Below are 72089 nucleotides of genomic sequence, written 5' to 3'. Positions count from 1 at the left end.
TTTTCAAGAGGTTTAGTACCTAAGCTTAGGTGGGGCTGTAATGTATATTTCTTTTTCCCATATATATATATATATATATATATATATATATATATATATATATATATATATATATATATATATATATATATATATATTTCAATACATATCGACGGAAGACAGACGAACAACAAACTATTTCTATTTATATAATTAATCCTTTAAGGGTTAAACCGTTTCTACATAACCAATGATGTATGTAAAATAACAATTTTACCTTAGTTTATATATAAAGATATTAACATAAAAATCCTTTAAGTATTTTAAAAAGAGAAATTAAGTAATTTAACCACTTTATTGGTTGTTTTTTTTTAAAAAACTAATATATATATATATATATATATATATATATATATATATATATATATATATATATATATATATATATATATATATATATAAAATTACCACTTGGTCCGAAATAGGTTGTTTCAGACCCGATTTCAAATTCGGTTAAATGGGTAGATAATGCCGACCCGGTAATCTGGTTCTCCTATAAATACCATTTAACCCCTTTCGGACTACACTTCGACATCCCTTGTTTCAGACTACACTTTGCCATCCTATTCCAGACACCTCTACAACTAAAAATGTCTTCTTATAACAGTGAAGAAATGTAGTTTTTATTTGTAAGTTAGAAATTTGTTTATAATAAAATGCTTTTATTTTTTTATTATATGTTAAAAAAATTAATACGTAATTATATAGGTATTATAGGGTTTTCTGTGAATTTTAATCTTGTTAAGGCAGTTATAGGATTACATAGACTTATATATTTATACTACATGATACATGGTAATTAAAAACCCAAAATTTTGCTAGTTCGAAACGTTTCCGGAATCAAAAAATCAAGTCTGGAATCCGAAAATATGTCCGGAATACAATGAACTCGGTCCGAACTTTATGGTCCGGAATACCATACCCGATTTTCAGATGTCGGAACATACATACAAAAATCCTAATTTCGGAATACAATCAAAAACCCTAATTCCAGAATACAATCAAAACCCCTAAATCCACTCCGAAACATACATACAAAAATCCCTAACTAATAATTCTTTTTATTGTAGCACGATAGAACATATACACAGTTGTTACTACAACCTACAGACCTGAACTTGGGCGTGAAATCATGGCGCACTCACAAAACCGACCGGTTTGTGCGGCGATGTTTAGGCAATCATGTTTTGATAATTACGTGAACATGCCGATGTGTGTCGAATGTCAGCTTTTACTATGTCACCATCTTATGTGCAACGAAGTTACTACTTTTGATCCAGTTGACCTAGAAGAGCTTTTATTTCCATTTGGCGACTATCATGTTTGCTTTGATAGGAAAGCATTCTGCTTGGTCACCGGCTTGTGGTTCAGGGATTATTTCCATCCTAGTTTTGGTTTTGCAGCATTCAGAGAACGTGTGTTTCCATTTGTGCCGCTTTCACGTTCTGTAAGTATGAATGACCTTACGAACATGTTCAATAACTCACATCATCAATTAAACAATGAAGACGTGGTGAGAGTCTGTAACACCCCAAATTTCTAATGTTCAATGAAGGGCCAAAAGTTTAAATTTAGGAAAGGGACTCGACGAGTAGGTCCGCTTACTCGCCGATTCGGAGCGGGATTTTGTCGCGGTTTAAGTGGCCAACTCGCCGAGTCGGCGGCTTGGACTCGACGAGTTGGTGCTGAAGAGAGAAAACCCTAATCCCGGGGGTTGTGCCCTATATAAAGCACATTATAACTCACCCTCAGCCTCTTTTCTACCCTTTTGAGATCCAGAAACCCTAAATCATGAGTGAGAACCCTTGGAACCAATTTGGAGCCTTGATAAGTGATCTTGGTGGAAAGGGGCTTGAAGATCAAGAGGTTTGCTGCAAAGGAGGGGTGTAGATCCGGGATCTACTTCAGTTGGAGCTTATATTGGAGGTAATAATTTGTTGCTTGGGCTCTTTTGCATCTAGATCTATTATCATGTGAGATTTGGGGCATTTTTGGTGTGATTAAGAGCTATTTCGAGTTAGAGGATTAGATCTGAGGTTGCTACTTCAGATCTAGGCTTGTGATGGGCCATAATGTCATAAAGTTTTAATCATTGAGTTGTTGGTGAACCCCCTTTGTCTAAAACCCAAGCCTTAGTGTGTTTTGGGCCTATATCTCCTTGGTTTCACGTAAAGTTTGCAACTTTATGTGAGGGCTAGGCTGTAGAAGAGTGGATCTATGGATTGGAGCCTCTACATGGCTCGAAAAGCCTCTGTATGGATTGAGAACTGAAGAGACTCGGCGAGTCACATGGGTGTACTCGACGAGCTGTATGAACATGTGCATGGACTCGGCGAGTTGGAAGAACAACTCGGTGAGTTTGTTGAAGATTGCATTGGACTCGGCGAGTATGTTCTTGGACTCAGCGAGTCTGGTCGCAGAACCCAACCTCTTTTGGTTAAAGCTTTGGTTTAGTGAGTCGGTTGGCGACTCAGTGTGTGACATGATGGAATTCTGAGATCGTTGAACTCAGCGAGTCTTGGGGCGACTCGGCAAGTTGAGTCGTGTTGTGGGAGTTTCCTGAGTATAGGAACTCGACGAGTCGACGGGCTGACTCGGCGAGTAGAGTCAACCAGGAAGGTTGACTTTGACTGAGGACTTTGACATTGACCAAGAGTTGACCAGTTTGATTTCCAAGGGTATTTTGGTAATTTTGGTATTTATGGAATTGGTTCTTTGGTAGTGTTCTGTGGTGGAGTTCGTGTCGTTGGTCAGAGCAGCTTGGTCTCATCTCTTTAGTCGGCAATTGCAGGTGAGTTATCCTCACTATATCGACAGGGTCTACGGCACCAAGGCCGGCCCTTTATCGGATGGAAATCCGGGTATTGTTTGTTATGTTATTGCACTGATAGATCTGCATCTTGGTATTTAGGATGGTGTTATGTTAGTGACCTGGTTAAGTTCGGTACCCGGTATTTAGGGTAATGCTATGTTAGTGACCTGGTTAAGGTCGATACCCGGTATATAGAGTAATGTTATGCTAGTGACCGGTTAGGTCGGAATCCTAGTTAGGATGTTGATATGCTATGTGATCTGTTAGACTGTTGTCTGGTTAAGGATTTGTTATGTGATTAATTGTTGTATGTGCACATGGTTGTTTGACGAGGGGGGGGGGGGGGGTTGGGTTGAGGCGGGTCCTGATTTGTGCTGTAGGCCAACAAACCTAGGGCGGACCGGTTATTCCGAAGGCCTAGCGAGCGGTCCGGATAGGCTGAAGGCCCCAAGAGGGCGGACCAGACGTGCCGAGGCTCGGAGTGGACCAGGTGGATTGAAGGCCCGGTGCGGGCGAACCAATCACACTATAGACTCGATGTACATGGCTAGACTCGGAGGGTGGACTAGGGGGACTGAAGGCTCGGTGCGGGCGGACCAGTCACACAGTAGACCCGATGTGCATGGTTGTTCTATTTGTGATATGTTATGAGTATGTTTATGTGTGGTTGGTATTTTGGGGGTAACTCCCTAAGCTTTCGGGATTACAGTTCAGTGTATTGTTTCAGGTACTTCTGGAGATCGTGGCAAGGCGAAGGCATGATCGTACCGCTCCTTATGTTTTATGATTTATGTGATATGGTTATGGGGGATACTCTGATGCTTAAACTATTTTGAAAACAAGATGTATGAACCTAATGGTTTTGAATGAGATAAAATGTTTTAATTTGGCTCAAATTTTATGGGTGTTACAGAGTCTCCCTGGTGTATATGCTAGAGCAAGGATTTTCGGGGAAATACCTGCGACAACCAGTTTAATAAGATTGAGGACCATTTGAACCCAAACAGCAAGGTACCTATGGGGCAGATTGATATGAGATTTCACTTATAAACAACCACATACTGTGTTTGATAAGATTGAGGACCATTTGAACCAAAATGCGGGAAGAATCAACAGTAGATACACATATACTCTGTAGGGATTTGTCTATGCATTTAAGGTATGTACACTATGTTTAATAAGAGTTTTTAAACAATTGTAGATTTGGATCTTCGAGACATTTCCAATTGTAGTATTGATGGTTCCCCTATACCGGGTGTTATCCCTCGGGCAGTTGCATACCTTAGGATGGGGCGTTTGCATGCACCTGATTGTGAATGTATTCTCGATGTTACCAATGTATGTAGTTTAGTCCACCTTATAATTTATAATTTGATATAACATAATTAACTTACGATTAACCTTTGTATATTGTTTTTTTATGCAGCGTCCCCACAACGAATTGTTGTAGCATATTGTGGAGGAGCGTGCTGCTAGGTGGTGGATTGAGAGTGTCCAGTGGATAGATGTTGCATATTACGCTAATGTTTGAGTTATGGTTTTATTTGTTAATGTTTTAAAACAATTGTGTTTTGAACATTTTGTTGAATATTATGATATTGTACAAAAATCACTAAGGGTTTTTTAAATCAACAGTATCACTAAGGGTTTACACTACAATTATCACTGAACTATTACAATATAGGGAAACACTTACCTCCAGCATTATGTCGCTGACACCACCATTGTTGCATAATTGCTCGAAATAAATTGATCAAAATTGTTATCAGTAGTTTCCTTTCGTCTCTTTATAATGCATTAACGGACTCGACACTATTTGATGTCATAATATTGTACCTGAAACGTCCCAAAAATACAAACCAAAATTTTCGTTTTTGAATCATTATTAAAACCATAATATCATTGTCATAGTATAAAATCATAAACCATGTGTCTCAAAATATCATAATATCTGTCAACATATCAAAATCTCATGCGATCATCCCAAGCCCTTCCCTTTGCTAGTGGAAGTACCTGAAACCAAAAGTGAAAACTGTATGCACGAAGCTTAGTGAGCTCCCCTAAACTACCAAATACCATACAAATAACGTACAACTAGGAGATATGGGCCCCACCCACTCTCATGGAGATTCGCGCCCCGCCCACACTTCTCTGTCTTGGAGATTCGGGCCCCACCCACACTCACTTTCTAGGAGATTTGGTCCCCGCCCACACTCCGCTGTCTAGGAGATTCGGGCACCACCCACACTCTGCTACTAACTTGCATACAAGTATCACACAGACAACAAGTACATCTATCAAGCAATCACTAACTATACTCTAATAATACTATAAGATTCGGGCCCCGCCCACACTCAACTACTAACATATCATATATACGGCCCGACCTTGGTGCTTTTGACATATTGCTACTGAAAGGGAACTTACCTCGCAAAAATGACTGCTGAAAACTCGAGTGAGGAATCGTGTCTGCAGTTCCGGCGACTCTCCGACTCTCAATTCCATAACAACACTTAATCAAAATCTGATAATCTTTCTTAGGGTAAAATGACCATTTTACCCCTGTTCAAAGTCAACATCCTGGTCAAAGTCAAAGTCAAGGTCAACTCCCAGTCAACCCCAACTCGTCGAGTCATTTGTCAACTCGGCGAGTTCATGAACAACTCAGACACGTGGTCAACTAAGTCAACTCGTCGAGTCCCTTTATAGACTCGTCGAGTTATTCCTATCAAAGAGATCGGGACAGCCCGCTTCAACTCGTCGAGTCCTTTCTTTGACTCGCCGAGTTCCTCTGTCTGATTGAGCCATCACAATAGATTAAGCCCCTATTATCTGGATCCAAGATCCTTAGTTCGTTTTCTCACCCGAATGGCCTTTCTAATGGTAAAGTTTTCCAACTTTACCTGTTCATAACTCTTCTTAAAGGGTTTAGACAAAACCCTAATTCCTTTAGGACATGGATCTTGTCCAAAAAGCCTTAGAATCTCAAATCAACGCATGCAAACCTAGATCTAGGGTCTAGCTATCAGATGATCACTAAAAGTTTCAATCTTGCTTCCATGCATGGCCTTTTTGGGCTCAAAAGGCCATAAATACTTCTTTAGCACTTGCATGAGGAATCTAAGGGCATAAAAGTTTGCACCTTTATGTCCTCACAACCTCTCAAGGCACTAGATCTTGAAAATCAACTCATGGGTCAATCCTTACCCACAAGTTAGCAAATCTTGGACCAAAAACCCTCAAAAGAGGTCATAAATAGATCTAAGAAGAGAATGATCAAGTTTAAGGATTTATTACCAGAAAGTGCAACTAAAAGGATGAAACTTCTGGATCTACAGTATTTCTCTTGAGTCCTCCAACTTCTTCTTCTTCTTCCAAAAGCTTCAAAAGGCACAAATAACAATCAAAAGTGGCTCAGACACTCAAAAAGCACTCTAGGGTTTCGTAGCTGAGGATTTGGGACAAGGAGGCTACAAATGAGGCTAAGGGGTGGGGATTAAGGTGTTTAAATAGGGTGCAAAACCCTGAAATTAGGGTTTCACCCTGACTGAGCTACTCACCGAGTCAAGGAGTTGACTCGCCGAGTGGACAACTTAAACTCCACGCATAGTCGGCCTTCTACTCGACGAGTTAGGGTTACCAACTCATTGAGCCCTTCTCTCAAACTAAATAAATAATTAAATTAAATGCGTAACAGGGAACCAGGCGTTACAATTCTCCCCCACTTGTCGTAGACTTCATCCTCGAAGTCTGCTGCATCTGAAAACAACTCCGGGTAGTGCTCCCTAATCTCCTCCTCGGGCTCCAAGGTCCACTCCGAGCCCTTGCGGTGCTGCCACTGCACCTTCACTAGCTCAACCCTCTTGTCATCAACCTGAATATCCTCTAAGGGTACAACCGTCGTGTCATCCACTAAGCACTTTCGTAGCTGGGAAACACAGAAAGTGTTGTGGATCTAGCTGAGCTCGGCGGGAAGATCCAGTCTGTATGCTATCTTGCTCACCTGGGCTATGACTCTGAAGGGGCTGATATACCAGGGGCCCAGCTTGCCTCGAATCTGGAACCGTATGGAACCCTTCCAGGGCGACACCTTCAAGAGGACCATATCGCCCTCCCGAAACTCCAAGTCTGAACGCCGCTTGTCGACGTAGCTCTTCTGCCGAATTCGAGCAGTCTGAAGCCTACTTCGGACTTGTTGGATCCGCTCTGTGGTCTTAAGTACTACTTCAGTACTCCACATAACTCTCTGACCGACCTCACCCCAACAGATTGGGGTCCTACACATCCTTCCGTAGAGCATCTCAAAGGGAGGCCGGTCCATGCTAGCATGGTAACTGTTGTTATACGAAAATTCCGCTAACGGAAGATACGTATCCTAACTGCCACTGAAATCTAACATGTATATGTGTAGCATGTCCTCGAGAGTCTGTATCGTCCTCTCACTCTGTCCGTCTGTCTGATGGTGGAAAGCGGTGCTGAGGTGGAGACGAGTACCCATCTCCTCGTGAAACCGCTTCCAAAATCTGGAAGTGAAACGGACATATCAGTCTGACACCACCGAGACAGGCACCCCATGCCGTGCCACTATCTCGCGCACATAAATTTCGGCCAACTTCTTGGCCGATATGCTCTCCTTTATTGGGATAAAATGAGCTCTCTTAGTCAACCGATCCATGATGACCCATATCGAATCTACTCCATGTGCGGTCCTGGGAAGCTTGGTAATGAAATCCATGGTGATATCCTCCTATTTCCACACGGGAACGTCTAGCGAATGCATCTTGCCATGTGGTCTTTGGTGCTCGACCTTGACCTTCCTGCAGGTCAAGCACCTTTCTACATACCATGCTACGTTCCGTTTTATGCAGGGCCACCAGTAATCAGGGCGAAGATCTTGGTACATCTTCGTCGCCCCGGGATGGATGGAGAACCTTGAATTATGGGCCTCATCCATCAGAACATGCCATACTCCACCCCAGTACGGAACCCAAACCCTCCCATGCAGGGTCAACAACCCTCGGCTGTCATAATCAAATGAGGCCACTCGACTCACAATCCTCTTACACTTCTAGCGCTCTTTCTCTAGGCCCTCAACCTGCGCCTCCCTAATATGCTCCAACAATGGAGTGATCACCGTCATCCTCAAGCATAAATATCTAATCAGAGCCGCTATCTCCTTGCAACTCAGAGCGTCGGCCACTACATTGGCTTTAACCAGGTGGTAAATGATCTCACAATCATAATCCTTTACCACATCTACCCATCGACGCTGCCTCATGTTTAAATTCGGCTGATCCATGAAACTCTTGTGGTCCATGTAAATGGTACAACGAACCCCATAAAGGTAGTGTCGCCAAATCTTGAGGGAAAATACCACAACCCCCAGCTCTAAATCGTGCGTCCGATAGTTAGCCTTATGAGGCTTCAGCTGTCTCGAGGCGTAAGCTATCACATGACCCCAATGCATCAACACTTCTCCCATGCCTGTGATCGAAGCATCACAATAGACTACGAAGTCATCTACACCCTCTGGCTAGTGAGAATCGGTGCCTCGCACAACTGCTGCCTGAGCATCTCAAAGGCTTCCTGCTGCTCAGGTCCCAGTGAAAAACCAGCGACTTCTTGGTCAGTCGGGTCAACGGAACTGCAATCTTGGAGAAGTCCTGAATAAATCTCATGTAATACCCTGCCAGACCGAGAAAACTCCGAATCTCCGTTGGAGACCTCAGAATATCCCACTGCATCACGACCTCTATCTTGGCCAGATCGACCAGAATACCCTTTTGGTTGACGAGATGCCCAAGGAACTGCACCTCGCATAACTAGAACTCAAACTTAGAGAACTTTGCGAAAAGTCTCTCCCACCTCAGTATCTCCAACACCTCTCTCAGGTGCTCCTCATGCTGCTCCTAAGTCTTGGAGTAAACCAAGATATCGTCAATGAAAACTATTACAGACCAATCCAACTTCGGTCTACACACACGGTTCAGGAGGTACATGAACGCGGTTGGAGCATTGGTGAGCCCACACAACATCACCACAAACTTATAATGACCATAGCGAGTCCTAAAAGCGGTCTTCTGCACATCATCTGTGACAACCCGAAACTTCTACCTGGTACATCTAGTCAGTTAATCTAAGTTAAACTCGTTTCTGTTAACTTTTAGCCGGTTTAAGGGTCCATTTAAGTATTCTAAGCTTGGATACAATCAAGATTGAAGTGAGGAATGAGTTGACAAGTCATATAATGTCAAAACCGGACCATACACCCCTCTTGGAGGAGTGTGCGGCCGCACACATGGGTGTACGGCCGTACACACCCCTCATGGCCACACACCCATCCTATATAAAGGGTAGACCCCTCCCCTTCATTCCTTTCACTCCTTGGCAGCACACTACTCCTTTTCTCTCAAGAGTCTTCAACCGCAAACCCTCCCAAGGCCTCAAAAACGTGAGTTTTCCATCACCTAGCTCATCATACATGAAGGACCTATAGATCTAAGCCTTGAATCATCATGATCTTCATTGTTTGAAGGAATGCAGCCACACACCTTCATAAGGTGGGCCGCACACTCCTAAAAGACCCTCCAAAGTGAGAGTTGGACTTCCATATTCGAATTAGACATGAAACTAGCCTTGCCACACCCTAAATTTGGCATTTTGGACATCTTTGTGTGGGGTGTACGATCGCACACACCTGTGTACGGCCGCACACACCTATGTATGGAAGCACACTCCTTGTGTGTGGCAACACACTCTGACCACACACTTCGACCACACACTCTTTTATGTGGCCTTACACTCCCTTCATACAATCATATGTGATTGTAACACGTCGCAAGTGTTTCCTAGTCCCGTAGGGTGTCACTTATCATGATTAGTTGTATTATACACTAATTATGTCCATACATGTATCGTTATAGGTTAAATAGGGTCCGTTTATGCTCGAGGTTGCACTTGACGCTCAACATCCCTAACGATCTTTCATTCGAATCACACGTCAAACGGTGAGTTCATACCCCTACATTTTTCGTGTTTTTAATGTTATCAGGGGGGAATACAAGCCAAACTCAAAGTATTTTATTAAGTTTTAAACTTATTAATACGGTCCAACGATTTCCACGTTTAATAACATATTCAGATATTTTATCCCTTTTTGTAATATATTGAGCATAAGGGAAAATTTTACTTTAGAAATCTGTAACATCCGGATACCCAGGTATCCTATTTTGTTCTTTATTATTGAGGATTGTGAGGAGACTCGGCGAGTTGGTGTCTAAACTCGTCGAGTATGGTCGCGGTTTCGTATGCAAGTTCACAGCTGGACTCGACGAGTCCATGCTGTTTAATGAAACCCTAATTTCCAGGGTTTGAGACCTATTTAAAGGCCCTTAGGGCCGTCATTTGCGGCCACCAACCCCCAGAGAGAAACCCTAAGAGATCTAGAGCGTTTGTGAGGAAGGAGAGGCCATTCTTAATCCTTTTGTGGATGTTTTTGCAAGAAGGAGGTGACCAAGGCAAGAGGAGGTTGTAGGGGGAGCGATTGTGGTGATTTCTCAGTTCTTAGAGATCATATTGAGGTATTTTGCTCGGACCTTCTTTAGTTTTGATGTTGATTCTTAGTGTTAGGGTTTTCTAACCCTTTTAAAGGATGAATAAGTGGAGCATTTGGTCCCTTCTCGAGTCTATGTTCTGGATCTGGACCCAAAGAGGTCCAGAGACCTTAACCCTTGGAGCTTTATGAGTTATTTTGGGAGCCATGAGCTTGGGATGTCATTTTTGGGGCTAAATCACCAAGTTGGACCATTTTGATGTTGTATGAGTGTCAAGGTCTGAACTTTACATGGTTTTCATGCTTGGGAAGGCCAGATCTATGAATGTATGGGACATATCTGACCTCAGGAGGCTTGTGGAGTTTGTGCATGGCATGAACTCGTCGAGTCCGAAGAACAGACTCGACGAGTAGGATGAGGGTTTCCCGTAAATCACTCAGTGAGTGGACACTCTGAGTTGAGGAATAACTCAGTGAGTCAGGGAGAGTCAGGGGGACTGGAGTTCAAGGCAGAACTCGCTGAGTTGTTCTTGAGACTCGGCGAGTTGAGTCGGGGTGGCCCCGCGATTCATGCCAGGTGGAACTCATCGAGTCAAGGGAAGTACTCGACGTGCCAAGAGAGGGACTAAGAGAGTCAGTGGACACGTGTAGACTCGCCGAGTCGCCCTAGTGAACTCGACGAGTCGGGTCAAAGTTTGACCGTTGACCTTGTTGACTTTTAGGGTTGATTACAGTTGTATTTATGAGAGTATTACTTTATGTGATTAGGCGGAGGCTAGATCACATTTCTTCCGAGTCAGATATTTACCGAGACACCGAGGTGAGTCTTCTCACTATACGTTACATGGAGTGGTATTATGTGATGACCAGAGGGTCTTATGTGTTATGTATGAGAATATGTGCTATGTGATATATGTATGTTGTATTATGATATAGACTGGACCGGAGGGTCCAAAGAGCTATGACCGGACCAGAGGGTCCAACGAGCTACGGGACTGGAGGGTCCCGCTGAGACACATCGACCGGAGGGTCGCATTATAGCCTCGAGTGGCGTATGTGTTGTATGCGGTATTTCGGGGAACTCACTAAGCATTTATGCTTACAATTGTTGTGTGATGTGTTTCAGGTACCAGTGATGAGCGCGGGAAGGCGCCGACATGATTCGTACACACACATTGGAGTTTATATATTCTGATCTTGGGGTTTTGTACTGATACAATGTTTTTAAAAAGAATGTGAATGATATTTTATGGTTTTTCGAAAGTGAAAAATTGTTTCAAATTTTTACGGTGTTACAAAATCTAACTTCATAGCTTTCCTAAAGGTTTTTACAAAGCAATTTCTATATCAACTCTAATAAACTATAATGGGTATAGTTTGGGATAACCCTCCAGGCAGTTTTTACCAAATCAGATTTCATGAATGAATATATATAAACTATGACAAATTTAGTTTATGTTATATATTTTCTCAGGAGTATAGAATACAATTATTTCAATGTTTTATACTATTTCCCGCTAGTGAACTAGATTATACTGAATTGTGAGGCGCTACTTCAATATTGTACCCTTAGGTGTACATGGATAAATCCTTTTAGTATAACCAGAGTCTCCTAGAGTGAGAGCGTGAGATTTGTGAATAGATTTATTCGGGACTGACAATCCCACACCTGAACTGCTAGCTACAGTTTGGCAGGCATGCCTGGGGTGAACAAATGTCATTTAGCTTAACACCTGAAGAACGTTATAAAGGTCTCTTGGTTATATCAAGTATGGTTATACGACTCGCAAATAAGTATAAACTAGTTTTGGTTTTCGGACTCTACTCTTCATTGTTTTATTTTGAGTAATAAAACTACTTTCATAAATACACTGATAGTAATCAAGGATCTCTAAACTTGCTTCTCTACCTCTAGGAGGGATAAACTCTACTCCTCATTATTTTATTTTGAGTAATAAAACTACTTTCATAAGTACACTAATAGTAATCAAGGATCTCTAAACTTACATCTCTACCTCTAGGAAGGATAAACTCTACTCCTCATTGTTTTATTTTGAGTAATAAAACTACTTTCATAAGTATACTGATAGTAATCAGGGATTTCTAAACTTGCATCTCTACCTCTAGGACGGGTAACCTGTTTTTAGGGAAAATATAGGATTTTCCCAGGATAACTCGGCTTTTCATAAACATATTTGTTTGTTTTACATGTAACTAACAAACATTCATATTCATTCCACGACTCCTTGGATTGTATATACTTCGTATGAATCGGGAAGTCATGGAAGGAATGGGTTTTCAAACACGCTTTTCATAAGAAAATATAGGATTTTCTTGAAGAACACTTTTCAAAAGGATCAAAGAAACATTTTCCACCAAAACTAAAAGCTTATGAACTCACCAGCTTTATGCTGATATTCTTTCAAAACTGCTTGTATTCTCAGGGATTAGTAGACAGGTACTTTCAGGAGATTGAAGAAATCGGAGCGTTAGAGTCACGTCTTCCTATTTTACTTTGGATATGAACAAAACTATGTACTAAGGCAATGTAAACCTTATTCATATATGTATTCAATGTTTGGTTGTGTTTACTATGCTTGCTATGATACAATTTTTGTGATACTACGCATGACGTCCTCCGCCCCATAACGTTTCCGTCGTTTCGGTTTTGGGGTGTGACATCATCGTCTTTGACTCACATCTGGTGATACCCTAAACATAGATCAATCTTGGAGAACAGAGATGCTCCCTGAAGCTGGTCAAACAAGTCATCTATCCTCAGAAGTGGGTAACGGTTATTCACCGTTACTTTATTCAGCTCCCGGTAGTCTATGCACATACGATGTGACCCGTCCTTCTTATTGACAAACAGGATCGGGGCTCCCCATGTTGAACATCTCGGCCTGATAAAACCCTTGTCTAGCAGCTCTTGCAACTGTATAGACAACTCCTGCATCTTGGGAGGAGCCAACCGAGACGGTGCCTTGGTTATCGGAGCCGCACCAGGGACCAGGTCAATCCTAAACTCGACCTGTCTCTTCGGAGGTATCCTAGGTAATTCCTCCAGGAATACATCCGGGTACTCTCTCACTACTGGTACATCATCAAATGTAGTCTTAACCTTCTCCCGGGTATCCATGACATAGGTGATGTACCCCGTGCAACCCTGTTGAAGGTGGCACCTCGCTCTCGCTGCTAAACATAAAACCGGTCCGCGCTGTGGTCTCTCGCCCTGGATCACTAACCCTTCCCCACTAGGAGTGCGAACCCTCACTAGCTGCTGCTCACAATCAATCACTACCCCATTGGGGCTCAACCAATCCATGCCCACTATAACCTTATTCCCATACATGGGAATAGGAACCAGGTCTACTGAAAACTGTTGATCGAATAACTGAAGAGTACATCCTCGGTGAACCCTAACAACCCTGACGGTCCTGTCATCTTCCATCTCTACATCAAGTGGGCAATCCAGCTCCCCTGGAGCTCCTACGAATCGCTTGCTATGTACGAGCGACACAAAAGATCGGGTGGCTCCCGAATCAAACAGTACCAAAGCTGATATACCATTTACTAGGAACGATCCTATAATAAAACACATAAGCATAAGAAATAATCAACATAAATAAAGAGATAAGCAAAAGATACATACCCGTACAACATCAGGTGCTGCACGTGCCTCCTCTGCTGTCAGTTGGACGGCTCTACTCTTCGCCACTGGCGCCTTAGCATGGATCTATCGGCCATCTGTAATCCTCAATGTAGCAGGAACGGGTGCTGCCACCTGTCCTGCTGTTGCCAAGCTCGGATACTGGGACCGCTTATGGCCCCTTTGATTGCACTGGAAGCAAATCAAATCAGATGTTGTAGTCGTGGTGGTGGTTGTTGTACAGTCCCTGTTCACATGACCCGTTCTGCCGTGCTTAAAGCAGCCCGAACTACCCGCCCTACACGACCCATCGTGCCCCCTACCACACTTGTCGCAGCCGCCTCGGCCCTGCTGGCCCTTCCCTCGAGAATTTGTCTTGGGCTTTTTTCCCGAAACCTCCATACCAGTTGCCGCATCCGGTTTCCTCTTCCTCTCCATCTCTAAGTCAATCTCCCTCTCTCTAGCTTCGGGAATCATATCCTCCAGCGTTTTGCAGCTGGATCGGATCACAAACTGCTAAATGTCACTCCTCAACATCTCGTGATATCGGTCCTTCTTCATCTCCTTGTCCACCACATACTGAGGAACAAGAAGGGCCCTCTCCCTAAACTTAGCGGTGATCTCCATCACCGTCTCAGTAATCTGCTGTAAATCTTGGAACTCCCTAGCAAGCTGTTGCAACTCTATCACAAGTGCAAACTCGGCTCTGAACCTGTCCGAGAAGTCACCCCATTTCATCACGTCCATTGCGACATCATCCCCAATAGCATTCCCGACCTCCTCCTACCAGTCATATGCCTTGTCCTTCAGAAGACAGGATGCTAGTCTAACCTTGTCCCCCTCGGGACATCTACTGGTGCAGAATGCGTTGGCGACATCAGACAACCATCTATTACTCACAATGGGGTCCCGAGCCCCATGATAGTTGGGATCTCCACATGCTCTAAACTCCTGGAAAGTGAGTGTGCACGACCCCATGATGGCCGCCATCTCAGTGCGAAAAGCACTGAGACCCGATACCTTTTTGTTGGCTTGTTGGTGATGGGAACGTAGTTGTGTGTTTGAGCAAGTGTGTTTCTCCGATAGTTTAACCACTTGAAATGAATCATTAGTATTATGTTTTTTTGCCCTAATCCGCCAGTCATAATTATCCGTATAGCAAACAACTTCAAACCTGTCTTTTGTAAAATTTTCACTTTACATTGGAAACCTTCACTAACACTTTTCAATCCTAAATTAAGCTTAAGTTCTTCTTTGTTTTTGAAGATTTGTAATAAATTGAGATGAGAATTATAGTTGTGTGATGTGGCCCATTTACGATTTTTGAGCTAATTCGAGCAGTGGTAAAGGATCAGGCATACCCCAATGGGTGGGTTGTGTTTGTTCAGAATCGAAAAAATAATAAGGAAACTTTTCCTCATGTGCTTTTCGGGGTTGTGGTAAGGGATCAATTTCCTCTTCTCCATCTTCATGACCATCCCCATCAAATTCAATGTAACTTTGAAAATGTTCCACCGGCTCTCCATGTGGCACTATATTACCATCATCAACCAACATCATTAGTTTTGCCTCATCATTCGAAGATTCATCAACATCAACAGTAAGGTCATCCTAAACAACAACCTTACCTTTAGACCTATAATTAGCCCCATGTATAAATCCTCGTAATAAGGAACATGGTTGGTTGTCATAGGTAATAAATTATAAATTTGCTTACTTCCAACACCAGAAGAACCATTTCCAGAACGATTTTCCATGGTAAATTGATTAGTACCCGTTTCCATAACATTATTAACAACAAAAAATTGTACTGTGTTGGGAGGTATAGTAGTAACAAAACTAAGAAAATATCTAACATCACTGCTCCAAGATACCCTCCTCGATCGAACCGAAGATCATAGGAGTTTGCTCAAGAATACTGTGCGTGATCTCTGTGGAGATGAACTCCCTAGTCTGCTCGTCAAACTGCTCAACCCCAAAGCCTGAGCCTGATCCCTCACCGGCACCTAAACTGCCAACTACTGGCCTAAGGCGTAAAACTACCATTGTAACATCCGGATTCCCAGGTATCCTATGTTAAGTATTTATATTGAATTTATGAGGGGAACTCGGCGAGTAGGCGCTCTAACTCGCCGAGTGGGATCGCACATTTTTGGTCTGATTTAATGAAGGACTCGGCGAGTCCACACTGTTTAATGAAACCCTAAATTCTCGGGTTTGGGACCTATTTAAGTACCCTTATAGCCACCATTTGCGGCTACTAGACCCCTGAGAGAAACCCTTATAGTGCTTGAGCGTTTGTGAGAGAGAAGAAGCCATTATTGGACCTTTGTGGGTTTGTTTTGCAAGAAGAAGTTGATTCCAGCTTAGAGGAGGCCAAGGAGGTTGCATATTTGTGGATTTCAAGCAGAGGGCATCATCTTTGAGGTAGCATATCGACCTTCTTTCTGTTTTGTTAAAGAATCCATGGATCTAGGGTTTCCTATACCCTTTATTGGGTTGATTTGTTGGGAATATGTTCCCTTATCATGTTTAGACTTCAGATCTAGACCCATGGTGGTCCAGTGGATGTTATCCATCTTGCTTTATGTTGGGTTATGGAAGAAATGGACTTAGAGTGTTGTATTTGGGACTAAATCATCAAGTAGTGTCATTTGGACGTTGCATGAGTATCAAGTTCAAACCTTTACATGTTTATTGAGCTTCGGGAGGTTAGATCTATGGATTAGAGGAACAGATCTGACCTTAGAAGGTCATTTGAGTTTGAGCATGGCGGCAACTCGCCAAGTCCATAAGTGGACCCGACGAGTCGAGTCGGGGTTGCCCCGCGATTCGTGTCAGATGTAACCCGTCGAGTGGAAGGATGACTCGACGAGTCAAGAGAGGCTGAAAGGATTCAGAGAACCTGCATGGACTCGACGAGTCGCCCATGTGCACTCGACGAGTTGGGTCAAAGTTTGACCATTGACTTTCATTGACTTTAGGGTTTTGGTCAAGACTGATTCAGGAGAGTTCAGGGTAGGGTAGAATGGCCTTCTACCCAGTTGTAGAGATGAGATCAAGAGAGAATTTTGATCAGGATGTTATTTGAATAATAGGAGGAGGCTAAGTCGGGACGTCGAGCACGAGAGTTTATCCGACTTCATTGAGGTGAGTCTTCTCACTATACTGTACCTGGAAGGGTACCTGTGTGTGACCGGAAGGTCTTATATGCTATGAGATGTATGAGCTGTATGTTGTTAAGTGATATGTATGTGTTATGAATTTTATGTATGTTATGGACCAGAAGGTCAAGAGGTTATGGACCGGAAGGTCAAGAGGTTACGGATCGGAAGGTCGATACGTGTATGACCGGAAGGTCTACCAGGATTCGGGACGGAAGTCCCCTGAGACATATGGATCGGAAGATCCTGCAGAGTTATGGCCCGGAAAGGCGTATGTGTGGTATGTGGTATTTTGGGGAAACTCACTAAGCATTTATGCTTACAGCTATTGTGTTATGTGTTTCAGGTACTAGCGAGGACCGTGGGAAGGCGCCGACATGATCTGTACACACTCATAGAGATTATGTTTGAGATTCTGGGAATTATTTTGTTATGATAACATTGGATACATTATATTTTGATATTGTTTTGATGATTAAAAGTGTGATTTAAAAATGAAAAATTGTTTGGAAAATTTACGTTGTTACAACCATTCTGAAAAAAACACATCATAACAAACATCATAATACTAAACATAACTCGAGGGATCTCATACACTACAAGTTCCCTGGATTCATCTCATCCTTCCTTGGTTCGAGTACGGATCCTTTGCTTTCAGTAGTACGGGCCCATACTACCTTCCAAATCTATCCGTACTTTCCTTAAAACTGCCTTGACTCATCCAAGTCCCTTCTTCTACTACTGCTTCACGCGCTACTCTCAGCCTAGGCTTGCCCTAGGGTAATCACCATCCCACTCTCCGCCATCAACTACATAAGAAGTCCCTGCTTTCTTCCCCTAACTAGCTCGTGAATACTATTACATATCAGTTAGAGTAGATAATTCTTCAAATGAGAGATCCTACCCTACAACGGTTGGACTCAAATAAGAGATGCGAAATAGAGCTAGAAATAACCTTCTGAAATTATTTTGTCCTTGCAATATGTAATTTAGCATATTTGTTTACTAGTTAGTAAAAGACTACTAGAACTCCTAAAAGCACAAAGCAAGCAGCATTCGAGCATTGAGTACACATAATTAAGCATATACTTCTCAGGCTATCCTTGACTAATCTGTACTAGCATGCTGTTCTCATAGAGCTGATACACATATAACAGGCACATCAGGAATCCTTCCTAGATCCTTAGTCCTAATCTAGCTTACAGTTCTCATAAAGATGATAATCATATCATAACATAAACTTGTATGGGTAATTTGGGAGTACTTACTTGAGCTCAGCTGATTGCATGCACCACACCCTTTCTCTTTTCAAAGTTCTTTTGTCTTTTCAAATTCTTTCCCCTTTTTTAAAAATCTTTTTATAAAAATGATTTCCTTTTGAAAATTTTCATACCAAGTCCTTAGTTTGAGTTCAGACACACCCGAGAGTGTACCCGGATCCCTCAAACCAAGGCTCTGATACCAACTTGAAACGTCCCAAAAATACAACCCAAAAATTTCGTTTTTAAATCATTATTAAAACCATAATATCATTGCCATAGTATAAAATCATAAACCACGTGTCTCAAAATATCATAATATCTGTCAACATATCAAAATCTCATATCAAATGTCAGAGTAAATCTCCCCGACTAAAGACTGTGGTGTGTGCCATGCGATCATCCCGAGCCGTTCCCTTTGCTAGTGGAAGTACCTGAAACCAAAACTGAAAACCGTAAGCACGAAGCTTAGTGAGCTCCCCCAAACTACCACATACCATACAAATAACCTACAACTAGGAGATACAGGCCCCACACAATCTCATGGAGATTCGGGCCTCGCCCACACTCCACTATCTAGGAGATTCGGGCCCCGCCCACACTCCATTGTTTAGGAGATTCGGGCCCCGCCGATACTCCACTGTCTAGGAGATTCAGGCCCCGCCCACACTCCGGTACTAACATGCATACAAGTATCACACAGACAATAAGTATATCTGCCAAACAATCACATAACTATACTCAAATAATACTATGAGATTCGGTCCCCGCCCATACTCGACTGCTAGGAGATTCGGGCCCCGCCCACACTCAGCTACTAACATATCACATATACGGGCCGACCTTGGTGCCTTTGACCCGTTCCTACTTAAAGGTGACTCACTTCGCAAGACTAACTGCTGAAAACTCGAGTGAGGAATCCCTGTCTGCTATTCCGGCGACTCTCCGACTATCAATTCCATAACAACACTTAATCAAAATATGATAATCCTTTTTAGGGTAAAATGACCATTTTACCCCTGGTCAAAGTCAACATCCTGGTCAAAGTCAAAGTCAAAGTCAAAGTCAAGGTCAACTCCCAGTCAACCCCAACTCGTCGAGTCATCTCCCAACTCGGCGAGTTCATGAACAACTCAGACACCTGGTCAAATAAGTCAACTCGTCGAGTCCCTTAACAGACTCTCCGAGTTCTTCCTGTCATAAAGATCGGGACAGCCCGCTTCAACTCGTCGAGTCCTTTCTTTGACTCGCCGAGTTCCTCTGTCTGATTGAGCCATCACAATAGATTAAGCCCCTATTATCTGGATCCAAGATCCTTAGTTCGTTTTCTCACCCGAATGGCCTTTCTAATGGTAAAGTTTTCCAACTTTACCTGTTCATAACTCTTCTTAAAGGGTTTAGACAAAACCCTAATTCCTTTAGGACATGGATCTTGTCCAAAAAGCCTTAGAATCTCAAATCCATGCATGCAAACCTAGATCTAGGGTCTAGCTATCAGATGATCACTAAAAGTTTCAAGCTTGCTTCCATGCATGGCCTTTTTGGGCTCAAAAGGCCATAAATACTTCTTTAGCACTTGCATGAGGAATCTAAGGGCATAAAAGTTTGCACCTTTATGTCCTCACAACCTCTCAAGGCACTAGATCTTGAAAATCAACTCATGGGTCAATCCTTACCCACAAGTTAGCAAATCTTGGACCAAAAACCCTCAAAAAAGGTCATAAATAGATCTAAATAGAGAATGATCAAGTTTAAGGATTTATTACCAGAAAGTGTAGCTAAAGGGATGAAACTTCTGGATCTACAGTCTTTCTCTTGAGTCCTACAACTTCTTCTTCTTCTTCCACAAGCTTCAAAAGGCACAAATAACACTCAAAAGTGGCTCACAAACTCAAAAAGAACTCTAGGGTTTTGTAGTTGAGGGTTTGGGACAAGGAGGTTGCAAATGAGGCTAAGGGGTGGGGATTAAGGAGTTTAAAAAGGGTACAAAACCCTGAAATTAGGGTTTCATCCTGACTGAGCTACTCGCCGAGTCAAGGACTTGACTCGTCGAGTGGAGAACTTAAACTCCACGCATAGTCTGCATTCTACTCGATGAGTTAGGGCTACCAACTTGTCGAGTCCTCTCTCAAAATAAATAAATAATTAAATAAATGCGTACCAGGGAACCGGGCATTACTGTACCGAAGCAAGGGGAAACACGACCTTGCCCATCTCTCATTACCAATTCTGTCTTTGCCATGTCTGACAATCATCGTTTAGTGCACGGCATAGCCTACTCAAGCTTTCTTTGAAATCAGAATCTTGGTATTCCTTTGCATCCTCCCAAAATAAAATCTTTGTTCTCTCTTGCTTGTCGATCTTTGTTCTCATATTCATCAACAAATGGCGACAACAGAGTTCGTGATATGCATTCGGGAACACAGATTGAATGACAATTTCAATTGAATTGGCTCTATCTGATATGATAGCCAAAGATGGCATGTCTCCAATACATTCTTTGAGTCTTGATAAAAACCAAATCCATGACTCTCCACTTTCAGTTTTCCCAACACCAAATGCAATAGGAAGGATTTGGTTATTACCATCCATGCCTACTGCTATGAATATGGTGTCAAAGTATTTCCCTTTTAGCTTTGCGCCATCATTGATAATAATAGGATGCAAACATCTTTGAAACACTCGTACCTAAAAGGTAATTAATAATCTAATTAAAATGAATGCATATGTATAGACATTAAATATAAAGAAGTTGGTATATAAAATATATTACCGCACAACCTATAGCCATGAAAAGGTATTCAAATTTTTTGTCATCGCTCGTCTTTATATATGTAATTGTCCCTAGATTCTTCTTCTCCAAGCTGTAACAATATATAGGTAGTCTAAGAAAGCTTTCTTCAGGGGTCCCTCTCAATATATTTAGAGCATACATTTTAGCATTTAATGCTTGACAATATGAAATATGTACACAAATATTGTCATTTAAGGTTCGGTGTATTTGTTTCCCCCGCAACATATTACCGATACTATCAACTAATATGCTCAAACACAACTACGTTCCCATCCTCAAGAATCAGCATAACCATATTTGATCCAGGACATTGAGAAGATATATGAATTTGATTTGTGTATAACCTGGACTTGGAAGCAACGAACGTAACTAACCCAACAAAGTTGATATCATTGGTTATATTTACACCAACGCATGTGTACTCCAGAGCAAGATATTGCATACATTCGTCGATACACTGCCATTGTCCTCCACTAGAAACTGGAACTCGGAAAAAACCCGTATACATACTCATTCTGGAACGTTTATGGAAAGTATCTAACACATAAATATATTAAAAACACAAATGTATTACATATTTGAAAAAAAAACATAGAAAAACTCTAATTCTATCTCTCCGGTACACCACTCCGGTATGTATGGCCATTTCGGACATCAGTCTGAAATACACTTTTCTAGTCCGGAAGGTACGGAGTGTCAGATTTCAGACCACATCCCCACTAACCAGCACCCACTCTGGAACAATATCGTTAATACTCTTGAATATCGTATTCCGGAGCACACCTCCGGAAAAAGCTTCATGCTCTGGAATATTGTATTTCGGATCAAGTGGTAATTTTTCCAAAAAAAAAAATTGTTCCTTATTTTTATTAAAATGCTTGTTTATAAGAGTTAGATTAATCAATTTCCCTTTTAAAAATATATGATTATATTTTAATATTATTTTTGTGGTGCGTTAAAATTGAAATCTTGTGTGTATGTGTGTGTGTGTGTGTGTTTGTTTTCTAATTTTACTTATGGGTGAGTAAAACCGAACCCAGAAACCAAAAAACCGATGAAACCGAAACCAAACATAAACTATCGGGTTTGAGTTCGAAATCAAAAAACCAAAAATTTTGGTTTCGATTTCGGTTTTTTGTAAACCCATCGAAATACTGACCCGACACATTATTCATAAACCCGACCCAACCCTATAACCGACCTGTTATCATTTATTTCTGTTTTATTTAAGATTTATTTAATATTATCAAGTGGAGAAAAGAAAAGAACGGTAACCCTAACAACCCGTTCCCGAGTTGTAGCAAAGAAGAGAGAAGAAGAGAAAAGAAAATAATGAGAGCAAAGAAGAGAAATGAAAGGAAAAGAAAATTGTCTTTGTGTTCCCGAGTTTGAGAGAAGTGGAAAGAAAATTAAATATTTTGTTCTTTCTCTCCAAATCCTTCCAAATCGGAAGGAAAGTTAAAAGGAAAAGTGATCCTTCTATTTCCTTCCACTTCCTGCCTTTAATGAAACTCGAAAACACCAATTTCTTTTACTTTATTCTCACTTCCACCAATTTCCTTTCTTTTCTCTCATTAAGTTGAACTCGGGAACGGGGTGTAAATCTATTTGTCTCGAATCGCAGCTTTCTCACTTCTCCTCTTACTCTCTTAAGCTCATCGACGAACAAAGGAACCGGTGGAGTCGAAACATCGATCTCGATCTATCACATGTTCCATTCTCAAGTTTGAGTTGGTCTACAAGCAACATCTAGATCCCTCTCAGGTTCCATTCTCATGCTTTGCCTTTTATCTCGATATGCTCCATTACTCTACTCTTTAACTCGACATCAATCTTCGTTCAGGTTCAGTTCTCGACATCTATCTTCTGTTAATGCTTTTGATTTCTCGAGTTCTTCATCTTTTCTGCCTCTGCCTACTATTTGGTCTTTGAATTTCAGATTAAACTGTGAATTTCAATTTCTCCATATATTCTGCTTCTCCATCTATTCAGCTTTTGTGTTTGCCTTGCCTTCGGATTAAAACAGTGTTGAATCAGTTTAAAGCTTAAATTTAAGTTGAATTAGTTGAATTTGATGAATATGTGATGAATCAGTTTAAGCTTAAATCTGATTTTAATTAAGTTTGAATCTATTATCTATCTTTAATATTTTAATGTGTTTAATTGAGCTTGAAATTATGATTTGTGTTTAATGTAGATGGAAGGATCTCAGAAGTAAACAATTTAATCTAGATCCACCAATTGTTAATGTTGAAGAAGATGAAGAAGTTGGTGAAAATAAGGGTGGTTGTTAAAAAGTTTCTTGGGTAAGGAATCATTTTGATAAAGAAAGAATAAACAAGGAATTGAACAAAGTGAAATGCTCATATTTTTCAAAGATGATGTGTGCAAATTCCATGAAGAATGGTACGAGTTCAATGGGAAGTCACTTAAAACTTTATTGTATGAATTCTCTGATACAAGTTCAATGAGAAGTCACTTAAAACTCTATTGTATAAATTCTCTGGTACGAGTTAAATGAGTAGTCACTTAAAACTATATTGTATAAAGTCTCGGGTCTATAGTCCTAAGGTGCTGTTTGGTTTGCAAAATGTTGCTAAAAGAATTTGAATTGGAATTGGAAAAGGAATCTGTCAGGAAACTGAATCAAATTTCATATGCTGTTTGGTTGGCAGGAAATGGAATTGGAATTAATTCCAGAATCTGTTTTGTTCGCAATAAATGAAATTGGAATTCATGTAAAATGACATAATTACCCTTTTTCCTGTTTTGCTAAATTTTACCTTGTTTTCTAACTTATATGTAAAAATACGTTATGAAAATTATAAAACAATACAATTCGGCGGTGGTGGTAATGGTGGGGGGGGGGGGGCAGTGGCGGCGACAATGGTGGCTGGCGGTGATGGTGGCTGCGACGGTGATGGTGATGATGGCAGTGACATTGATTGTGGTGGTGATGGTGGCAGTGTCAGCTGGTCGCGACAGCGACGACGGTGATGGTGCTGGTGGTGGCAGGGGCGGCTGGTGGCGGTGGTGGTCATGGTAGCGGCGATGGTGACAGCGTTGGTAGTGGTGGTGGTGGTAGTGTTATTAGTGGTGGTGGTGGTGACGGCGGTGGTGATGGGTGATGACATAGGTAGTGGTAGTGGGTAATGGTAGTAGTGGTGGTGGCGGTGGTGGTGGGTGGTGGTAGTGATGGTCGGTGGCGGCGGCGACAATGGTAACGACGATGATGGTAGTGGTGGCGGCGTCGCAGGCAGTGGCGGTAGGTGGCGGCGACGGTGATGGTGGCGGCGATGGTGGTGGTGGGTGGTGGTCATGGCGGTGGTAGTGGTTGTGGCGGCAACGGTGGTGGTGATGGTGGTGTTGTTGTTGTTGGTGGTGGTGGTGGTCAGTGATAGTGGTGACTTTGGAAGGAATCCACTTTCCTCAATATGGTGGAAAATTTATTTCATTTAGGAATCCTTTTCCCTCCTGTAAGTCCAATCAAACGCATGAATTCGAGAGAATTTGAATATTTTTCCCTCGAATTCCATTCCTTTCCTGCCAACCAAAAGCACCCTAAAAACAAAGATGGTGATTCGGATAAACAATGTGTTTGAGTCTTAAAAAATCAGGAGAATTGGGGGCTAGTTCTTTGAAAGTTCATTCTTTTAGTGAAGACAAGTAGGAAAGCATAAATACTTATTTTACATATTTTGAAATATAGATAATTTATTTTACAAAATAAATACATGTTTTAATATTTTTTAGAAGTATAAATACATTTTTTTAGAAATATTATTATGTTTTTTTAAAAGTATAAATTCATATTTTTACGTATTTAGAAAACATAAAAATACATATTGATACGTAAAAAACATAAAAATATAAAAATACATATTGATACATTTTACGTATATTAATAAAAAACGTGTTTATATGAAAAATATATATATTTATATTTCTAAAAACATAAAAATACATATTGATAGTAAAAAATATTTATCTGTACTTTCTACAATACATTCCTGATGATACATGTATGATTAGTTATTTCCAGTTTATTGTTACTTGTTACTTGTTAGTAGTTAAAAATTAGTTCTGTATTGTTAGTTGTTAGGGCTTGTTATTTGGGAGAAAAACCTTGAACAACTTATTTAGTCACCCATGTTACAAACATGCCAGTTAGTTTCTATTCTGATGTAATCATCAAGTCTATCACTAGAACAATATGACTAACATATATTTCAGTAGAGATATCTCACATGCTCATTTGATAAAATCTCAGGTGATATAAGATCCTTCCAACCCAAATACCAATTGCCACTTGTTCAAAATTTTGTTTTGAAGATAGCCATTGGTACGAAACCTCTTTCCATTCATAAAAAACACATCTATTATATGAAGCATGTGATAAATCAGAATCACAGAAGCCCAAGTCCTGACCCAGTAAAACTGGTGAGTTGACATGGAATTCATTCATCACTGCCAATAACAGTCATCCATAATGACAAGATTTAGTAAGCTAACATGTCACTTCACTTGGATGCCATATGTGTACCCTGTTCCATAGCCATATTGTATGGGTCGACCTAAGATGTATACGAATGGTTTCGTGGGTGTGGGTCCCACGAATCAACAGCAGATCCTAACTTTGGCATGACAAATTTGTCAATTAAGTTCATGTTCTTTTTTCTTCATCAACAAGTAGTTACATATTCTTTTTTGAGCTACCTTATATTCAAACATGGCTGGTAGGAGTGCGACTGGGTAAGTATATTTACAAATAGTTAAATTTAATTTACACCTCAAATTATGAACTTTTGATTTTCTACTTAATTATGCAGGTTTCTATGCCTATCAACATTGTGGTTAATCGTTGATCCATAAAAGAAAAGGTTGATCCTTATAATTAGATAAAAAAGAAATGAATATTTCCATTATAATTGTTTATAGCGAAGATATTGTTTGGTGTTTAATACATTGTTATTAAAATAAATTTTTGAGAAGCCAGGAAGGAGCTCGGTGTTAGTGTTGGTTAAACGGCTTTTTGCAAACTTCCGAAAACACATGTCATTACAAAACACCTGCCTACTGTTTAAAATAGGTCATTGCAATCTTATTTTAACTAAACAAAGATGATTATTTATAAATAATAATATATCATATGCATACCCAACCATTAGTTTTAAAAGAAGAAACAATTATGTTAAATGCGTTTTAGTTTCATTGGCTAACAAAAAATTATAACTCTCTACGTTCTAAGAACTTAATAATAACTAGTAGGTGGATGAAACAACAAAAACCAAGAAAAAAAAAATCAAAAGTGGATGATTTCTTAATAAGTCAGAAAAACTCAGGGATCATTTCTCTAACTTGTGGTAAAGATGCAAGATAGAAAAGTAAATAAATAGGAGTCAATATTAGCAAAACCCACATAAAGATCCAAAGTGACACGTTCAACAAAAAGTAGGGACCATTAATGTAGGGGAAATGTGTATAACAAAATAAAAGTTACGCCAACTGTTCATTGGCTTTTCCGCTCACAATAGTCGCTATTCATATTAATAATAATAATAAAAAGGCAAGTGTCCTACCACACCAAAGCACGGACTTCTTTGAAGAACGCAAACTTTACAATAACTTGAATTCGTACGATTATCATCTAGAAAAATAATTTTTACAAGTACAATTATTAGTTGATGAAGTGAAGCCAATTTCTAATCGTTATCGCGACCATTAATTTAATGTTAGATTGCAACACAAATCTTATTATACAGTGATATGATTCATTGTGGTCCATTTCTAATTTCTCATAGGACCACAACTTTCAATAACAACAAAATTAAAAATTGATACAAAACTATGGCACGATTTTAAGTTTACAATATCTCAAATATAAATAAGTATGAATAATGTGTCTTCCAATGCATGCAGTCTCAAGTATGGATGTTCTCACTTCGAACTGGTCCAACATTCAATCTTTACCGGAAAGCTATGTTTTCCCACTTGAACGAAGGCCTGGAACCAATAATATACCAGCATCCAAAGACATTCCGATCATCAATCTAGAAAACATTTATGGCCCTGAACGACCTGAGATCGTTCAACATATTATAAAAGCAAGTCAAGATTTTGGACTTTTTCAGGTAAGTAATGATCCTAAGTTGTGAGTCACTTAATGTCATGTTTCTTGTAGTGATTAAAGAACTTATTACATTGATCGTTTTATACAATATAGGTGATCAATCATGGAGTTTCGAGGGACTTAATGGATCAAACAATGAGAATTTTTCAAGATTTCTTTGCGTCTCCTGCGGAATTTAAATCGAGATTCTACTCAAACGATTTAAACTCGAGTTGTAGGTTGTACACGAGCACGTTAAACTATAAAAATGAAACGGTTCATTACTGGCGAGACAATTTAACTCACCGGTGTCATCCTCTTGAAGATCATATAATCCATTGGCCTGAAAACCCTTCCGGTTATCGGTAACAAAATCTTGATCTAAACATTAAAAACTAATGATTACTTTATGTAAGATATATGTGGAGTGGTTGTTTATTCTCCATAAATGTCTTAAGGAAAGAAGGGAACACTTATAAAATGGTATCGTACAAATGTGATATACACTAACAATTTGTATTCTTTAATTGATATATTTAATAATGAATGCATAGGAATATTATTGGGAAGTACTCGATTGAAGCGAGGAAGTTTTTATTGACAATGTTGGAGCTAATTTGTGAAGGAATGGGGCTCGAAACGGGGTATTTTGGAGGCGAATTGAGCAAGACCCAATTGATATCGGTGAACCATCATATTCCTTGTCCAAATCCAAGTTTAACACTCGGAATGCCCGAACATTGTGACCCTAATCTTATTAGCATGCTTCAACAAGGTAATATTTCTGGACTTCAAGCTCTTAAAGATGGCCGATGGATCGGGATCGAGCCTCTCCCTAATGCTTTCGTTGTGATCCCAGGGCTCCAGTTACGAGTAAGTTCTATACTAAATTTGCATACCATTCGATGTTTTGGACAAAAACTGACAAATGGGCTAAAATTGAATAGGTTATAAGCAACGGGAAGCTATCAAGTGCGGTGCACCGAGTGGTGACGAATTCAAAGGAGTCACGGACCACCATCGGGACATTCGTGGCTCCTTCAAGTGACATTTTAATACGACCTGCGGATAGTGTGCTCAAGGAAAGTTCCTTGACACCATTGTATCGAGGTTACACATACAAAGAGTTTTTTAGTATGTTCACGGGTAACAATTGTGAGGCAGAAAGGGCACTTGAGTGTTTTAAGCTATGAGCAAAAGTCAAGTTGTCTTAATTAGGGTATCGTTTGTGTATTCTACTACATGTGTGGGTTCTTTTTTCTTTTTATAATAATAGTTTGAACGTTGTAAAATATATTCGTGTGTTAAAGTTTAATGATATGTATGATACAAGTATAAATATGTTATATCAATTGTTTTTTATATATATATTTATGATGATGAAGATATGATATGTGTGATTTTCTATAGATGTAGCAAGTAAAATGACTTTAATAACATGTCAAATTATCAACATTTATTTTTCAACTCTTAAAAAGTGTTATGAAAAAACTACTATATTACACTACTACAAAACATGATCATTTATGACGATGAAATTTGTCGGAATGACTTTTACCGACAAAAATTCGACCAAAAATCGTTCAACAAAAACGTATGGTTAATTTTATACGAAAGATTTTGTGATAGATTTGAAACTTTTACCGAAAAAAGTATTACTTCGTTAATTATCAATTGGTTTCCAACATAAAATATTTGTGAGAGACCATTTTATGAAAGATATACATAAACATACACACGACCATCACAAAGTAACTCTAATGGTTGGGGTGTAAATTTTCATAAAAAAAATTATATATCCAAAATACCCCTAGTACTTGGCGATTTATTCCTTATGTGATAGGCATTAAGATGAAATTAATTTGGATCATCTAGATGGTGGTGTGGTTTATCATTTTCATATATATATATATATATATATATATATATATATATATATATATATATATATATATATATATATATATATATATATATATATATATATATATATATATATATATATATATATATATATATATATATATATATATATATATATATATATATATATATAATAAGGTAAGTACTAAAATTGGGTGAAGATTGCAAGGACAATTATAGACCTTTGATTTCAAAAATCTATGGCCGAGAAAAATCTATATTTTGTTTCTCTTTCTTAAATATACGGTGGATATTTTGTAAATGATTGATTCCTTTTTGAGATTTCATTATTAAGGATAATGTACATGTAGGCAAAATTGTACCTAAAAGAAAAAGAAATGAGCTGGAGTTCAAGTCAAGTCATGCGGAGACACCCATATGTAACAATCAGTTTTCTCTCATTTTTTATACACAAAATACATATAACTTTTTTAATATTATACATCAAACACCATCGAATTCAGTTGGGTATTTACAAACATAAGTAAATATAAACAATACATATTAATACCAAACCTAAGATCTGACTGGTGTCACAAAGTTTTATACAAAAGAGGCTAATTTTTATCTAAAATAACTCCTACTTCTCCATGACTCCATGACTTCTTTCCCTTGCTTTGGTTTACATTTCATGCTTAACACAAACCACACTCACAAAATTAGCACAATATTAGTGATTAATTTAACTATAACATTATTAAACAATTTTTAAACAAACTCCACATTTTATAAAATTTAGCCAGACTATAACTCATTAGGAGGCTTCTCGTTTTACTTCAAAATATGTCATATTACTTATATATAAATTTATCAACACATACATCAAACTTTTGGGATGTTCTTTAAATATAGTCTTATACTATTTATAATACATATTAAAGTACTCATATTGGTGTTTCCATACAACCATTTATAGAAATATACATTTGATTACATCATTCTAATTGCACAACACAATATATCTCATGAGTTAAAGTTTAACTACTCGCCTTGATTAGGTTGATAGGAGCTTGTTCCGATTCGTGAGATCCCGTTCCAACTTTTGCGTCACCGGAACCTAGTCAATAACACAACTCTTAAGTGTTATGATTCATTCATAATCAATAACACCACAACATAGTTCCATAATACTCAATTATGAGTAACACAAATTCCAAATACTCAATTTATTCATATACTTCCAATTGATCATATATATGTATCTTTGTTCGACATATTATAAACTCAACCCATTAAAATCACCAACTTTAATTTCTAGAGTTCATAGCAATTTATCCCCAAATTCACAAAATTGATTGTTGTTATTACTCTATACATTTAGAATCATGTAATTACAACTTCTATTTGCTACTACTCATCAGAATTTCAGTATAGAAATCAATTATTATGATTAGAGTTATTAAACCTCAAACTCGTATTTTCCCTAATTCACAAATTTGGTTAGCATATAAAGCTTACTCTTGATTCTAGAAGTAATAAACAATACCTTGATAGTTCCTTCTTAATCTCTCATTCTTTCTTCTTAAAAATTAGATTGAAATCCACTTTCCTTCGAGTTTCCCTACTTTAGAGTGAAAGGGTGTGAAATGAGAGTTGAAAAGAACTTTCATTAGTTTTATTTGATTTTTTTACTAACTGCGTCGTCTCGTCGTGGCGATACTCCTGCCACGTGGTGCTATCATTAGCGTGTCACATCGTCGATTTCCCTTTATTTATGACACTTTTGTTCCATCACTAAAAGATTCATCAAAAAAGAATATAACATCATGCTTTCAACCACGCCATGGTCTAACCTTCACCACATCTTGGTGCTTCATAGTATATTTCCCTCAGTATTCATTTTACGTCAACCAAATTACCGCTACAGGGCCACGTGGTGGTATTACTCTTACCACGTCGTGGTTACTAAAATTCACTCATCCTTTAGGACATTTGCTATTTTACCCTTGTCTACCATATCTCATTCCCGTAACAACCCAAAAATAATATAAATTTAAAATTTTCAAAAACAGCCCATTTTAACCATAAAATGTTTACAAAATCATTGTTTCAAGAGTATAATCATAATCATAGTTTCCCTAAGACCCAAAATCATAAAAACAGGAAGATGTGCATAATCACACCTTCACTTTCTTGTGATCATCTAAAGTACCTGAAATAATAAACTGAAATTATAAGAAAAAGCTTAGTGAGTTCCCCATAATACCACCACACAACATAACATATATAAAAATGCATGCTAGGTCTAATCAGTCATCGGACTGGAATACCCCTGGCCAAATCAATCATCGGCCTGGAATGCCAATATACAACGGGTCCACTCAGTCATTAGACTGGAATACCCTCGGATCCACTTAGTCATTAGACTGGAATACCCCCCGGTTTATTGGCTCATGCACAAAGCAGTAAAGCCTCAACCTTAACATAACATGTTACCATATAACATATAACGAACATATGCACCAAACATATAATCACACAACCAATATTCATAGGTAGTCCTATAGATCTACCAGTCTAACACATATAAGCAGCTATCATATAATCATGCAAATCTACCACATACTCAGCATGCCATCAATCAGTGTATAACAGGTATTGATCCAGTGGGTCAGCCTAGGTGCCTTCGACCCATATGTACAATGAGGGAAAAAAACTCACCTCTCGGTTTGAAAAAGATCTCTAAATAGGACATAACTTCGAATGTCAGCTTAAATGGTTACCTATTCATCAAATAAAGACCAATCTCGAATACCACTCTGAATACCCAAAATACCCTTAGGTCAACTTGGTCAAAGTCAAAAAGTCAAAAGTCAAAATTGGTCAACATAGTTGAGTACGCTGGGCATACCCAGCCTGTACTCGGGGCGTACTCAACCCTTGACCAAAATCTTGAAGCTGACCTAGAACGTGCAGTGTACCAATCTGTACGCCCAACATACGGAGCTCTCCATTAATCCTTCTATTAAGAGCTTATTCCTTTAAGCTTTAAAGTTTCCAAATTTATGGTGTTGCATGGCTAGAAAGTTCCCAAAAGCTAAAACATCAAACTCCTTAACCTATTAAGACACCTCAATATTTTCATGGAGTGAAAAGAAGGTCGACTATCACATTTTTATCACTCAAACTACTACCCTAAAACGTCCAAAAGGACAACTAATTTGGTCTAGGGTAGCTTATACCCAAAAGGACCAGGAATATGGAGCTAATAAGCATAAACTTCTAATATAAAAAAGATCTAGATATATGGTCATAAAGTTCAGAAGTTTATACCTTAAAATAAAGCTTGGAGGTGAGGTCTTTTTGGATCTATGTGGCCTTGATCTTCCAAGTTGGTTCTTCACTCTTCTCTTTACTTCAAAGACACCACAAACACACACTTTAAAGCTCAAAAGAACACACACATAAGAGATTAGGGTTGCAATGGACGAAATTAGGGTTGTAGGCTGGTGAGGGAATGAGCCTTGGAGAGTTAATGATACTTATATAGGGTCCAAACCCTAAAAATTAGGGTTTGAGGTTCTGGCACGTACGCCCAATGTATGTGAGCTCTGCCAATAATTTATAAAAATACCACTATGGGCCATTTTGCAACACTTCCCATACACAAGGGCTAAAATGCAAACAATCTTCATACTAAGGGTTAAAATTGGAAATTCCTAATCATTGGGATGTTACAATTCCTTAATGCGTTAAGTACTTTTTATTAAGAGCTTATTAATTTGATTACACTTATCAAGTTAGATTATTTCTTTATTAAGACATTAAATTTTTTACTCAAACTCATAATTTACACATATTGACCAAAATTCACTTTTTGGGCTAAACACTTTAGTTATCATATAGTTTAGCCTTTAATACATACACCTGCATACTTTACACTATTACTATATTGCAAACATCATTATTTACTTATAACAAAACAAATGTCACACCACGCGCCATTTCCATACTCTTCCGACTATGAGACACACGATATTCTCTTAGTGGTTTGATGTTTATTTTTTTACACCAATTTCAATGTTCTTCCATAATTTTTTTTTTCTGTGAAAAGTAAATTTCTAAGAACGCTAAAGTTTTTAAAATTTATTTCTCTAGAAAATGAGCCTTGTTGGGTCATATTTTTGTGGTATATGTTGGGCTTATATTGTTATTTGTTCTTTGGCTTAGATTAGTATTCTATTATTCGGTTTATTGTGTTCACAGTTGTAAGGACCGAAATCACTATGGTGATTTCCACCATAATGGGCTTGGACCTTTTTATGACATTGTATTTGGCTCATATATACATATATATATATATATATATATATATATATATATACACACACACACACACACACACACAACCGTTTAGGGGTTAGGAGTTCCATTATTTTGTTCACGGCTGCTTTGAGTTCGTATGTATCAGATAGTTTATTGATAATAGAATCGTGTCCATTTGAAGCTATTTTGTGTTCTTGAATCATTGTTTATCTAACATTCCACATTCTTTAAGCGATTAAGATTGATATTGCATAAGATCCATAGTTTTGGGACTTACAATTAGTATCATAGCCAGAACAAGTATCAATCATATTCAAGGACTTTGAAATCGTTTTTGGCTGTTTTTGGGAGCATTGGTTCAATCGGAAAAAAACAATTTTTTTAGATCTTCATTGATAATACATCCTGTGTTCTTCGTAAAACTGTTCTTAGTGTTCTTCCTGTTCATCGGAATTTTTGGGCATATTCTTCTGATTTATCAGGATTGGATTTGGATTGATATCAGTTGAATCACGAAATTTAAGGGATTGCGATATTCTATTAAATAATAAATCAACGTTTTCTGTTGCATCATTCTAAAGGGTTTACAGTGTTAATCTGGTCGAATCCTGAGTTTACGGTGCTTAATCTGGTCAAAGCCTGAGTTTATGGTGCTTATCTGGTCAAAGCCTGAGTTTTCGGTCAACGCTTAGACTGTAATCTGTTCGAGAAATTTAATTTTTTTCGGTGTTGATTCTTGACCGAAAGCGACTGTTTTTTATCAACAATTCTTGGAGTTTACGGTCAACAATTTTTGGAGTTTACGGTCATCTGTTTTCGGTGTTACTAATTTAAAATGGAATACCAATACACCAGTTGAATGCATCAAGAGTTGGACTCTATTATGGGGACTACCACTCGTATTCCCCAACTTTTGTCTGCTGATGGATTTCCGGAATAGAAATTCAGAATTGAAAAATACATCAAAATGAAGGATGCCAAGATATGGAGGAGCATTATCAGAGGTCCTGTCAGAATTATAACCGTGGATGATAAAACTAAAACGATTATTGATAAGAAGATAGAGGACTACACAGATGAGGAATTTGAAAAACTTGAAGAACATGACAGGGCTCTTGCCACTATTACCATGGCCTTGTCTCCTGAAATTGCTAAAGGATTTAGGGAATAAACGTCTGCGAAGGATTTATGGGAAGCCTTGATTGAGGTTTATAAGGGAAATGAGGACATAAGGCAGAGCAGACAGGACCTGCTTCGACAGAGGTTCAACTTGTTGAATCATGTTTTAAGGGAGTCTCTGGAAGTTCAACTGCAAAGGTTCATTACCCTCACTACTGAGATGAGTACAGCTGGAATCGATCTACCAACCTCAAAAATTAACAAGAAGCTACTAAATTCTCTTCCACATAGTTGGGACATGAATGTAACAGTGATCAAGAAGACTAGAGATTTGAGCAAGTTTACCCTTGCTGAAGTGATGGCCATAATCAAGGCGTGTGACATGGATGATAAGCAACGTGAAATCAACCATGTAAATTCCTACTCTACTGAAAATCTAGGAATCTCATCAAATAATGCCTTCTCAGTTCAACAAACATATTATGCTTGTCATGTTATGCCTCATCAACCTTTGGCACCCTCACGTTCTTCTGGCTCAAATGCTAAAACCAAATCCACAACCATAGTTCAAACTTCATCAATTCCTAAAGAAGCTGAAGAAAACATGGCTTTAATGGTTGGGTTTATGAATTGTTACAACGCTCTTCTAGCAGGAGATTTGGCCCCTCCAATCATAGTTGGAGAACTGGATCATATTCATCATGAGGACGTGGAAGAGATGGACATCACATGGAAAATAGTTATGGTTGTGTTCAGGGAAAAGAAGTCTACTCAGCGTACATGAAAGAACAATTGGGGAATGAATGTGGAGAAGAAGGTGGGGTTCAATAAGATCAAGATCCGGTGCTTCAACTATCACGATCCAGGTCATTTTTCTCGTGAATGAACCAAGCCAGATACCAGAAACAATTCCGATAGGATGCTGGTACCTGTAGGGAACAATAGAGGAGTTACAACCAACGATGAAACCACTAACTTGGCAATGGTGGCACAAAGTTTCAACTGGGAGGATCAAATGCAAACACTGAATTTGACTGGACATGAAGCAGCAAACCTGGCACAGATCAACGAGAATTCAAAGGTGGAAGAAGCTGAAGAAGAGATGATGGAACTGCAATTTGCCTTCATGGTGTCTACTACACCTGCTACAAAAGAGGTTACTGAAACTTCCTGTTCTCAAGCTTGTAGTGATAAAATTAAACTGTATCGCGATCAACAAGATTTATTAATTAGGGAAATTGAGGACCTTAAATATGAAGGATACACTCTCAGAAAGGGCCAAAAGCCTTAAAAAGAAAAACTAGAAGCCCAAACCAAAGACCTAAAAAGGATTAAGTAAGAGGATAGTATTAAATTTGAACAATATAATTATGCTCAAGTAAAGATTGTCAGTCTAACTGTCGAGCTTGACACATTGAAGAATAAGTTTGAAAATACAGATTTTAATTTCAAGAAATTAGATGTGTCAAGTAAGAAAGTTGAGACAATGATTGAAAAACAACTTAGGTGGAACGACAAAAGAGACCTAGGGTATAACGGTGTTCCTCCTCTATTCAATGATAACTACACATTTACTCCTCTGACCAAGGAAGAAATAGCAAAAGAAGCACACCTACAGTATGGCAAATCTACTATAGTTGAGCCAATGAATGATGATAGGGTGAACGTGAAGGGTTTTGAGCACTCTAACACTCCTAAGGTGTTCATGCAACTCTAGAAACCTTGGATCTATGTTTGACTAAGATACATGCAAAATTGATTTCCAAGGTTTAAAATCCTATCAAGCATACATGGGGAACTTTTAAACATAAAAGTAAGCTAGAAAACATACCTTGTAGTAGTTTGGATTCCTTGAAAACCTTGAAAGCCTAGCACCCCAAGTGTGATGCCTCAAATGTCTCACACAACACCAAATGCACTTGGAATAAACTTGAGAGAAATGTCACACTACTTGAAATCGGCTAGCCCTCTTTTTTCTTTCTTAAGTGTCGTTTTTGGTAAACATAAGGGTCTTTATATAGTGTGTTACAATTAGGGTTACACCATGTAAACCCTAATTGTCATGACCTTTCATTTCCATGACCCATGGGTTCTATAACCACCATGGAGCATCCTATGGGTTTTAGCCCAACTTGATAATCCATGGAGCATTAGCCCACTATACAAGTATGAGTGATTTACACAATCAAACCATATATTTAATTAGTCTTCTTTTGATCACTTAATTAATTCTAAATTCTTGATCAATACTAATTAAATAATATTATTAATATATTAGAACATATAATATATTAATAAACCATAAGTGTTATTTCCCTCATTTTAGTCTATCCAAATGCATGATGCCATGCAACCCAAATGGACCATGCCAAACCGGGTTAAGTACATACCAGAAATAGTTATGAACTTAGACACCTTATCCAACAGAATGATACTAACGTATCTATCTCATATGCAGATGAATCCTTAGTGCAAGATAGGAAAGAGGATGGTGAGAGTGTTTTTGTTTTGAAGAATAACACTACTTTTAAAAATAATGTTTTGAAAACTGATACTGCTATTTTTGTTAATTCGGTTGCTTGTCAAACAATCTTGCTTTGAAAATTGATACTTCTTTTGTTTCAAATATTTGTGATGATGTGGTTGTGAATTCTAATACCAATGCACCTGTTGTTAGTAAACATAGTCCACCAAAACAAGTCAAACAAACTGCCAACTATAAGTGTAATTGTGGACACAATCTGAACATGTAACCAGGGATAAGCGGTAACAACCCTTATATGAAGAAACCTAATTGTTTCTACTGTGGAACACTAGGACATACTGCCAGAAATTGGCCAAACCTTGTATATATTCTCTACTATGCACAAGGTAGGCGAAACGTATCATGAGGAAGATCTCTCAAAAGAAGTTCCTCGAGGTCACGTTTCAATGATGGTGATTGGAACGCTAATAAAGACCGAAATCAAAATCAAGTCATCAAAGAAAATAAAGACAAAAAGATTTCAAAACAAAATTAAGATACTTTGGCAAAACCGAAATTGGTCAAACTGAGATCGGTGTCCCCAAAGTCATCTCATGGGTCATCATCTAACCAAAGATGGATACCCAAAAGGTCAAACATAAAGGACAAAAAGGCTTCAAAATCAAATGTCAAAGCTCCCATCTATGTTAGTAATAAAATTCTTAAACCTGATTATAGATGGGTACCCAAAGGTCCTACGACCCAATCACCTCACCGTACTATAAATTCGTCAAGTACATCATTAGATTCATGGGATATGGTATAGCAAGAAGTTAAATGTGTAGATGGAAATGGTCAACCCAGTGTCTCTATGGATTGGGTCCCCAAATCTAACTAATCTCGCACATTGTGCATGAACAACTATGGGGGAATATCATCAGACGTTGGTATGTTGATAGTGGATGTTCTAGGTACAGGAAAGGAGACATCTTTCAGTTGCATGACATTCAAAACTTTAATAGAGGGTATGTTTCCTTTGCGGGAGGAGGAGGAAAAATCACTCAAAAGGGGACGATTACTAATGGCATTTTGAGCTTTGAAATTGTTAATTATGCTCCAGATTTGAAACACAGTTTGCTGAGTGTCTCTTAGATCTGTGACAAAGGTTTTTCAACTCATTTTACAAACAAGGAATGCTTAATTTTGAAGCTTGGTATCCTCATACTAGAGGATTAGATTTTGGTGAGACCTGAGTGTGAAAGGAATGCATACATCATTGACATGAACCACAATGTTCCCAAACAAGTAGCATGTATATTCTCAAAAGTTTCAGAACACAATGCTATGCTCTGGCATCATCGTCTCGGTCATGAAAATTCTAAGAAACTAAATCGCCTTGCTCAGAATAACATTTTCCAAGATCTTCCAATAAAGGATTTCATTACTTTTGAAAATTTTGTGGCCTGTGCTCAAGGCAAACATTATCACAAGCCACACAAGCCCAAACTGGTCAACCTAATCAACAAAACTCTCCAACTACTTCATATGGATTTATTTGGTCCCGTGAACATTCTGAGCATCAATAGAAACTCTTATCGCTTGGTTATAATCGATGATTAATCATGCTTTACATGGGTATTCTTTTTATCAAATAAGAGCGAAACTACTGAACTCATAAAAAAAGTTTATTGTGCTTATTGAAAATCAGAACAACGAGAAGGTGAAGGGGATTCGAAGTGATAACGGCACTAAATTCAAGAATGTTGTTCTGGATCATTTTTGTGCCGAAAAGGGCATATTACGTCAGTACAATGCTGCCCGGACACCTCAACAAAACGGTGTAGCGGAGCGGTGAAATCGAACTCTGGTTGATGCAACAAGGACCATGGTTTGTGACTCTAAATTACCGGTATTCTTCTGGGCTGAAGCCATTAACACAACATGCTATGTTCAGAACCATGTTCTGATCAACAAACAACATATGAAGACTCCATATGAAATTTTGTATGGTCATAAGTCGACGGTTGCTCACTTTAGGATCTTTGGATACCCTTGCATACTATGTCACCTGGAATCAACTCCTAAATTTAATTCAAAGGATGATGACTGCTATTTCGTGGGATATTCTAGACACACTGCTTATCGATTCTACAATAAATCCACCAAACAAATCATGGAGTCATTTGATGTGCGCTGGCTGAAAGAAACCACAACAGACGCTCGAGTTGAACCAGATTGGTTATTTGATTACACTTCTTTGTTTAAAATTTTCAATGTGTTTTCAAATGATATTTCAGGTACATGCCTAGGTTTGAGTATAGCTATGGTCATTCTTGAATCTCCTATGGTGGATGCAGCCACACCAAATACATCGTCCTCTTCAACTATCCAAAAGTCTATATCTGACCCGCAAGCCACTTTCCCTACTCCCGAAAAAGCTGAGGTTCTCTCAAAGGAAAATGTATTTGCCACACAAACCTTCATGGAGTTTCTCTTTCCAGAGCCATTCACAAATGAATTTGTTGCAAGTACTTCTCATGATCACAGACAGTCAGAAGGAGGTGATTCGGCAGTGGGCAAACTTGCCAACATCACAAATCTTCCAGTCACAGTAACTGATATCAGCCATCCTATCCCAACCAGAGTTCAACATGATCATCCTATTTAGAACGTTATTGGTCCACTAAAAAGCGGTGTCTAGACTAGAAGTCAAAGCGGGGATGTCAACGAGTGTCTCTACTCCTGCTTTATATCACAAATTGAACCAAAGAGTGTGACCATGGTATTAAATGAACCAAGTTGGGTAGATGCAATGCATGAAGAACTAAATCAGATTGAGAAGTTGAGAGTATGGCAGTTGGTAGAGCTACGAAAGGGCAAAAAGGCTTTGGAAACATGTTGGGTCTTCAGAAATAAGCAAGATGATAGCGGGGTTATTATGCGCAATAAAGCTCGTTTGGTCATTCACGGATTCAGGCAGATAAAGGGTATTGACTACACAAAAGTATATGCTCCTGTAGCACGTTTGGAAGCCATTTGTATATTCCTAGCATATGCTTCCTACATGGGATTTACAGTTTATCAAATGGATGTCAAGACAGCCTTCTTGTACAGATTCGTGAAGGAGGAGATTTACGTTGATCAACCACCCGGGTTTGTCAATCCAAAGTTTCCAAATTATGTTTAGAAGCTGGACAAGGCTCTATATGGGTTGCATCAGCCTCCTAGAGCTTGGTATGCTACCTTAACTGAAAATTTGCTTGAGAACGGATACACAAGGGGAACGATCGATCAGACATTATTCATCAAGAAAGTGGATGCAGATTTGATTGTCGTACAGATCTACGTAGACAACATCATCTTCGGGTCAACCAACATAGAGCAATGCAAAGAGTTCGAGAATGTAATGAATAAAAGATTTGAGATAAGCTTGCAGGGTGAGATGACAATGTTTATAGGGTTACAGGTTCGACAGGATTTGACCGAAATTTTATTGCATCAAGGCAAATATGTGGAAGACATGCTAGAAAAGTTCGACTTTAAAGATTCAAAAATCGCTTCAAATCCAATGGAAGAAAGATCACTATTGACTCCAGATCCAGATGGGGAATCCGTAGATCAAACAAAATATCGATCGATGATCGGATCTTTGATGTATCTGACCGCCAGCAGACCTGACATCATGTTTTTCGTCTGTCAATGCACTCGTTATTAGGCTAATCCTAAACTCTCTCATTTAATTATTGTTAAGAGAATTTTGAGGTACCTTAAAGGTAACCCTAAGTTGGGTCTTTGGTATCCTAAAAATGCCGATTTTGATTTATATGCTTTTGCTGACAGCAATTATGGAGGGTGTGATCTTGACAGGAAATCTACATCGGGTGGATGTTAGTTTTTAGGGGACCGATTGGTGTCATGGCAATGCAAGAAACAACAAACGGTGTCGACCTCAATGGCTGAAGCTGAATACGTTGCTGCCTCAGCCTGCTGCTCTTGGGATATCTGGATTCAACACCAATTGCTGGATTACGGTTTGAACTTTCTAGACACTTCCATTTTTTGTGATAATGATGCGACCGTTCAAATTGATAAAAATCTAGTTCAACATTCCAAAACCAAGCACATTAACATTAAAATTCATTTTATTCGAGAATGTTATGAGCTTAAACTCATTCATTTGGAACAAATTCACACTGATAACAACGTGGCGGATTTGTTTACCAAACCTTTCAGTAAAGCTCGTTTCGATGTGCTTGTGGGCTTTCTGAAAATGATTCGTTTTGAAGATTAAATTTCTATTTTTTATTTATTTATTTTTATTTTCTGTGTGTTTAAATTTGCGCATTTCTTTATTTAATTTCTTCTCCATGCACAAATTTAGGGGGAGAAATCAAAAAATTAAAAAAAATTAAAAAAATCAAAAATACAAAAAATATGTTTTCTTTTGTAAGTATTTTTGGCAAGTGATATGAAGTGTAGTGCTAAAGGGCAATATGAGATGCGTGTAATGCACTGAAGCTAAATTGTTTAGACTCTGTGTTCAATGTGCTGGTAGGCACGAAGGATTCAAAATTAAAGGAGTAGACACTGCTGACATGGAAAGGACTTGACAGTGTTAACTCATCTGGACTTAGATAATTTCATTTGGACTGACCATACGATGCTTAGATAGATTGACCAGTGAGATAAACAGGGAACCTACAAGATACATCAAGGTTACTTATTATCTAGAACTGTGGCTCAACTTTTCTTCAATATACAGACTAATGTCCTTAATTCTGGTGCTGATAGGGTGACCGGGGGGGGGGGGGGTTATGATAAAGTAGGTCGGTGTGAAATTGTCTTTCTTTCTTATCCTCTTTGTCAATCATATGTTTCTCCTTTTGCGTGATCGGAAGATCCGACTTGGGACGCAACATATGCACCTCTATTTCTATACATCCCTATCTATATTTCTTTCTATCCATCTATGTCAGTCTTATATTGTCCCCTCTGCGTGATCAGAATATCCGACCTAGGACACAACATATGCACCCCTCTATCTCTCTAACTCTCTATCTATGTTATTCATATGTTGCTCCCTCTGCGTGATTGGAAGACATCCGACATGGGATACAACATATGCATTTCTAAATTGAATTAACTAAAGGTTGTCTGTAGATTTCACTGCTGAATTTGAGTGGACAACAATATCCTTGGTCGTCGTCAGTAAAATGGTCTATTTAGAAATATAGTTGCAATGTCTTGTCACTTATAATCTGTCCAATTTTTCAATATCCTTTGTGCTTAAGTGGACCATAATATTGGTGATTGACCGGAGCTAAACATGCAGGTGTGTGCTGATAAACGGTATTGAATTGCTTGACAACTTTGATCCCAAAAGCTTTTGTTTTGTACATTTTGTATTTTATTTTTGTTTCTGTTAAATTCAAAAAATTATTTTATTTTGAGTGTATTTTTGTTTATTTTTAAAAAAATTAAATTAAAAAAAATTATTTTATTTTGAGTGTATATTTTTATTTAAGTGTGTTTATTTTATTTTATTTTACTTCAAATTTTATTTTTTTATTATTTTGACTATCTCCGAAACAAATTAAACTCTTAAGAGAAGCCCATTGATTTCAGTGGCCCAAAAGGCCGAGAACCCAATCTCCTTGGATATAAAAAAACATTTTTTTCTTCTTTTTCGCTTCATTTCTCAACATCCACACCGAAATCTGTTTCCCTCTTTTCTCTCCAAAACCCTAGGCTAGAACAGTTCATCGACGGTGTCAAAATCATCAAATTTCATTTGTTTTCCTGAAATATTTTCAAGGTATACATAATATGAACATCATGTCTCCATGTTATTGTGTTTTTTAGAAGTGTTGCAGGTGGGCAATGGAGTTTTCCGGCGTATTGACGGTGGTTTCCGGCATAACTGTCAAAGATGAATCGTCGGGTTTTTTTTCGGGTTTCGGTTTGATTCGGATCCAATAGAAAACCATATTTTTTGACCGAAAACAATATGTTTGACCGAAAACGTTTGGTCAAAAGTATTTTGACCAAAAACGATAAAAATAATAATAATAAGGGGAAATTGATCTTGACCGAAAACACATAAAGGAATTATCTGGACCAAAATCTACCATAGTGGACCAAACTTTATTTTTTTAAATTAAAATTAAATAAATTTTTTTAATTTTGATTTTAATTAAAATTTATTGTTCTCACTTAATTCGTTTGGTGCAGATAAATGGCAAATCAGTTAAAGTTCTTTGAAAATCACAATGTTGTTGGATATCTTATGGATCCACCTGCTGTTTATAAAGAATTCAAATCCATGATTGTGGGTTTGAATAATTGCAGAATCTCTCATGCTTTGCGTTCTAATCCAGTTATCTACAAGGACCTGATTGCTGATTTCTAGAAAAATGCCTCAATCAATATTCAGGGAGCGGATAGAGCTGGTTCTATTGAATCATTGGTGAAAGGAACTCAAGTAGTTGTTTATGAGCAAATTATTCGCGAAGTACTTGAATATGGTGATGCCCTTGCATTCCCAATTGAATACCCTATTAATCAAGTGAAGGAAGTACTTGAGAAGATGTGTTATGAAGGAACCTATCCCCCCCACCATCAAGAAGCTGTTGCCACCTTACTGGAGGTTTCTGGGGCACTACTTTGTGAGTTGCATTTCTGGAAGGAAGGGAGGGTTTGATGAGATTAGTCAGACTGCAACCTCAACCATTGTTGCTTTGACAATGAACTGGGATTACAACTTTTCAAAGTACATTTTTGAAGAAATGAAAAGGAATCTCCAAGGGAGGAAGAAGGATTTGTTCTTAATGTATCTCGGGTTTCTTCAGATGATTCTGAATGAAAGATATCCCCAGATCGAGAGATTTTCTGATACTTTGGACATGAAAGCTTTGGGTCCTAATACCTTTGGGCTCATGAAGCAATCAAGACAAGCTGCCAAAGTCGCTTTTCAAGGATTGAAAGAGTTGGTTAAGTTTGGAAAATTTGCAGAGATAAAAGGCATCCAATCTTCCAGTACTCAAATTGCTATAGTGGCAGAAGAACATATGACACCATTAAGGTCAAATATCAGTAGTTCGGTTGAAGTCTCTGATGATGATAACGATGATGATGATGATGACGATGATGATGATGATGATAACAATGATGATGATGATGTTGATGATATGAGTTTTCGTTTGATTGCTCCACCGATAGAGGCAATCAATGAAGCCGTGATTAACCCGGCTGAGACAGAGACTGAAATCAATATTTTTAGGCACCAAATATTCCAATGCCTGAACAAATGGATGCACTTATCAAAGAACTACAATATACTATAATGAAGCCTCCCCAAACAGTTCCTGTTACTATTGAATCTCCATCTGAGAGTGATAGAGACGAACCAAATGCGTCCCAGATGCCAAAGAAGCGAAGACAGAGAGATCCAAGGCCGGGAGTGATTATCACTAAGCAGTACAACAATCAATTTCTATAGTTGAACCAGCCCAAGTTCATGAAGATGTTCAAAGCCCAAGCATTGAACCATCTCAGGTTCATGAAGATGTTCAAAGCCCACTCATTGAACAAGCCCAGGTTTAAGAAGATGTTCAAGGTCCAATTTCTGAATCAGCCCAGATTCATCAAGACACTCAGATTTCCAATTTTGACGATGAATTTAATTTCGTAGCAAATGAGGAAACCTTTGCTTCAAGAAGTTCTTCTGCTCCACCACCTCCAGAGCACGATGTTGCATCCATTAAGCCGGCCAAGATTCTTTCTTTTCAAGATTCTATTCCTCAGTCGAGAGGAAATGGTATATGTATTGGTTCAGGACAAGGAGGTGATGAGGACTCACAACATACTAGCTCTGAGCTTAGACAAGAGATACTGATTTTGAAGCAGGAATCCATTGAAAAGGATGTGCTAATCGAGAAGTTGGATGTGAGAGTTTCGGTGCTAGAACAAGAAAATTCTCAAAAGAATAAACAGATCTCAGAACTCCAAGCTAATCTTGGTGGACTAACAACTTTCTACTTTGATCTTAAAGACAAACTAATTGGAAAGTTTGGTGATGAGTTCAAGTCATCTAGTTCTGAGAGTGCAAAAGCACCTGAGACTTCTGAGAGGGTGGTGGTTAGACCTACCCCAGATTCCAACATTGATAAATATTTATCTTCTGGTCCCGCTACAGCTGAAGAAAGACGGGAGAAATAAAAGAAAGTAAGTGTGTTGAGGAAAAATAAAATGCTTCTGATGAAGAATTCTGATGAGAATGCAACTAATGATCAACCTCAGATGTTCATTAAAGAAGTTGGGAAAAGAAAATTTGCTGACAGATACGACGATCATTCAGGTATTCGCATGTGGGGATTTGAAGCTAACAAGAACATGTGGGTTGTGAAACGGAGGAGCGAAAATATTGAATACTATGAGAAGAAGGTTGATTTTTTTTGTCTTGGACTAAGGTTGATCTTGCAGAGCTAGTCTATGATCCTTTTCACAATCCTACAAATGATCCCAAGGCCTGGGCGTTTAAAAAATTTCTAGAAGACAAATCGAGGCATAACTTTGCAGGCATGTCAACAGCGTCCTCATTCGTTAGAAAGGTCAAAGGTGTTATCGATCCGCACACCAACAAAACCATGGTAAACGTTATGTAGCCGCCTAGAAAGAAGACGAAAAAGATTCCTCTCTCTCAGCCTATACCTGATGGTTCTCTAAATGATCTTCAATTATGGGTATATAATGAGGCAACAACCACTATGGTGATCAAGACTGAAAAGGATCAGTTTCATCTCGTTGATCCCAGGGATTTGCTGAGACTTGGTGAGCGTGGCATTCACACATTATCTAGGAAACAACTTATGGTGGAAAATGAAATGTTCGAGGCTGCTGCGAAAGAATTTACTGGCATGACCATGAAGATTATTGATCAGAAGTTGTGGGCAAGAGCTTTAGCTGGTTCTGAAGTTCATCTTGTGGAGAAACCATAAATATAGCCAACAATAAACCAAGGGGGAGATTGTTGGGTCATATTTTTGTGGTTTATGTTGGGCTTATATTGTTATTTGTTCTTGGGCTAAGATTAGTATTCTATTATTGGGTTTATATTGTGCGGTTGTAAGGACCGAAATCACTATGGTGATTTCGGTCATAACGGGCTTGCACCTTTTTATGGCATTGTATTTGGCTCATATATATATATATATATATATATATATATATATATATATATATATATATATATATATATATATATATATATATATACACACACACACACACACACACATTTGTTTAGAGGTTAGGAGTTCCATTATTTTGTTCACGGTTGCTTTGAGTTCTTATGTACCAGACGGTTTATTGATAATAGAATCGTGTGCATTTGAAGCTATTTTGTGTTCTTGAATCATTGTTTATCTAACATTCCGCATTCTTTAAGCGATTAAGATTGATATTGCGTAAGATCCATAGTTTTGGGACTTACAAGCATAATCATGAAATTTTGAAAAAAAAAATCTTATTATTATAAAAAAACAACTCCACAAAAAAAATATTTTTCAAAAGTCATAAAACTTTACGGAATACTTATACTCACTATATTAATGAATTTATAAATAGAATTTTAGAAATATATATTATAAAGTGTTCATATTTTAATTTTAAGAAACATTAGTTTTTATAAAATATAATGAATTTTTTTTCTCCAAATCTAAAAACGCAACGTCTTACTGTTTTAGTAAGTTTGTAAAATAAATTAAAACAATATTGTTGTTGAGCCTACATACATTTTGTTTCAAGGAATCGAATGTTTAATAAAAAATAAGATGTGAAAATTTTCATTCTCCGAATAAAAAATCATTTTAAAGGCTTGCTATACATCATATATTGTGAGCTTTTCGAAAAAAAAAATCATAAATAGGGTCGTCTATATATCACACTTTATTTTAAATGATTAGATTTAAAAAAAAGTAATGTTGAAAATAACATCCAAAATGAAATGATTCAAAATATTTATTATCCAAAAAAATTACGATTGAACATGTCTATCATACTTAATTTTTTATGATCCAAAAACATTTTGATCTAAATATGTTATAATCCTTAATCGTATATTTTATGATTTAAAACTAGATGCTTTAAAAAATGTAATTATCCAGATTTTTTATAAACAAAAACGTAATGAAATTGAATATATTATGATCTAAGATCATTTTATCGAAAATAATATGATCCAAAAATGATATGATACAAAATATTATGATTTAAAATGATTTGATGCAAAATAATATGTGATGGGTTTTATAGGTTATAATATTACATGTAAATGCAAAAAATCACTTAGCACTTAAAGGAACATGAAACCTATAAGGATATTTGTCTTCATAATTAATAGCAACATACTATGAATATAAAGAACCCTATGAGAATCCTACTATAATCTAAATTAATAGATCCAAGGTTACATACCTTTGAATTGTTGTAGTAAACAATTCTTTGAATCCCTTCCTTTGTAGATCTTGAAAAGTTAGTACCAAAAGTATGATGCTTCTAATGACTCACACCAAAAACCCAAAAACCCTAGAATGAAGAGGAAAAAGAGGAAGGAGAAGGAATTTTTGTTCATAAGCCTCTTAGAAAGGCAATGCACGGAATTTTGCTCTCTAGGGGCCCTATTTATAGTTTAGGTAACTTGCAGGCAATGCCATATTTGGCTTGATTAAATAATATATTTAATCCCAATTCAAATGCTTTCCTTATCTGTAACCAGGAGGCTTCTAGAAACCCTAGGAATCCTTCCAATATCATCCATACCATTGAGGGTTCTTGTAACATCCTAAAAACATGATCCAAAAATTTTATTTTCAATTTAAGTAAAAACAGTATTCCAAACATTTCCATACATCTCGAATAAAATATGTGTATCAAACATCATAAAAATAAGAGTGAAATCTCTAGTGCGAAATCCATATGGTGTGTGCGATGCACTCAATTTGAACTCTTCCCTTTGGAACCGAAAGTACCTGAAAAATAAACTAAAAACCATAAGCATTAAGCTTAGTGAGTTCCCCAAAATACAATATACCATACATATAACAGATAACGGACCCCACCCTAACTCGCATAACGGGCCCCGCCCAATGAGTATAACGAGACCCGCCCTAACTCGCATAACAGGCCCAACCTAATGAGTATAACGGGCCTCGCCCTAACTCACATAATGGGTCCCGTATACATACAATTCATATCAAATAATAACATGCAAGAAAATCATCAGGCCCCGCCCAGAAAGCATACAAGCACATAAACACACTAGTGCCACACAGACAATGAGTATTCTAACATATCAAATCCTGGGTCAGCGTTGATGCCTTCGACCTGCTATACATGGTGAGTAAACTCACCTCAAATGTTGAATCTCACTGAAGATTCCTAGTTGTTGTCCTGACGACTCCCATAGTTGGGCGTAGTCCTTGGCTACGCTGGGCGTAGTCTTCAGATAAGGGTGCCAACTGTCTCACACATCGGACATATAAGACTAAAGGTACGCGGGGCATATCGGACCTCGTACGCGAGGCGACACATCGTTCATTGGATGTGAGGCTGATCTTCATCGGACGGCTGTGGCACTGCCACGTCATCACCTTCACACTAGGTTCATGATTTTCCACCCCGACTTCTAAAAATCATAACTCTCGCATACGAGCTCCGTTTTTTACGTTCTTTATATACACGCGTAGGAGGGAACATACTCTACAACTTTTTTTTAGACTCCGTCGTATAATTTTGAATTATTTTTAAAAGTTATATTTTTAACAGGCCGGGACAGGATTGGTCCGTTAAAAATTCATAACTTCTTCATCTGACGTCCGTTTTCGTCTGTCTTTTTGTCGTTATGCTACAAATAACGAGATATTTGATTCTCGTTTAGGCTGTGTCGGCTAAAAACCGCTTGATCTAATATTCAAACTTCGGGTTGTACATTGCTAAGCCGAAACTTCGAAAAATCATAACTATCTCATACGAAGTCAGATTTGGGCGTTCTTTTTATGTACCCTCTCGGTTTAACATATCCTACGACTTCCGTTTAGGTCGCTAAAGCTAAAACTCTCTCTATCGTAAATTCACTATCTACGCTTCCCGGTATCGTGTCGGTTTCATCGCGAAACTTCGACGGCTCATAACTTCTTCGTTATAACTCGGATTTCGGCTTTCATTATATCTACGGAATCCTTGTTTCGTCCATTACAACTTTATGTAAAGATATCGGGTTTATCTCACACTTTAATTTTGACGCTTATTTTCATCCTTTATTTATTATACATTTATAAATAAGTAATAAACACATAAATACACATAATTCACATGGTATTCAATTATATCATCTTTATTACTTCAAAAGAGTTACAATAGTTGACCTAGACTATTACACTGTCTAAAAATGCTTAGCCCCGAAACCCGGGCGTTACATATAGGCAGCTTCTCCACGGTCCTTCATAGCAAAACACTTCCCAAGCCAGGATTTAACCTCCTGCAAAGTTGGGATGTCATTTCCTATGAGTAGTATGTCATCCACATACAGTACCAAAAAGCTAACTATACTCCCACTAGCTCTGACATACACACAAGATTCATCTTCGCTTCTCGAAAAGCCAAAATCTTTGACTTTCTCATCAAAACAAAGGTTCCAGCTGTGCGATGCTTGTTTCAATCCATAAATGGATTTCTCAAGCTTGCACACTCTATCAGGGTACTCTGCACTGACAAAAACCTCTGGCTGACTCATGTAAACATCCTCAGCTAACTTTCCATTAAGGAAAGCGGTTTGACATCCATTTGCCATATTTCATAATCATGAAATGCAGCAATGGCTAGCATAACCCTAATAGACTTAATCTTTGCTACTGGTGAGAAGGTTTCATCATAATTAACTCCTTGAGTTTGAGTTAAGCCCTTCGCAACCAGTCGTGCCTTATAAGTGTGCACTTTTCCATTCATGTCGGTCTTCTTCTTGAAGATCCATTTACACACGACCGTCTTACGACCCGGTACATTGTCCACCAAGTTCAAACTTGATTGTCATACATGGGCTGAATCTCGCTGTCCATAGCCTCTTTCCATTTAGCAGACTCAGGGCCTGCCATGGCTTCCATATAGCTGTTAGGTTCATCCAAATTTACCAGTGTGTTATCACTGATAAATGTATCACCTTCCGCAGTAATATGGAAGCCATAGTAATGCTCAGGTACATTCCTAACTCTCGTGGAACGCCTCAGAGGTACAGAACCGTCAGTCGGATCAATAGGAGTTTCGTCCTCAAGTTGACTGCTAGGATTTGAGGGTCCTTCACCACTTGACTCTTGAATTTCTTCAAGGTCAATTTGCCTTCCACTGCTTCCTTGGCTTATGAACTCTCTCTCACGAAAGACTCCTCTCCTTGCTACAAAGACCACATTATCACTGGGTATGTGGAAGAGGTAACCAAAGGATTTCTGTGGGTAGCCGATGAACATACACCTCTCACTTCGAGGTTCGAGCTTATCGTGAGTCTCGCGCCTCACAAATGCCTCGTAACCCCAAATCTTGATGTGGTCCAGATTGGGAACTTTACCAATCCACATCTCGTGAGGTGTTTTGGCAACCTTCTTTGTAAGGACTAGATTAAGAATATGGGCGGCAGTCTCTAAGGCATACCCCCAAAATGAGATTGGTAGCGAAGCTCGACTCATCATGGAATGAACCATGTCTAACAAGGTTCGATTACACCTCTCAGCCACACCATTCAATTGCGGTGTTCTGGGAGGCGTCAATTGTGAGACAATCCCACATTCCTTAAGATAGTCAAGGAACTCTATACTAAGATACTCACCACCTCGATCGGATCGAAGCATCTTAATGTTCCTGCCCAACTGATTCTCCACTTCCTGTTTAAAATCCTTGGACTTTTCAAAGGTTTTTGACTTATGCTTGATTAAGTAGACATATCCATATCTACTATAATCATCAGTAAAAGTCACATAGAAGCGGTTAGCATCCCTTGTGGCGGTTCTGAAGGGTCCACACACATCAGTATGTATGAGATCCAACAAACCCTCACCCCTAACACAAGTACTAGTGAAGGGTGACTTTGTCATTTTAGCAAGCAAAAAAAATTCAAAAATATCATCTGAATTTAGGTCAAACGACTCCAAAACTCCATCCTTTTGGATTTGTCCTATTCGTTTCTTGCTCACATGTCCAAGATGACAATTCCATAATGATGCTTTATCCAAGTTAGCGAAAGAATTGATACACACCAGATTATTTCCTAGGTTATCAACAACCGACACAGTTTCATATAGACCATCACAAGGTAATGCTTTAAAATAAAGAACATTATTAAAGAAAGCATTAATACCACCATATTCATTATCAAACGAAAAGGTAAACGCTTGTTTGTACAAACCATGAAAGGAAATAATATTTCTCGCCATTTCAGACGAGTAACAACATTTATTCAAATCTAATGTTAACCCACTACTTAGAAACAAAGAATAAACTCCAATCTTGGTGACATGAGCTTTCATATTCCCCATGATTAAGTTTATCTTCCCATGCTCAACATTCTCACTTCTTCTTTGTCCCTGCAAATCATAACATATGTGAATACCACAACCTGTATCAAGGACCCAAGAATTAGAATAGGGTGATTTATTAGACAATATAGTGTAATTACCTACATGGTTGGGTTTCACTTTCCCATCCTTAATATCTTGCAGGTACTTTGGACAGTTTCGCTTCCAGTGTGACTTTTCATGGAAATAGAAGCATTGAGCCTCTTTGGGGTTGGCAGAAGGAGTGACAGAACCTCTCTTGGTTCCACTTGAAGAGGAGCCATCAAGGGACTTTCCCTTGGTACCCTTAGAAGGGCTCTTCATCTTCTTTCCTTTGCCTTGCCCGATTGCCAAGACAGGGGTCGCGGTAGGAGTAGGAGTAGTAACAACCGACTTACCTTTAATACCACTTTTCGTGGTCTTCAAAATTCCTTGAAGTTTTTTGAGTGTAACTTCTTCTTTGTTCATGTGATATGTCATCCGAAATTAATCATAACACGAAGGTAAGGAGTGCAAAATGATGTCAATTGCCAACTCCTCGGGGAAGTTCACATTCAGGTTCAACAAACGGTCCACATATCTTTGCATTTTCTGCATGTGGCCCGTGATGGGTTCACCATCCTTCATTCGGGTTGTTATCATGGAGAAGATGATTTCATATCGCTCTTGACCAACACTCTGATGGTAGCGGTCTATCAAGTCCTGGTGCATCTCAAAAGGGTAATAGTCCTCATAGGACTTTTGGAGCTCGGCTGTCATTGTGGCCAACATGATACATGCCACTTTGGTGGCATCTCTCTCATGAGTTCGGTATTCAGCGATCTCCTCAGGAGTAGCAGACGACTCATCAAGTTCCTTAAGCTCCTTGTTGAAGACATATTCCTTGTCCTCATATCGAGTGACCATCCTGATGTTCCTGATCCAATCCATAAAGTTGGATCCATCGAAGATGACTCTCCCACAAAGTTTCATGAGAGAGAAGGAGCCGGAAGGGTTTGAGCCAGAAGCAGCATTGTTGGAAGACATCTGAAAAAGAAAGAAAGTTTAGATTAGATACAAAGATAGTCCTTAATAAGACACCCAAATGTAATATTAAGGCTAGGAGCCAACACAATGTTTTATAACTTAGAAGAGGGATGCCGTAATCCAAGCTATAAAATATTTGAAGGTAGGTGAATGACGATTCACCAATTTCCACCATAAAAAATGAAATAAATTATTAGGTTTTAATTGGTTTTGAAACTCCTAGATTCTTTTGAGATTCATTGACCTTTTAAATAGCATGTTTCAATCTCGAGTGTGCCCTTCAAGTTTTGTGACTGGGATGCCGAGGATCACAGAACAAGGTGTGAATTAACCATGCAAATTACTTGGTACTCTTCATGTTTATCACCTATTCGATGTATTGGTTAACCACATGCGCTCCACCGATCTATGATAAACCTTAAGTCACCATTTTCCTACCTTGTTAAGTCCAGGTTAGTATGCCGGTTAACCACACATGCTCCACTAACGACTTAAGCAAAGTGCAACGTGTAATTTCATGGGTTAGCACTATATTCACATTTTCCTAAAGTAACTAAGCTTGGGAATTTATAAAAAAAACATTTAGTTACTTTACAATCATCATACTTTTAATGAGGATTAAAGTCATTGTCCTACCCATTCGGCTAACGACCCTCCACCAGTCAAGGAAGCGATGGGTGAGAGTGGACACCCATTAAGCTGTCATTTTATAGGCAACAACCTTATACCCCCCTTAGAAATCGGCTTCGTGAATAAGGCCTACTAACAGTAAAACGACTTGTTCTTATACACACACACACACACACACACATATATATATATATATATATATATATATATATATATATATAAACTTATAATATTATAAAGTATAAGGGTTGAATTTTAACTTTTAAAATTCTAGGGGTTGAAACTAAAGTTTACTAAAATGTGTGAGACTTTACATGTTCCAAAACTTAAGGGCAAGTAAGTTTTGTAACTTTCAAAACTTTTCAACTTCATAACTTCTGAGTTAATGATTTATGAAAATGAAGTCTCTTCATTTTCATGTAACTTATGTGTTTCTTTAATGGACTTTAAATGATGAATTTTGGTAATCCATAACTTGAGGACAAATAATGGATTCCATTAAAACACATCAAGATCAAGAATTAAACTAACAAACTATTTGCAAATAATTCCTATGATCTTCTAAACTCATAAGTGTATGAACATCCATATCAACAATTTCAAGAATCATAAATAAACAATACAAAATTTGAAATTTTGATAATAGCCATTGTAAATGGATTAGCATAACAATTACACCATCTAAAACAAGTTTTATAAGACCAAAACAGTTTAGGGTAATGTTTCTAGTCCATTTCCAACAACAAAACTCAAAAATCTGCATCCAGGGCCTCCTACTCGTCGAGTGCATGAACCTACTCGACGAGTAGGATGATTTTACACATGGACTCGTCGAGTCCTCCATGGACTCATTGAGTTCACTTAGTAGAATGCAGTTTTATCGATTTTCTTAACAAGTTTGCATCAAGTATCAAGAAAACAAGCCTAGGATCTAATACCACCAAAGGGTTTCGAGCATTCTAACACTCCTATGGTGTACATGCAACCCTAGAAACCTTGGATCTATGTTTTCTCTAAGATACATGCAAATAATGACTTTCCAAGGTTTACATCCTAACTAGCATGTTATGGGGTACTTGAATCATAAAACACTAGTAGGATTACATACCTTTTAGTAGTGGTCAATTGCTTGGAGTTTGAGAGCCTAGCACCAATAATGTGGATGCCTCAAACAGAAGTCACAAATCACCATAAATTTTGGAAACTTGAGAGAATGGTAGTACACTTCTAGAAATCGTCCACACCTTAGTTCTCACACACCCTAGTGCCATTTCAAGTGCCAAGGACCCCTTTATATAGTGTGGTGGATTAAGGTTACATTTATGTAAACCCTAATGCCCATGACCTTTCATTTTGAGATCCATGGGTTAAAGCTCCATGTACTATCCATGGACTTTCCATGCAAGCCTAGCCCATTCTAAATAAGCAATAGCCCACACTATATAAATACAAGAGTCCGTATTTAATTAATCACCTTTTTGATCACCAAATTAATTCTAGATCAAAACTAATTAAATAATATGATTTCATATTAATATATTAGAGCTTATAATATATTAATAAATCATAAACATACTATTCTCAAAGATTGTCCATAAATTGCTCGGGTGAAGCGCAACCCAAATGGACCATGTCGGGTCACGTCAAGTACATCTCAAATATATTTATGGACTTAGACACCTTATCCAACATATTCTTCTTTAGAATTTCATGATTCAATGTATGAAGCTAGACGCTGATAAGAATTCGAAAAATTTGTGTCGATGTATATCAGTGTTCGTGATATATTACTGCACCTACCCATTCTTTCCCAATAATTCTTCTATTAAAGAGGTTAATGATTCACTGTATTAGCCATACACTGATAAATCTTTGACACTCTTTGCCGATAGGTACATTTCATACCAGAATGTATTACACGCATCATTCCATTCTTTCCCATTATTCTTCTAATAAAAGAAGTTAATGATTCAGCATGTAGAAACATACGCTGATGAGACCTCACAACACTATGTCATTGAATGATATTTAAAACCCATACTATCAGGAGACATCACAATCTCACTTAATAATCAGCTGCATACTTGATCCATTGATTAAGTAATTCAAATAAGTTGATCGCTTCCGCTAGTACCATATATGTTGCTGATGTCAAAAAGGGGAGAAATAATCATATACTCAAGTGAATTCATTCATTTTCTTAGGGGAGATAGTTCACACATGGTTATAGTTCGACACATGGTCTTCGATATGTTGTCTTCAATATACCCTCATTTATGATTGGGCAAATATCTCAAAGTGAAGAATAGACTATGCTATCAGTTTTAAGAAAGGAAGTTCCCATTTTCAAGGGGAACAAATGTCAGATGCTATAAATCTAAGGGGAGCATATAAAAATTCTATCATTCTACTGCAACTCATGTTACATTGATTGTTTCCGCTGTTCTTACTGCTTCAACTACTGACAACCAAAAGTGAGAAAGAGCCAATACACTTTCTCATGGGAAGGAAATGTTAAAGAATTTCTTGAAGATTAGTTTTGACATCATCATCTAGGGGGAGATCATAAGGTCACACCTTATGATCTGATGAGTCAACACTTTACACGTTGACTACCAGCACCAGCACCAATGTCACCGCTAGAGTTAGTGCCAACACAAGACCTTATCAGTGTCAATGTAAAGATATTGATCTTTGTATATTAGGCAGTTATACGTATATATAGAATAGATATATGATCCGTAATCTTTTCGATTAGGATTAGACCTTTACTTAGATAGGTATACATTCCTTAATTAATGGATATCAGTTATTTTAATCATATATATATATATATATATATATATATATATATATATATATTCAACATTAGGGTGAAACCCTAATGTATGTATTGGTGACTGTCTTTGTGACCTCTGTTCTCTTCATGAGAACACATAATCTTTGTATAGTTAGTTTGTTCTTTGTTATTCATAGTTGAAGTGTATCCAATCGATACAAGCCTTCACTTTATATCCACATGTAGCTATCGACGAGATCTAAACCTTTCATTAAGTCTCTGTCGGCTAATTCTTACTTAATTTTTAAAGTTATATTGTTAACAAGCTTAAACTGTTAAAGTTCGTATAAAAATTATAACTCTCTCGCTCGACATCCATTTTCGATTGTTTTTATATCGATAGTCTCCTAATAATGAGATCTTCGATTTTTATTTAGATCGTTTTCCTAACAATCGGCCGATCTAAGATTCGATTTCTGTGTTACATACTACCATACTGAAACTTCGAAAAATCATAACTTCCTCATATGAAGTAAGAATCTGACGTTCTCTGTATACATGCTCTCAATTTTATGATTACTACGACTTTCGTTTAGATTATTTATCCTAATTAATCTTCTTTCAAAACATCTATTTATCACCGTGACAAATAATTACCCCATTATTCTTCAATCATCTAGCCCTATATCGCGGGAGTTACCAAAGAAATCAAGGTTTGGCAACAATCGGATCTTCGACTGATTACCACCTTCGACTATGTACGTGGCTCTGCCAAAGCTCTCGTCATTGTCGGAAGAAAATATAAAACAAAAACCTTCTACTCACTCACCAAAGATTTCCTTTTGCCTATAAATCATCCCTTCTTGCTTCTTACAACAATTTTCCATTCAAAAACCCATCCATCCATGCATGTCAATGTTTGCCTTGCTTCCGAAGCTCCTATAAGCCCACAAATCTCCTTCTCACATCATATCAATAATCCATCATTAGAAATCAACTCGATTCACTCTGATCCCAACAGATTAGACTAATTTCTTCTATCTCCCACTTTTAATTTGATTTCTGCACCGCCTCCAATCTTACACCTACGGATGAGCTCTTCTCCAATGGAAAAATCCTCCTGACCTAGATAAAAAAAACCCAAAATCATTCACCTGACACTTCCCAAATTAGAAACTTCACCATAAAATACGAATACCTAGAAGAAACGCCTCAAGGATGTCATATTCAATAACAAACAACAATAAAAATCGACATCCACATCGAGATCCTTTTGGCAGTTCAGGTGAAGCACAAGTTGATAGTGGTTAATGGTGATGATCTTAGACTCAACCCCTCTTTAAGAAGAGTATAACCAATGAGTGTCTGTGTGTGAGAGAGAGAGATTAGGGGGAAACGTGGACAAGAGGTGAGGTTGATTTAATTTAACGTTTTTTATTAGTTAAAAGTCATCTAGTACATGAAACTGATAATGATAGGTTATAGGGACTAAAAAGACAGACCACTTCAGAGTTTATTCCTTTACAAAACACGAAAATAAGTTATGAGACTGATTCAGTAAATTCAAAATACATAGTTGGACGAATGTGTTATTTTCCGTAGCATTTTTGTTTTATGGATTAAGAGGTCATTCTCTGACATAATTCTTAATATAATTGTTCCATTGTATTAAGTAAAACATTATTATCATACATACACAACACCAACAATTACGATCCACTTTAACATCCAGTAACATATATAATCATCAACACGTTTTCTAAAGAGAAAATGAAAAACTTGTTAACTTTAATGTTCTTACCATTTTTAGATGCAAAGGTTGAGAGAAAAACTATATTGGATTTGCAATTGAAAGAAAGAGAAGCTGAAATATTGGATGCATGATTTCAAATAAGATAACATGAAATGGATGTGTGACAAGCTCAAGTAGAAGAACAAATTACAATCATTTTGAGAAAGTTGAACAACCCACAAAGTAATTCATCAAATAGTTCCTAGTTTTATGAATAGTAAACATTTGAAATGTATTAGGCAATTTATTTTTGCGGTCATTTTTAGACTATGAACAACCCATCCGATAATCTGCTAGATAGTTCCTAGTTTTTTGGTGAATGTTAGTGACATTTTATTTTGGCCGATGAATATGAATAATGAGTTTTTTCTACATTTGTAATGCATTATTTGTTTTTCTGCATTTTAGGCAAAAAAGACCTCCTTATTTTTCAATTTGTTTTAAATAAAATCATTTTAAGGATGGATTTACGGTATATAGATCTGTCACAAATAATTGGAAAAGTCATAAGCAATCAATAGATAATAAATCTTGTAGACAATTTGTAGCTAAAATCCCGTAGGTAACCAGTAAAACAGGTTCTGTCCAACGACCCACGAGGTATATTTCTATAGATCTTTTTCCGTAAACAAACCGTTTTACCTACAACTTAACTACAAAATCTGTGATGGGCCAGTTTTCTAGTAGTGTAACATAAATAATAAACCCCAATTTCTTGTTAATTTAACCGTTACCGATACCAACCACATACATATTATATTATAGTCATCTTACATGTAACGACAAAATATCAAAATCAAAATTTAACATATATTCATGTTTATCCATCTCAGTCTCCATACATGCTTAAAGCAAACCACGTGTATTTATACTAAATCCAACATAATTCAATAAGCAATCGTTCAGATAGCACAGGAAACACGTACTTCAATATATACGTCAATAAAATACATTTTTTAATAAATTTTTTGAATGTTTGTTACATAAAATTCCATGTATCCGCAATCCCGTAATGAAATCTCTCGTTTTTCAACATTAACCTAGTTTATTAATTATGTCTAAATACGAGATTCGAACTTAAGTATCTTTCAGTTTTGGTGTTAAATCCTTGTGTTTGGTGAATGTTTGCCAAGGAGGTCCTCCAAAAGCTTATCATCCAAATACTCCAATTCTATAACCGGCTCTCTTTCCGATCTGCCATTGTTATCCCTCGAAGATATATTTGAAGAAGGCGATGACGAAGAGGACATTGATAATAACGTCGAGTTTGCTGGCAATGCCGCCATAGAAGCAAACCCGGAGCTCGACGGCAGCCCCGCCGTGGAAGATTCAACATTCCGGTAATGGCCGTCATTAGGAAAGTTAAGAATAGCTTGATGACCCCTTAAAGCATAAGCAGCTCTGTCATAAGCCCTAGCAGCTTCCTCCGCCGTATCAAAAGTTCCTAGCCATGAACGCGCTCCGTTTCTCGTCGGATCACGTATCTCTGCTGCGTACCTCCCCCATGGCCTCCGTCGTATCCCTCTGTACTTATTTTCTCTTCTTCCTCGTTCTCCACTTCCGGTGGGTTCTTGATTTGATTCCATCGCTTCAAGCCTCGATTTTTCTTTTAAATCCGTGAGTTTGATCGTATAAATATCAATAGGATTATTCGGAAAGAATTCATTGATTATAAAGAAGGGTCGTATGTGGTGGGTTGAATCGAATTCAACTTTGACAACAATCGCCGGCGGCCATTTCTTTGAAGCTTCGTGATAACATGACACAGTGGAGCGTATTCAAGTTGCTGGTGCACGTGGGGATACCTTAGAATAATCTAACAAACATTCTAGTCAAATCTTAGTCATAGTTCAATAAAAACATTTTGTCGTGAAGCCTTAAAATTATATATGTGATAACTAGAGTTAAATAATAAAACATGGATTTTTTTTTTTTTCTTTTCTTTTGTGGTTGATGAAAATAGAGATATCTTCAGAAAAATCTCGATATTTTGGGCAAATTTTTAATAAAGTCCTAAATTTTATTTTTTGAATAAAAATTTCCTGACTTTTTCACCTTTTGAATACAAAAGCCCAAGAAATCGGCTAATTTATTTATTTTAGTCCTTTTTAACCTGTTCAGCAGATCATGAGACCAAATTGTTAATTTTTCGAAAATAAAAGGATTTTTTTGCAGATTTCGTCAAAATTTTTATATAATGTATAAACATATTTTTTACATATCTATATCTATTTTGAAGTATTTTTGTATTTTTGATATTTTTATAAGTATATATTTGCGTATTTTTATATATTTTAAATGTATAAACGTATTTATATGTATTTTTATATATTTTTACGTATTTATGTATTTTTTTTAAAGCTTTTTATATAGATGTTTATGTATTTTAAGTGTATAAACGTATTTTTTACGTATTTATATCTATTTTTAAGTATTTTACATATCTTTTATGTATCATGTATTTATATATTTTTTAAAATTTTTTATATAGATGTTTTTGTATATTTATGTGTTTTAAATGTATAAACGTATTGTTTTACATATTTATATGTATTTTTTAAGTACTTTACATATTTTTTTGAGTGTCTTTATGTGTTTTTAATGATTATGTATTTATATATATTTTTGCGTATTTATGTATTTTTTTAGTTTTCTTATATAGATGTTTATGTATTTTTATGTACATTTAATGTTAAAGTGTATTATTTTTACATAAAAAATATATAAACACGTAAAAATAATACAATTAAACATTTAATATACATAAAAATACATAAACATCTATATAAGAAAACTAAAAGAATACATAAATACGCAAAAATACATATAAATACATAATACATAAAAAAACACAAAAAATATGTAAAATAGTTAAAAAAAAAAATACATATAAATGCGTAAAACAATACGTTTATACATTTAAAATACATAAATATATAAAAACATCTATATAAAACACTTAAAAGAATACATAAATACGTAATACATAAATTCGTAAAAATACATAATACATATAAATACATAATACATAAAAAAAAATATATAAAATGGTTTAAAATACATATAAATAAGTAAAAAATACGTTTATACATTTAAAATACATAAAAATACATAAATATATACATATAAAAACATAAAAATACACAAATACGTAAAAATTGATATAGATATGTAAAAAATATGTTTATACATTATATAAAAACTTTGACGAAATCTGCAAAAAAAGTCCCATTATTTTCGAAAAATTAACAATTTGGTCTCATGACCTGTTGAACAGGTCAAAAGGGACTAAAGTGAATAAATTAGCCGGTTTCTTGGGTTTTTCTATTCAAAAGATGAAAAAGTTATGACTTTTTTATTCAAAAAATAAAATTTAGGACTTTATTAAAAATTTGCCCAAAATATCGGGATTTTTCTGGAGATATTCCATGAAAATAATATATATATATATATATATATATATATATATATATATATATATATATATATATATATATATATAGAGAGAGAGAGAGAGAGAGAGAGAGAGAAAGAGCTAGATTCAAATGTTTCTAGCAACTATTGTGTTCCTAAATGTACCAATCATAATTTAACAAATAATTAAATAATTAATTAAATCAAAAAGGATATTTCTGGTTTTTTACACTTGCAATTAAGGAAACAAAATAAATACTGTATATGTTAACCTAATAATATCTTTAATTTAAATTCTTAATTTAAAACCGCCACTTACGTTCTTAATATCTTTCGTTCTTCCTCTGCAAATCGAAAAGTCCATTAGCCGCCGATCAAAAAGACTACTACTATTTCTCTTGAAATTTTATTCTAGCCGTCACTCATAGTGTTTCAATGAATCCCCTAATTTTATTTGAAAATTAAGGTATCAATATTCAAGAAAAATAGAAGGCTTGAAGCTAATGCCAATGGTGGTGGAAAGAAAATCATGTCAGGTTAATTTCTATATCATCTCTTCATAATGTATTATGTTGTTCAATTGAGATAAATATATTTATATCTCTTTGAAATTTATTAGTATTTGGCTTTTGTTTTTATAGAATAACATTAATACTTTTTGAAAGTTGTAAGAATCGATGAATGTAAATCGCACTAATATTTGTATATATGCAAATTAATATAGTCATTAATGCTTTTTTCATTATCGTTTTCATCTGATATCTTCAGTTTGTTATTTGATTTGTAGTTAATGGGTTGATTCATTAAAATTAGGTTTTAATTGTATTTTTCCAATCTCGCTGTGTGGTTTTAAAATTTCCTTTAATTTAATCCACAAATTATTGAAATTACATTAAAGTTATATATTCTTACTGTATCTCAATGATAATAATATTTTCTTGACAATTGCATTTTGAGATGGAAAAAGAACTTGAAAAACGAATTAATGTTTTTGTTAGATTTTAATGGTTTTTTATATTTTAGGCTTTGAAGAGACAACGGTTGATGTGATGAAGAAAACAAAACATAGAGAACGAGTGCATATTCAAACAGAATTTATTCTGCAAGAATGTATAAAATGATTATTAACAATAATATTCTCTTAAAATGGATTAGTGTTTTTGTTAAATTTTATAGTTTTATTCTTTTAGAATATACTAAAAATTTTAATATTTTAAAGTTGATTATGTTTTCTTTGTGAATATAGATTTTGAAGAGACTGTCATTGATATGGAAAAAGAAGAAAACATGCAGAACGAGAGTATTCTAGCAAAATATATTCTGTCAGAATGTATAAAGTGTTTCTTAAAAATAATCTTCTTTATTAGTGTTTTTGTTAGATTTTAATGTTTTTATTTTTATTTTTTTTAACCATTCTTAGTTTTAATCTTTAAGAATAAATGTAAGTCTTATTCTTTACGAATTAATATAATTAGTGATTCTTAAAAAATAAGATTCATCTTCTTTAGAAAATGTTATTCTTGATAATATGTTGTATAATTCTTCAAACATGTTAATTATAAAAACTATATTAAATGAACCATATTTTGCAAAAATAAAATAAAAAATATATTTACTGGTTTATGTTTGACTCTTTGTCATTCTGACAGAATAAAATCGGTTAGTATTAGAATTTATAATAGAATTAAATTTGAATTAATTTAAAAAATTCAGAATTCAAAAAAAGTAAATTAGTTATCTCTTAAAATCCGAAAATTTCTTTTTTTGCAATATAGGTTAATCGACCAAAATACCATTCTGCTAAAATTTGTGTGATTATATGATACATGTTACCCTATTTTAATATCCTAGACCCTCAGATCACGACCATTAATTTTATTCATCTATTGGTCCATAATTGTGCTTACAGACACACAATATATGTAAGAAACAAAATAACCTAGCCATATATATATACATACATACATACATATATATATATATATATATATATATATATATATATATATATATATATATATATATCATCTCTAATAAATGAAGGTTTTTTTGTCACTTGTCAAACTCTCATTGAATTTACCAAATGTCATTTTTGTGGTTATTTTGAAGTAATTATTTTTCCGAATGTCATTTTATGAGTTTTTCTATTTTATTAGATTCCACATAATATTTTAATGTAATAATTACAATAAATGTAGTAATAAATGGATATCAATTTCATTAATGAACTTATCTTTTAATTTCAAAATTCCCAAAATTAAAGCTTATTAATTTCTTTTATCTATTTAATTATTTGTTTAAATTTAAAAGATAAAAAACATTTCCATTATAATAACTTATTATTTTTCTTATTTTCTTTTAATTTAAAATTTCTCACATATTTTGACCTTTATATTTAACTTTTTTTTAATTAAACCATGTAATGCATGGGTCTCACAACTAGTATATATATATATATATATATATATATATATATATATATATATATATATATATAGAGAGAGAGAGAGAGAGAGAGAGAGAGAGAGAGGTCTTTGGGATTATTTATACAAGGTGTTTGTTAATTTATTATATTAATAAATATTTGTAAGAGTTTGTATACAATAAAATAGAAAATAGATGTTATTTTTAAATAAATTATTTTATAGAATGTTTCATTAAAACTTATTTAAAATATTTATTATACATGAAACCAGCTTGTGTGCTTTTATATATATATATATATATATATATATATATATATATATATATATATATATATATATATATATATATATATATATATATATATATAAAAGCTCACAAGCTGGTTTCATGTATAATAAATATTTTAAATAAGTTTTAATGAAACATTTTATAAAATAATTTCTTTGTTTATGTGGATGGCTAGGTTATAATGTGGATGAACAACTATTGTGTGAATGTGTGGACGATGCTATTCTATGAGAATTATTAACAGAATAATTTGTTTAGTAATGTGAAGATATTCAACCTCACTCAATTATTATCATTTCCATGCATTCTCATTAATTCTTATTCGTTTTTGTTCTCACGCATCGTTTTTTACTCATTTTCATTCTTACAGAATATGACTCAATAAACTTCCTGACAACATTCTGACAGAATGAGAATAATAAAAAAGAGTCTATAGTAACCTTATAGACGATTTAATTTGTGACAATGCATGATAATGACATTAGTTATGTAAGATTAAACGTATTTACATTATCAAACAACATATTTTCTTTGTCATTGTCACAGAATAACACTGTCCACACGTCTGTACAATAGATGTCAATCCACATTTGAACCTAACTACCTTTCTCTCTCTCTCTCTCTATATATATATATATACATATATATATATATATATATATATATATATATATATATATATATATATATATATACACACACATTGTATATTATAAACAGACTTTGCAAACACTCAACCAACTTGTGTGCTTTTATATATATTGTGTTTTAAAGTAACTAGGTTACAATACATGAAAACCACGACTGGTATGATTAAAAATTAAAATAATGACTTAAAAAGGTAATTTGTTTTCGATTTGTATAAATTTATTCACTAAATTTTTTGTGTTCATATTTGGGAAATAGACTTATTAAGGTAATTAACTTTTTGGTTTGTTCAGATCTAGGTAACTATCATTTTTTTGTACACATCAAGGTAACAAACTTTTTAGAAGTATTCACATATAACCATTATGACCGGCTGTAGCAGGTTACATCCGGTCATAATGGTCATATTTGAATGCTTCCAAAAAGTTCATTACATATATGTGTACAAAAAAGATAGTTACCCAGATGTGAACATACCGAAAATGTAAGAGTAAATTACACAAATGGTCCATGTGGTGTAACACCCTAAATCTGGTATGTCTTGAAACCCTCAAGAATTACATTTTAGCATAAGTGGTCCCTTGAGACGTTGGGCGTACTTAAGTGTACGCTTACCAAATTTCCAAAGACTGCTAGATAGCATGATAGCATTTGGGTAATCGTCGAACGCCTGACTAAGAGTGCACATTTTCTCGCCATGCGTGAAACGGATCCAATGGAGAAATACGCACAAGTATACTTAGATGAAATTGTTGCAAGACATGGTGTGCCACTAAAGATCATTTCCGATCGCAATACTCGTTTCACTTCTCATTTTTGGGCGAGTATGCAACGTGAATTGGGATCTCGAGTTGCCCTCAGCACAACTTATCATCCCCAGTCAGACAGTCAGACAGAGAGAACAATCCAAGCAGTAGAAGACATGCTTTACGCATGTGTTTTGGAGTTCGATGGTAACTGGGATAAATACTTGCCTCTTGTCGAATTTTCATATAATAACAGTTACCACACTTCAATCAAAATGCCACCATATGAAGCATTATATGGTCGCAAATGTCGTACACCATTATGTTGGCGTGATGTAGGACAGAAGATCCTTGGAGGCCCTGAAATGATTCAAGACACCACCGACAAGATTCAAATCGTACGAGCAAGAATGAAAGCGGCCCAAGATTGACAAAAGTCCTATACAGAAAAGAGAAGACGACCGATAGAATTCCAAGTGGGAGATTTCATGATGCTGAAGGTATCCCCATGGAAAGGCCTTATGAGATTTGGGAAGAAAGGAAAGTTGAGTCCTAGATTTGTTAGACCTTTCAAAATCATCCAGAGAATTGGAAAACAAGCATACCGCTTAGAATTGCCTGAAGATTTGGCAGGTATTCATGATGTGTTTCATGTGAGTTATCTGCGCAAATGCTTGAGCATCTACGATGAGACAGTTCCATTAACCGAGGTGAAATTGGATAATAAGTTAAGATATGTCGAAGAGCCTGAAGAGATCTTGAATGAAAGAACAACTAAGTTACGTAATAAAGAAGTAGAATTGGTGCTTGTCAAGTGGAAACACCATCGAGACCCAAACTATACTTGGGAGAATAAGAATGAGATAAAAGCAAAATATCCCCATTTATTTTAATCGATGTAATTTCGGGGACGAAATCCTCAAAAGGAGGAGGTATTTGTAACATACATGTTTTGAAATCGTGTTTTGTAATGAATAAAACTATGAAATGCTATGTGAATTTGAGTATTGAGTTCTAACAAATTGTTTTTATTAGAAATGAAGTAAAACTATGTTTAGAATCACTCAGAAAATATTTGAAGTCTTATGAGATTCCAATTAAAAGTCAAATAGTGAAATTTAGCGAAAATATAAAATTTGAAATAAGTAAAATTTTATTATTGAACATTGTAGATAATCTCGTTAGAAACTTGTAGGCGAAAACCTCGTCAAAATCCGAGTTATAACGAAGAAGTTATGACCAATCGAAGATCCGCAACAAAATCGGCACGGCGCCGAATGACGTAAAAAGTGAGTTTTTGATAAACTGTTTTTTTAGCCTAAGTGATCTAAATAAAAGTCATAGTATTCGTTAAACCGAGAAGTTCAATAAAAAGAACGCCAAATCTGACTTCGTATGAGGAGTTATCATTTTTCTAAGTTTCGGAATAGCAGTAGACAGCTAAAAACTCGAATTTTAGATCGAGTGATTTTTAGCCGACACAACCTAAACGAGAATCAAAGGTCTCGTCATTTGTAGTACAACGGCAAAAAGTCTGACGAAAACGGATGTCGGATGAAGAAGTTATGAATTTTTAATAGATTTTCCTGTCCCGGTCTGTTAAAAAATAATAATATTAAAAATAAAGTCAAAATTAGCCGACGAAGTCTAAACGAAAGTTGTAGAATATATTCCCGCCTATGCGTGCATATAAAGAACGTCAAAAACGAAGCCCGTATGTGAAAGTTATGAATTTCGGAAGATTTTGGCTCAAAAACCGAGAAATAAGTGGATAATATCGGAAATTTTCGCATGGTCAGCACTCAGCCACGTCACCTCGCATGCAAAGCTAACCCGTGTCCTCCCCTGTGTCCGTCGCTGATTGGTCCGAAGCCGAGGTCCATTGGGCATACGACGCGCCTCGCGTCCTAGGCGCCGTCTAAGACGACTTGTAAGACGCCTTCGCACGCCTGTCTAGCCCTCGCATGGTACGCGTGTCCCAACCTCGCACCCTCCGTGTGTCTCTCTCCTTTGCTGCCACCTGCCTTCGCTGACTCACCCTTCTCGGCCGACCCACCTCCCTATAAATAGAAGGTTGCGAGCCTTCTTGGATATTTTTAAGAAATTGCCATTTTTGGCCCCTTTTTCCATATTTTGACTATTTCCATATCCCCCGAAGCCCCGGAATACGTCCCGAAGTGCCCGTGAAGCCCGAAAAATTTATCTTTTCGGTTTTGAAGCCTTAGCTTCGCAGTACCCGGTTTTCAATTAAGCTCCCGGTTTTCAACATAGAAAGTCATATTTAAAGCCGAAGTATTGCCCAAGTTACTATTTTGACCCCCGGTTAATTCAAGGTGAGTTCAATATATAGGAACAATTGTATGTTATGTGTTATATGTGCTATGTGCTTTTCAGTATTATTATTCCAGGTTATTTTCCCGTGTTATTTTATTTGCTATTTTTATAGCAAAAATAATACCTTTGACCATGTGATCAGTGAAAGGACTTAGATTAATATTGGTACTGGTACGTAGCCTCTGGCCATGTAGAGCATGTCTCCGTAAGAGAATGATTTCTATTCTATGGCATTGGAAAATGGTTAGACAGGGCTATAAGCCTGAAATCTTCCAAGATGTTAATCAGAAATCTTATGTCTTCTGTGCCATTTGGGCCGAAGCTTTATTGATGTATATCAAGTATGGAAATTGTTATGTCTCATTGATTGTATACCTTTGAATCAATTCATTGATTGATATGGAAAGCTTAACACATGATTCACATATGCCTTTGTTTTTCCTTGTTTCTCTTTGCTTCTGCCATATTGAAGTATATATATATATATATATATATATATATATATATATATATATATATATATATATATATATATATATATATATATATATATATATATGGCATAACATTATATTGTATCTATTATTAAACTCACTAAGCGTCACCTCTTACCCTATCCATATTTAACAATTGCAGGAGATAAGTAATCAGTATGATCGTATACTGTTGGAAGATTTAGAATAGTTTGTAATAGTACTTTTGTACTTGAGTTTATGTTTGTATAAATTACAATATCCTAGGTAGTCATGTAATATATAACACTTTGTAATAGTCGGTTTGTATCCAGTGGTCTGTAACCTCTTTACCAATGTAAAATATTATTTTTATGAATATGCAAGTAGCATGTTTTGGAGTAACTATATTGTCAAGTATGAAAGTTTGGGTCTTTCAGAAATACGAAAGTTAGAGTCTTTCAGTTGTGTCGCTGCCCTGCAGAACCGGACAGTGTGCCCCTTCCTCAGGCAATTCAAGCATTGCATTTCCTGACATACTCCGGTGTGGTGGTAGTTACACCCATCACACTTCGGGAGAGTTCCTGCATATCGACTGGCCGGTGCTGGAGTAGCAGGTATTGTGGCGGCGTATGTTGTAACCATTTGTTGCTCCTGTGTAGTTTCCTGTGTTGTTTGATCTTTCCTCTTTTTCCTCGACTTTCATTTGTAGTCCCTTCCCTTTGATGGCTTGGAACGGGGACGACTACGCCATGGCGAACTCCAAGGTCCATGAGCCTCTGGGCAAGGCTTTTGGCGCTATCAAATGTAGTTGGGTTAGAAGACAGTGCATCTCCTTGAATCGAGGTAAATAAACCCCAAATGTACCTTTCTATCTTCTTACTCTCCGGGGGTAACCATCTCAGGGCATAGTGCTTCCAGGTCGCTAAATCTGTCAGTGTAGGTCACTATGTCTGAGCCGACCATGGTGTGCTCCCATAGCTCTTGTTCCAGCTTTTGAACTTCGCCGCTAGGGCAATATTCTTCCAACATCGACTCTTTTAAGTTCTCCCAACCTATTGAGTTATCCAATGATTGGGTCAGTGACTTAACATGGCTATTCCACCATGCCAGGGCTCTGTTGGAGAAGGTGCAAGTAGAAAACTTCACTTTGCTCCCTTCTGGGCACAGCCAAATTTCGAAGACCGAATCTGCTCTCTCGAACCATCGCATCAGAGCAATGACTCCACCATTTCCATTAAAGGATTTAGGTTTGCAGTTCATGCAGTCCTTGTACGAACACTCCCTTGGGTGTATGTGAGTAACTCCAAGGTTTGACAAGTGGGTACCGCTACCAGTTCCGTTGGTACCACTTTCACTGAGGTGAGCTAAAGCAGCTGCTACTATGGCTGATATCGCTGCTTGGAGAGTAGCAGGATCGAATTGAGGAGGAGGTAGTGGAGTTTGATTTGGAGTTATCGGAGTAGTGCATCTCGCTGATCTACGAGGAGGCATCTTTGCTAAAAAGAATACAAAGATGAGACGGGAATAAGTCTATAGCATTGGATATAAGCCGAAAGCTGAAAGACTAAGTTATCCTAGTTCTAAGTGTATCTGGTTCTGAATTTCATAGGGTTCTGGAAACAATTCATAAAAGATACTATATAAAAAACTTTATGAATCAGAAGTGATTATCCTCGAATGAATTTCTGTGAATTTAATAACTGATACTGGCTGCATGCAAAGAAATAATTCTAACACATAGTGTGAGTAGTGAAATCACTAGCTCATGAAGTCAATTAAGGCAATTATTTATTTGTGTGACGCATTAGACGTTTTAGTTTCTCCGGCTGATCACTTCTTGGAAATCTCTTTTTGTCTCTCCTTGACTCCTCTGCTGACTTCTATGATGGAGTGGTTACGTCTATCAGGGTTTGTCGTACGAGAATGGAAGTGTCTAAAGAATCTATGGGATTAAGTGTAACATTATGGGGTGATCTGTCACACCCCAAAACCGAAACGGCGGAAACGTTCTGGGGCGGAGGACGTCATGTACAGTATCACAACAATGCTTAATAGTAAATAAGAAACAACATCATCCATTGCATTAATAGTATAACTTAATACAACTGTGTTCTGTATAGTTTATAAGACACCAAAAATGAATAATCAAAATAAAGATGAGTATTGAAAGCTCCGTCTTCTCAAAACATGGTCATCGGTACCTGTCTACTGGTGACCTGAGAATACAAGTTATTTTGAAAGAGTAGATCAACATTAAAGCTGGTGCGTTCATAAGTATTTTAGTGTCATTGTTTGTATGAAAGTGTTTGTAAATGTTTTTAAGAGTTTGTAGTAAAGGTTTGTATCTCCTTGAAAATCCTATATTTTCTACTAAAATTGTAGCCTTCTACCAAGGCCCGAATGTTCTGTATGTTGTTTGTTTGTAAAAGTGTGTAATTTTCCCAAGTGTGACTATCATTACCAAAATATACTTTACATTACCGTTTATGTGAGAAGATCACAATGTGAATGCAATGGGAAAATAAAGATGTAATGTAGTATTGTATATAAGTAACTACCAATGTACTAACCACCTTAAACCAATTATTAATTAAGGTAAAATGTGATATGATTGTAAACATACTTGCTCGACTAGTAAAACACGACACTCAAAGACGTCGAAATGGTATGACATTCATCACCCGTAGACCTGCAGGTCCCACTGTAGCTAGCAGCAAGGTGTAGGACGGTCAGTCCAGTATAGATCTATACACAAATTCACGCTCTCCCTCCAAGAGACTCTGGTTACAAAACATGACACATCAGTAGATTGCCATGCCATAAAGTAGTGGCTCATATTAATGTTATAGTATTCTAGTGTTTGTATAGTATGTTCTAGTGTATTGTATGTTCTCTCTGTTCTAGTGTATAGCATGTTCTCTTTGTGTAGCATAGTGTATGTTCTCTTAGTTTCTCATCATAGTATGTTCTTTATGTTTCTCATAATAGTAAGTTTGTATTGACTCATGAATGAACTGACTCTTGTATGTTTCATTGTACTAGAAATAGTTAATAGTGAACCTCTAAACTATACCTATTATAGTTTACTAGTAATGTTGTTTGAATGACTGAGTGTGTTTATACCCCTTTGCTACCAAAAGGTGCTGAACTGATGTAAGAACTTTTATATCTGTACATATATACATGATATATAACTAAGATTCAAACGACAGTCGGACAAATAACCAGATACCCTAAGTCCACAACCAAATAAGGAACATGAAATAAAGTGAGTTATCAGTCCTAATCCCTTTCAACCTTACTTATATAACTATATTTATATAGACATGAAAGTTTTGAAAAGAGTAAAAAGAGTTTTGAGACAAACAGAGCAGAGCCGTGTGTACGATCAGCCAGCGCCCGAACGGTGAATCCCCCAAAAGTACCCTTACATTATGTGTTATGAGATATGTTATGTTACATTATGCATGCTAGAGTAGGCTAGGTATACATTTTAGGACTAGAGTGGCCTGATTTATGATGCCTTAGCCTAGGAGATTTCTTCTGCTGAGATGCTTGAGAGCGAGTAGATAACAGTTAGGAGCTCATGAGGATAGAGTACTTGTAATCCAAGATCCAAGGAGGAGGACTTGGAGTGAATACTGATGTGGTGTGGTCAGTAGTATTGGGCCCGTACTACTGAAGACACCGGATCAGTGGGCATTCCAAGTAAGAATCTTTTGGACAACGGAGGACAAGTAGGGTTGCGTCATCGAGTATGTATATGCTCGATCGAGTCTCTGATAAATTTTGTTGTATTTTAG

General features: G+C 36.9%; 2 protein-coding genes across 2 annotated transcripts; one reads left to right on the top strand and one right to left on the bottom strand.

Moving 5' to 3' along the window:
• Nucleotides 1-27150: 27150 nt before the first annotated feature.
• LOC111902492 (hyoscyamine 6-dioxygenase) lies at nt 27151-28740 on the top strand. The gene is made up of 4 exons (XM_023898317.3): nt 27151-27400; nt 27493-27743; nt 27933-28251; nt 28326-28740. Exons 1-4 carry the CDS (start codon nt 27167-27169, stop codon nt 28569-28571), a joined length of 1050 nt encoding a protein of 349 aa, XP_023754085.1. The 5' UTR covers nt 27151-27166; the 3' UTR covers nt 28572-28740.
• Nucleotides 28741-58881: 30141 nt separating this feature from the next.
• LOC111902509 (ethylene-responsive transcription factor ERF098) lies at nt 58882-59730 on the bottom strand. Its single transcript, XM_023898333.3, has one exon. The coding sequence runs from the start codon at nt 59558-59560 to the stop codon at nt 59075-59077; it is 486 nt and encodes a 161-aa protein (XP_023754101.1). The 5' UTR covers nt 59561-59730; the 3' UTR covers nt 58882-59074.
• Between the last annotated feature and the right edge of the window lie 12359 nt (nt 59731-72089).

This window comes from Lactuca sativa, chromosome 5, assembly GCF_002870075.4.
Source record: "Lactuca sativa cultivar Salinas chromosome 5, Lsat_Salinas_v11, whole genome shotgun sequence".
Taxonomy (NCBI): domain Eukaryota; kingdom Viridiplantae; phylum Streptophyta; class Magnoliopsida; order Asterales; family Asteraceae; genus Lactuca; species Lactuca sativa.
Note: the sequence above shows the minus strand (reverse complement) of the source record. Positions and strands in the feature narration are given on the sequence as shown.

Bases quoted from the DNA above. Each gene is read 5' to 3' on its own strand.
- LOC111902509 (XM_023898333.3), bottom strand. From the start codon at position 59,560: ATGGAATCAAATCAAGAACCCACCGGAAGTGGAGAACGAGGAAGAAGA.
- LOC111902492 (XM_023898317.3), top strand. From the start codon at position 27,167: ATGTGTCTTCCAATGCATGCAGTCTCAAGTATGGATGTTCTCACTTCG. The intron at 27,401-27,492 runs GTAAGTAATGAT...TATACAATATAG, and splicing joins AAGATTTTGGACTTTTTCAG to GTGATCAATCATGGAGTTTC. The intron at 27,744-27,932 runs GTAACAAAATCT...ATGAATGCATAG, and splicing joins GAAAACCCTTCCGGTTATCG to GAATATTATTGGGAAGTACT.